The 72,089-nt window shown below is 31.1% G+C and overlaps 6 protein-coding genes and 1 non-coding gene across 8 annotated transcripts; 4 read left to right on the top strand and 3 right to left on the bottom strand.

Moving 5' to 3' along the window:
* The first annotated feature begins 5,194 nt into the window (after positions 1-5,194).
* Positions 5,195-12,466, top strand: LOC130820654 (uncharacterized). The gene is made up of 9 exons (XM_057686106.1): positions 5,195-5,607; positions 5,714-5,858; positions 6,758-6,926; positions 7,180-7,438; positions 9,147-9,235; positions 9,441-9,623; positions 9,712-9,797; positions 10,640-10,724; positions 12,155-12,466. Exons 1-9 carry the CDS (start codon positions 5,397-5,399, stop codon positions 12,287-12,289), a joined length of 1,362 nt encoding a protein of 453 aa, XP_057542089.1. The 5' UTR covers positions 5,195-5,396; the 3' UTR covers positions 12,290-12,466.
* Positions 12,467-12,609: 143 nt separating this feature from the next.
* Positions 12,610-17,919, bottom strand: LOC130820655 (probable prolyl 4-hydroxylase 9). The gene is made up of 8 exons (XM_057686107.1): positions 17,568-17,919; positions 17,350-17,475; positions 15,584-15,741; positions 15,252-15,354; positions 14,242-14,337; positions 13,859-13,924; positions 13,670-13,786; positions 12,610-12,919 (listed from the first exon to the last, which is right to left on the bottom strand). Exons 1-8 carry the CDS (start codon positions 17,685-17,687, stop codon positions 12,836-12,838), a joined length of 870 nt encoding a protein of 289 aa, XP_057542090.1. The 5' UTR covers positions 17,688-17,919; the 3' UTR covers positions 12,610-12,835.
* An 11,932-nt stretch (positions 17,920-29,851) lies between these two features.
* LOC130820977 (protein CONSERVED IN THE GREEN LINEAGE AND DIATOMS 27, chloroplastic) lies at positions 29,852-33,380 on the top strand. Its single transcript, XM_057686559.1, has 7 exons — positions 29,852-30,421; positions 30,991-31,143; positions 31,902-31,979; positions 32,084-32,179; positions 32,276-32,311; positions 32,507-32,685; positions 33,019-33,380. The coding sequence occupies exons 1-7, from the start codon at positions 30,197-30,199 to the stop codon at positions 33,179-33,181; spliced, it is 930 nt and encodes a 309-aa protein (XP_057542542.1). The 5' UTR covers positions 29,852-30,196; the 3' UTR covers positions 33,182-33,380.
* Positions 33,381-45,001: 11,621 nt separating this feature from the next.
* Positions 45,002-46,690, top strand: LOC130820767 (uncharacterized). The gene has a single exon (XM_057686274.1). The coding sequence runs from the start codon at positions 45,185-45,187 to the stop codon at positions 46,340-46,342; it is 1,158 nt and encodes a 385-aa protein (XP_057542257.1). The 5' UTR covers positions 45,002-45,184; the 3' UTR covers positions 46,343-46,690.
* Positions 46,691-54,718: 8,028 nt separating this feature from the next.
* On the top strand, positions 54,719-55,660 carry LOC130821657 (uncharacterized mitochondrial protein AtMg00810-like). The gene has a single exon (XM_057687446.1). It carries the CDS (start codon positions 54,719-54,721, stop codon positions 55,658-55,660), a length of 942 nt encoding a protein of 313 aa, XP_057543429.1.
* A 1,585-nt stretch (positions 55,661-57,245) lies between these two features.
* On the bottom strand, positions 57,246-57,319 carry TRNAI-AAU (transfer RNA isoleucine (anticodon AAU)). Its single transcript has one exon. It is a non-coding gene; the product is annotated as a tRNA-Ile (tRNA).
* A 1,782-nt stretch (positions 57,320-59,101) lies between these two features.
* Positions 59,102-69,248, bottom strand: LOC130820659 (casein kinase II subunit alpha-2). Of its 2 annotated transcripts, XM_057686114.1 has the most exons (11): positions 69,107-69,248; positions 68,844-68,979; positions 65,419-65,548; positions 64,487-64,681; positions 63,098-63,255; positions 61,493-61,583; positions 61,346-61,411; positions 60,577-60,659; positions 60,394-60,457; positions 60,219-60,287; positions 59,102-59,803 (listed from the first exon to the last, which is right to left on the bottom strand). In XM_057686114.1, the coding sequence occupies exons 2-11, from the start codon at positions 68,927-68,929 to the stop codon at positions 59,744-59,746; spliced, it is 1,002 nt and encodes a 333-aa protein (XP_057542097.1). In that variant the 5' UTR covers positions 68,930-68,979; positions 69,107-69,248; the 3' UTR covers positions 59,102-59,743. The 2 variants fall into 2 exon arrangements, with proteins under 2 accessions (XP_057542097.1, XP_057542096.1); XM_057686113.1 differs by having other exon boundaries at positions 68,844-69,188.
* Positions 69,249-72,089: the final 2,841 nt, after the last annotated feature.

Raw genomic sequence — 72,089 nt, 5'->3', positions numbered from 1 at the left:
ATTAACTTTCATTTAAGATGAAAATGTTGTGTAATATGATTAGTTTTCTATGAACGAGTGATGTGCTTTGTATTTCTTAATGAGTATTAGTGAAATAATCTTGTAGTTCGTCATCATATATCCGGTGTTTGAGGTATTTTCAATAAATCAACTTTCAAAGCTAAACTAAGTCATCATTGGCCATTGCATGACTCATGGTAGAATGATTCATCTTTGCATCCTCCGAGCATTCATAAATCTAATATGATCATAATGAGCATAAAATATACATGTAATAGTCTAAAATGTCACATCAAAATACAAATAATATTTCAATATAACACTCATCAAACTTGTATCTAATTGTGGCCTTGCTTGCCTTCTAAGATAGTAGGAGGTTGTAGTATGACGATCAAGTAAGAAAGGAGATTAAATCGGAAAACTACTACTTGAAAAGACCCTACACTTTTATGTGAATATGACAAGTCCAACTCGTCTAGATGAACGTACTTGGGTGGAGACAAACTCTGACTCTCACCAGTTGGCACAAAAGCATGTTGGGTTGGCTCCTCGACTTTTGGAATGGAGTGCTAGAACTGTAAACCTCAAAGGATGTCCAGAGCAATCTCTCTCACTGGTTGCTCCTGATTGGACCGATAGACGAACACTGCTCTTTAAGCCTCAAGCAAGAATAAAATACAAAAATTAATTTCAAATTATATTGAATTATTAGAGTGCGTATTTGGAATATTAAACAATTCTTGCAATGTATCCCAACCTATTAACCTAATCAGAATACAATATTAGTTTATTGGATTGAGATATTTGATCTAAAAATAAATAAATTGACATAATTTGATCTATTTAAAACGTGTTACAATTATAATTGATTTTTTTTTTTCAAAAATTTTGTATAACTAATCTAATCTCATTTATCATAGTAATATACCGAGTACACAACTTAAGGTTTTTGGAAAACCATGATAATATAATATGAGAAACAAAAATTCTAAAAAGCCTACACTATTCAATTGTCTACCGAGTAACAACTTACCAATATCATTTTAGATTTTTTTTTAATTTTAATTTTAATTTAATTTAATTTAATTTAATTTAATTTAATTTTTTTAATTTATCTCATTCTCTAAAGCCTTGTGACTAGATTCTGTATTCTCTTGAGCCTTTGTTCAATTGTTTCCAACCTCACAATGCTCTTGGCCTCGTTAATCCCATATTTGACAACGATAATTTTATTTAGAAATTTGAAATTGACTTAAATTTATTGTTTGACAAATTAAAAGATCAAATTCGAATTTAGATCAAATTTCACCATTATTTTTAAAGTAGTTAAAGTTGAAATTTTGAGAATAACTACCCAAACCTTGTCATTCTCAAATTCTTTATTTATAATTTAATTAAAATCCTTAATTTGAAATAAGACGCTTGAATCTAAACGCTACATAATTGAATTTGATTCAGATTGACTTGATTTATTATAAATTATGCCAAAATTTTTATTTTCCGTCCAATAAACTAAATGAGTCCAATTAAAATTGAGGGATTTCATATTTTTTATATATAACCCGAAGATAAACTCAACTTTACCAAATAATGATTTATGGGCATATTTACATGTTTGCTTTGTGAAAGATTGAAAAAAATAAGATAAATAAACAATTTAATTCCGAATATAAGATTCGGGAAAACTTATGTCCCAAAATAAGCTTCCGTACATCCAAGCCTAGCCTCGGGTAAATCGCTGTTAGTAACAGCGAATGAGGAGAAAAAAAAAAAATTAAAAGGCCCTAAGTCGCTGTTAGTAATAGCGACTTAAGGAGTTGACCAGTCAACCCCTTAAGTCACTGTTACTAACAGCGACTTAAAAAAAAAAAAAAAAAATTTTTTTTTTATAAATTTTAATAGTACTGAACTTGAAGTCGTTGTATTTTTTTGTTTTTGGAGCAGCTCATTTTTTAACTTTCAAACAGTTATTTAATAACAGATGAACTAACTATATAAACTTGTTATTATTTGATTAATCTTCCGATGTGGGACTGTTTTCTGGAACACATCAAAATAAATGAAACCAAAAATTAGCTCACGAATAGAGCACCGATGTGGGACTGAGGTACTGAAGAGCACCGGGAGTGGTGAAGAGAAGCTCACGAAGAGCCCTCCTGTTAGGCTCTACATTCTCAACATTGATGTTTTACAAAAACCCACTTTGAATCAACAAAAAATAACTGGGTATGATGTTTTCTCATATACAAGTACTGAAATGAACGGTGGACATTTGTCCAAGTGATGATGTTTACTAATGGCTTAAAGTAATGACTACAAACCATACCTAAAAAGCCACAGAAGAAACCCATTGATAGTAAGATTGAAGAACCCATGAACACCATAGAAACCCATCAAAGTTTTGATGGTGGGAAAGAAGAACAAAAAATGGAGATCAATGGAGGAATTTTAGGGCCAAGAGAAAGATTGAAGAGACATAGAACAGAAGTAGCAGAGCAAGTATGGATTCCTGACATGTGGGGGCAAGAAGATTTTCTCAAGGATTGGATTGATTGTACTTCATTTGATGCTAGCAGTGCATATTGATTGTCAATAATGGAGGGTTGCCAAACAAGGAAGACAAGTGGTTGTAGGAATTGGATTTTTGAGTTCATTTGTATTTGGTAATGTTGAGAATGTAGAGCCTAACAGGAGGGCTCTTCGTGAGCTTCTCTTCACCACTCCCGGTGCTCTTCAGTACCTTAGTCCCACATCGGTGCTCTATTCGTGAGCTAATTTTTGGTTTCATTTATTTTGATGTGTTCCAGAAAACAGTCCCACATCGGAAGATTAATCAAATAATAACAAGTTTATATAGTTAGTTCATCTGTTATTAAATAACTGTTTAAAGGTTAAAAAATGAGCTGCTTCAAAAACAAAAAAATACAGCGACTTCAAGTTCAGTACTATTAAAATTTAAAAAATAAATAATTTTTTTTTTTTTTTAAGTCGCTGTTACTAACAGCGACTTAGGGCCTTTTAATTTTTTTTTTCTCCTCATTCGCTGTTACTAACAGCGATTTACCCGAGGCTAGGCTTGGATGTACGGAAGCTTATTTTGGGACATAAGTTTTCCCGAATCTTATATTCGGAATTAAATTGTTTATTTATCTTATTTTTTTCAATCTTTCTTTGCTTTGTTGGGTTACAAGTTACATGGACACCAATTAACATGTAACAAGCCAAATTATCTATAAGAAAATACTTTCTCCAATTTTTTTTTAAAACTATACTTTCAGTTTTCATGTTAATTAATGCGCGTAAATATTTTTAAATCTAAATAGTAAAAATTAAAAAAATTAATATAATAAAAATATGCATCAAAAAGAATTAAATAAAATTCCATTGACTCAATACCTTTACGCATTCGGAAATTATTACTATTTAAGTGGTCATAAAAAAACTAAAAAGCTAATACTTTAGCCGAATCCTCAGTAATTGTCCCGCTTCTTAAGTGTCGTTACATTTTTCATTGTGTCGTCACATTTTTCATGAAATTCCAATTTTTTTATTCCTCCAAAAAAGCTTTGATTTTTTCAATTCATCAAATTCAACGCTTGTTTAACCTAAACGTAACCTACATGATTTTTCGCAGATATTATAGGCATACATTTAATTTTTTGTCAATTAATTTTCGATAAATTTGGTAAAAAGAATTTTAAATACAAAACATTGTTTTTAAAAAAGGGCAAAGTTGCATAAAACTCGCGAATGTACCTAGATATAGTCGCACATTTTACGCGACTGCACCTAGGTATAGTTGTACGTTTTGCGTGATTTGGCCATTTTTTAAAAAAAATATTTTAAGGTAATATTAATTAAGAATTAGTCCCTTCGTTTCTATTTGATGTTCTCATTTTTCATTTCAGGCAATTTTATTTGTTGTTCACCTAAAGAATTTTTTTTTGACATAATTAGTCTTTGTTTATATCCTCTATTTACTTTCCATTTATTTTATTTTTTCATTTTTACAATGCTTTTGGTCACCGCATATATTCCACTAACTTTATTTTAACATTTTTTATATTTGTGGTTCCCATATTTTTTTCACTAACTTTGTTTTTATATTTTTGATACTTATGGTCTCCACTTTTCTCCATTAACTTTATTATTTAATAAAATAATATCTCCACTATCTAAAGAATTTGAATTTTCTTAATTGTCCTGATGTGAAGGTTTCTTATTGGAAAATTAGGATGGGAGGGAATATATAAATTATTTTTATTAAAATTATAATGAAATCAAGTATTAATCAAAACTTAGATAACATTTAAAAATTTAATAATATGAATTCACACATTTGTTAAGCAAGTAGTTAAAGCTATTTTTTTTTCTAAAAAATTGTTTAATTAGAGAAAATTTTCGAAATCTCCCATAAAATTAATTTTATCCCATTTTTGATATTGATATGACTTTTGATCTTACTTTAATACAGAATTAGAAGTACTCCCTCTGTTTTTTTTTTATCTTTCACTTTAGATTACTTTCCATTTTTAGAAAGTTTTTGGATGTTCTTATTTGGACATCTTGTTTGGGCTTATCTCACTTTTACCCCTAAAGACCCCCTATTCTTTTAATGTAACCCTTTTCTTTTATTTAAAATTATTTTCTCTCTCATACTTTCAATATAATCATTACTTCACACTACTATTTAATTAAAATAATACCCACTACAACCTCATACTTCCAATACAATCATTACTTCACGCTACTATTTAATTAAAATAATACCCACTACAACCCAAAGATTCTATCTTTCTTAATATGTGTGAAAAACCCAAAGTGAAAGATCAAAAAAGAACGGAGGAAGTATATAGTTTCGATTAAATTAGACAATGTTTACTTTAGTTTAGACTTTAGAGATAAGTTAGACAAATAAAATACTGCCTTATATTCAATCTGATAATCTCATTTGAATTTTGACATTTTTAATTAATCACTGTTATATTGTATTTTATTCTTAATCTATAAGTTATAAGTATAACTTAGTTAAGTGATATTTTATTTGATTTATTTCAATACAACGAGTCAACTACAATTATTAATATTAATTTCTTATAATTTTTAATTATACAAAATTAGAAATATTAATGATAAAATCATTAAATTGTCAAATATAATCGGTCAAATGGGACATATGAGTATTTATTTTTTGTGTATGAAAATCGAAAAGTGAAAAACCTCGCATAGTTCCGACTTTTGTTTTCGACTTCAGATCTCATCAGAGAGAGACACGGGCATACGGCAAACTGTTCTTCGATTTTCCTTTTCTTCTCCATTCATCCACAACAATGGCGGACGACTAACCTCAATACTTTTACTTCTTTTCTCTGCAAATTCTAACAACTTATCACAAAATGGGAATATCAATCCACAACGAAGTATGGGACCTCAATCCTACTGTTCTGATTTTCATTTTTGTAGCTTCCTTCTTATCGATTTTCCTCTTACCTCACTTTTCCAATCGGACGTCGTCTCTCTCTGACATCAATGCCGTTTCACCTTCTTCGTCTTCTTACTTCCTTCAGTTCCAGCGCAAATTTCTCTTCCTATACTCTCTTTCATCAGGTATATTTCTCTTAATTTTGGCGTTTGAATGTTTATGTTTTGACTTAGGGTTTCATTTGGTTTAATTATGGTTTTAGCTCTGAGTATTGAAGTTTTGTGTGATCAGTGCTGGAAGGTTTATGGTGGGTTTACGGAGAGTATGAAATGGTAAATATTGGACTTACGAAGGAGCAAATGATAGTTTTGCTATCAGTTGGATGTTTAACTTCGCTTATTTTTGGTACTTTCTTAGGCATATTTTCCGATGCTCTGTAAGTTTTTTTTTTTTTTTTTCTTTCTCTCATTTTTGGTTTGTTATGTATTCTGATGTTGATTATAAGCATGTCATCGGTTTTTTAGCGTTATGCACATTGTTTTTACCTGCATTCTCTAAAAATGGAATTAGTTTAGGGGAAGAAGCAAACTAAATTGAAAATGGCATCGGATTCCTCTTTATGTTGTGTCTAGTAAGTGATTTTCAAATTATTTGGCTATAGTACTGTATATCACTAAGTGTCTTTAAGTTAAAACTTTGGAAGCAGATCAAACACTAAAAAGTGCTTGAGGTTGGTTATCAAGCTAGATTTAACCAACTTGAATGGGCATTGTACTTTGTAATTTGTATACAACCGTGTCCTCGAGAGATAAATACTTCTTTATGCTCCTTAATGTATGGATACAATTGCTTGTATGCTACCTGTTGATTCAAATTCCATATTTCAAGGGCATGTTCTCTTCGACTAGATTACTAGACTGGACTGAACTAAAATTTTGGAAGCTGAACTAAACTTATCAAACTGAACTTATAAAGTTATAAGTGCAAAACTTAAGTTCTCATGTAATAATAATTGATGGAAAATTTAAGTACTAAAATTGGATAATGCTAATGAACTTATTAGTACTGAAATGACCGAAATGAAAGTAAGTTGAAATGAGCATGTCCAACCGTAAGATCCTAAAGTATGCACAATTGCACATTACTTTAACTAGTGCTTTTTAATTGTCTCTTACATTGGGGTGCTGACTTCTACGTATAAACTCAAAGTCGTCTTTAATTAAATGAAAATTTCTAATACCATGCTATAGGATATTTTGAAGTTGCAGTTTCTAGCTCTTTGAAATCGATTTTAGTTCAAATATTTGAAGAATGTGATGCTTGTATGAGTTGCAGAGGCCACAAGAAATTTTGTCTTCTGTTTTCCATCCTACATTTGATCATGGGTGTGTGGAAAACCCTTGCAACTCATCCTACAGTATGGGTAGCCAGCATCTGCTTGTCTCTTACCAGCTCTATATTTTCGTTCAGTTTCGAAACTTGGATGGTGGTTGAACATGATAAGGTGTGTGTCCGTTGTACTTGCACTTCTTTATTTTAACATGCTCTTTTTAATTATTGCAACATAATAAATTCTCTTTCATGTCTCTCCAGTCATAGAATGTTCAATTATCCTCTTTTTACCTGGATTTCTTGCTAAATTATTGCATTTCTAATGTCGTGAAGTAAAAGCATGCATAGTACTTCTATTTCATGTCTTTCTCTATGATCATTGCATTCGATCAATACCTAATAATTCTTATACATCTTTGATGCAGCAAGGATACAGGCAAGATGCGTTGAATGATACGTTTTTTTTAATGATTTACTATGAATCAACATCTTTAATAGCAACTCAAGTTCTTGCAAATTGGGCTCTTGGTCAGGGTTCAAAGAAGAGTCTAGTGTTTCCTTCATTCATCACATTGTTCTTGGCAATTGTCAATCTTTTATTTACAACCAAAGGATTGCCAGAATCTCCAGTAAGGAGGAGGCTTAAGGAGCACAGAGCAGAATTTTTTGTGTACATATTTGGCGGTAAGATTGATATATTATTGATGTTTGAATGTAATGAAACAACTAGATGTATTCTTGCAAAGAAAATATAAATACATCCGAAAAAGGCTTGTTGAATAAGAGTTTTAAGAGTTAGTCACAGTAAAAAAAAGAGAAGGGAAGGGGCAAACTTCTATAATAAGGGGAGAGATAGAAATCATGAGTATTGTGATTTTTCAGTTTCATTGGGAGAGATCGTCAGCCTATTGAAACTCAAAAGCTGAGATTTCATTGGGTCTCAAATTCTGTATAATTATATCCTACATTCTCCTACAGTCATTTTATTACATCACGCTATCAACAAAGTGGCTACTTTAAAGTTTATGTAGCTTGCAAATAAATTTAGCTGTAGACATCTTGAATAACGTAACAAGATTCTGATGCCCTGACTTAATCTATATTATAGAATCCTAATAAGTAACAACTAATAGAGGCTAAGATTGCTTAACAAATTTTGTGTTTGTTATCCTTTTTGACGAATGCTCAGGATATGCAATTTATGAAATGGCACTATGAAGAGAGTATAGATTTAACAATAAGAAAAATACAGAGTTGGTGTTATGAGATCTGTAACGTATAGCCTTTATTGAATGGAAGTAAATGTTCCAATTTGGGAAAAATTATCCAACGGAGGTTCTTCTTTTAGTTTTTTGTTCTAGAGACTAGAGTGTGATGTTTCGATACCCCATATTTGGGGATTTAGGCTTTGACGTTGTTGTCGACGTTGCCGACTAGTTATGAGTGCAATGTTTCTTTAATGTTTCTATTGAACACGCCAAGGTCCAGCTAGTAATGTTTCCTTGTCCCTTGTATTCGTTATTTATGCAAATTGCTATACTGTCTCATTTCACAACTCGTTAGTTTCAATATCTTCTTTACTAGTTAAACTTTATTGAAAAGATCGCAAACACGTGAGCACAGTGAAATTGTATATAGGTCATCCTGTAACGGCTCCCTGTTTAATCACCAAATTTAGAAAGAAGTTTAGCATTTATAGCTAGTGTTTTAGGGCAACAAGTACTGAGTTGCGACAGAATTTTGCTTTGGATGTCCAACAATTAAGAAACATCATGAACAGTCTGGTGAAACGATTGACCATTATATTATCACCATGTGTTTTTTAGGAGTTTTTGTCCAACAATTACCTTTACTTTGAATTTTCTGGAAAGTTGGAGTATTGTAGATAACACTATGGTGTTTCCATGTTGAGTAGTCAAATTTGACTAAATGCAAGACAATAAGTGGTCCAAACTTCAGAGTTTTAAAGGTATAAAAAGGTCAATAGAAACACTTACAAGTCATGGGTGACTATGAATGGTCCCAGCCCACAGGTGATGATTCGTTGCCTACTACCGGATGGTTTTTCATCAGTTTTCTTTGTGCAGTATCTTGAACAGCTGTCTAGTATGTTTATGCCTATGTGTGTACTGTGTACGCACATGGGAAGTTATCTGCTCTTGCAAACTGAATTAGGAGTTATTTATGGTGCTCTTGATTAAGGAGGTCAAGTTATTCAGACATTTTCAATAAGAAAATTCTCGAAGCTATGTCATCCTCAAACACATAATTCTCAGCTTTGAACTTCTGTTTTTCATCAAACACCACATTATAGTGATCTTATAGTAGTATTCCTAGACTTTTGTATCTCCGAGAAAATTCTCATGGTTGGTTGCATTTTGATGATATGCAGATAAAAGGATATGGCTATTGGGATGTGCCCAAGCTTGTCTTCAGTTCTCTATTGCTATATTATGGATTTTATGGGCACCAACTATAGTGGTACATATTTGATGGCTCTATTTACTTTGTAATGATGAAATATGCATTGCCTGATTTGACTTGTCTGAGTTCAATAACTTCATTCCCTCTTCCTCCCACCCCATTATGATATTCTTCTTCCATTTGTGTCAGCATAGTTCAACTTTTGAAATTAGTTAATAATGGTTATACGGTGTATTATTCCATGGTTCCTCTTTGGTTTTAGGCTGATGGACGTGGAGTACAATTAGGGTTGGTGTATCCATGTCTTTTGGGTGCAAGAATGCTAGGAAGCACAGTTTTTCCATGGACGTTAAGTGGATTAATTTCTATGCGTATTGAAGATTGCTTATTGTATGAATTTATTGGTGCTGGCCTTATTTTATCGGTTGTAGCATATGATTACCAGGTATATATTAATTTCCACCACTTGAGGAAGTATGTGTTTTCTTATTCTAGAAAGGACTCTTAAGATATATGCAACCTGTCGGTTACAGGAAATCGGAGTTCTGGTTACACTTTTTGGCTTATTCCAAGTTGTTGCTGGCCTAATATTCCCAACTCTTGCTCGGCTGAGATCCATGTATATTTCTCCAACCTTTCTCTCCCCTTAAACATGTCCTTGTTGTTGGCTGTTCTTTCAACCCTATTGTGAATATCTTGTAGTAATTCTTTTTTTTTTTCAGAAGTAATCTTGGAGGTTTAAGATTGAGGACTTTTTGAATTTAATATATTGTCTTGTCCTTTCTCGATGGAACTTAAAATTTATTGTTCTTTAGTTTGAGATTTGAATGGAAGGTCATGTACACTTTTCATATATGTGAAGTTGCAGATGCTTAACCTCTTTATAATCACTAACTAGGGTAAGTTGCCTCCATTTGACTCTCATATCTTACCTTGTTGGGAGCCACATGGCATTGGGTAACGTAATGTTTGAGAAATTTTCCTATACCCATTAACTTTTAAAGTTTTTTAGTTGGTGCCTTGTGTTAAAGTATATTGAATATTAGCAATGAAATGACTATGTTTTAAACATATTTTTGAAGATTGGCATCGGCTGTAACATGCTGATAAAGTTTTCAAAATCATTCAATGTTGTAGGAAGGCCATTTTAGCTTCTTTACGTAGCACGTGGAAGAGGATTAGACAGAAAATAATTGAAAAAGTATTTCTGTGGATGACTATTGAAGATAAACCGTACATGCAGCCAACCCCATCTTTTGGGAATTAGGCTTCAACATTTGTGTTGAATAAGACTTACAATAGAAGTACAACCGTCATTTAATGCCTTTCATTTATTGACTTGTGTTATGTTAAACTTATTGTTGACAACTTGTTCTCTGTGAAATGTTGATGGTTGTTATTACTATCTTAAACCTTTACTTAAAAAGTGCTGATATTAACATTTTATCTATACTTTTACAGGTATGTACCAAATGAGTTCCGAGCTGGGATGATAAGTTTGTCTCTGACTCCAGCTAATGCTGCTCTCCTATGTGTTCTAGTCCAAGTATGTGCCTTTAATATTATGTGGCTGCTGAGTTCAAGTTGCATACGTTTTGGCAAATAGTTTTTTTTATGTGCTAATTGTAATGTTTAGTGTTGGAACATAGAGTTCTTAAGTACTCCCTTTGTCCCTAAGTACTTACAACATTCCTCTCTTTCACTTTATGTAGGGGGCAGATCTGATAAGAGGGGAAATTTATGCAGTGTTAGTGGGGTCGAACCATTAATGTAACCAAAATTTGAAATTTGTCTTACATTTAGGTACATCCAAAAAAAAAAAAGAAATATAGGTAAAATATAAGACGTAAATAGTAGTAACTTCAGATGTCTAGATATTACAAATGCAGTTGGTATGTCAATTTTAATTTGGTTATCTCTTATGGGTTATGCTTTTCTTTTCACATTAGATACACACTTGTGACTTAGTTGATTGTGCTTTCTACTTATTGCTTAGCATGGCCTCTAAACTAATGAGCTGTATTCTTCTTACAATGAGCTGTATTTTTGTTTTCACAACCCTGACACTGTGTTTTCTTGAACTTTAATATAAAGTATAAAGGTATTAGTTCAAATTGGAAGTTCCGATGAGGGGTGAGCAGGTCTAGTCATAAGTTTTAACCAAGATTGACCAGGATCCTGACTGATAGTTCAATAGGTAAAACGATTTGAAACAAGGTGAAAAGAACGCACATTCTCAAATTTTTCGTTTATAGAAATTTTTTTAGTATATCACTATGGTGGCAACCTTGTTCTTTCACAGTTTGGTGTCTCAAAGTGCCTTTTAAGTCTTAACTCCCTAGTTTCTTTTATGTACATATATTCAATTTCACTTAGAGAATGCAACACTTTCCCCAGTTATGTGAGATGTATTTATGAAATTGTTGTTTCCTTTTCTTGGCGGAGGAAGTACAATGTTTCCTCTTTATGTGGGTTTGGCCGTTTCTTTTTGGGGTGTGGGGGATGGGTGGTGGGTAGGGGCCAGTATAAGAAGTTATGTTGATGTTTTAAACTAGAAAAATATGTTGCAATTCTTGCAATGTGGAAGTTTAGGGCCAAAGGGCAGGGTATGTGTAAGAAACCTAGTTAAATTTCTCATTCTTTATGAATGGGGGAGGAGAACATATATAGATGATCATTAAAATTATTTTGCTTGGTTGTAGATTATTATTATTAAATAGAGCAGAATGAAGTAAAATCTTTGCTAGTGACGATTTTGTTTTGTTTTGATTCATGTTGGAACTTGTAAGTAAGACTTTGGCATTGTTAGTGAGCACAGAATAGGACAACTCTGATTGAAAGGAAAATAAATTTCTGCTTGGATAGTGGTTTATATTATATGCACAATTGATGAAACACTGTCATAGCCCATATTATTTTTTTGTGTGAAGTGAGTCATAGTCCATCATTACTGATTAAGCTTTGTTTATATTTCAGGGTGGCTATTACAAGAATGTAAATAATTCTACAATTACTGCTTTCTCTGCCTTGTGCCTTTTTTTAGCAGCAGGCTGTATGTATGCATTGAAACATTGCGGCAAACAGCCTCACCATAGTTGGCACAAAAAATGATCCCAGTGCTTCCATTTATGAGGTCCATGTTATCGGGTTAGCTTTTGCAACAAAAAGATGATTTATCAAGGACTCGATCCTAATCTAAACTGGAAATAACCCAACATCGTAAAGGCTTAATACTTCAATCAAGTTTTGGACTTTGTAATTTCATGTCAGAGGTCCAGACTCTACAGCTTAAACATGAAGATAAGCTACAATGAAGTGGAACTTTTAGCCAGTTGATTGAGAATTTCCACCACCGCAAAATCTTGTAAAAATGCACATGATTTTTTTCAACTGTTATAAGTTTTGTTGGAAAGTTATGGACGTCTGTGCAATTGAGTTACACAAAATGAGGGCTTCCTTGTATAACGTAATCGAAGTAATCATTTGTATGAATACATTACAATTACACTAATGCAGCAATCAAGTGGGTCCCATATAGGGGGAATTGACTATTTAGGGGCGCCGACTGAGTACATTTGTACAAAGTTTGTGGAATGAATACCTTGTGTGGGACAAAAATTTCCCTCTGTTTCCCAACTATAAATCTACATGAGTATGCTATTCTTGTTCTTGATCCCTGATCCATTTGGTTGCCACCCATTTTTCCCCTTTACTGACTGGGCAGCTTCCATGTAATGAAGTCTGTAAAACCAAAAGATATAATGTTAATAGAAGCTGTGGCTGAAGCTGCAAGTTCATAACACTTTTAAGACGAATCATACACGAAAATTACTGTGGAGTTACTTGTTTAGGAAGCAGTTACTGCCTTTAAAATAGAACTGGTGCTAACAGCCATGGGCATGGCTCAGAAATTTAATTGGTGCATGTTCAAAAATAAAATAAAATTGATAGACAATGAAGGGTCTGTTCATTCCACCTTAACAAAACAAGTTAGCAAATAAAAGTTCACACAAATTCAGATTATAGCTAATAAGTTACGTTTAAACCAGTTCAGATATGAGCTACCAGCCGCTTCATTTTGAAACAAAAATAGATTTAACACTTAACAAACCAATAATTTTAAATAAGGCCGATTCAGGTGAAAAAACAAAGCCAATGCTAATTGAGGACTTGTGCTATGTTTAATACCGGTTAGGCATAATGGTAGTGCTTATAAAAACTATTTGACAAGGTATATGATCATGTCTTAACTTTTTTTCCTCGCAAAATCCATCATCATCCATTACAAATCCATTCTCATCCACCATTTGGCAATGTGGTATTAGGTGATAATAGAAAAAAATGGAGAAATACATGGTGAGAACTCCACCACCATGGTAACGAAGTAACACAATTTATGAAATTTAAAGCTAAGACTCATTTCCATTACCTCCATTCAATACAAATAGCCAAACGCCCCAAAAGTAAATCGTTAGTGATAAATAAACTTACAGGATCGATAGTTCCATTTACGAACAATGAGTAAAAAAGAAGTCCATCTCCTCTCCGCGGCTTCACTTTCAAACCGATGCACTCTTTGAAATCATAATTGTAATCTAAGTTATCATTCTGCAGAAAAATGAACGTGAGAAACCCTACTCACAAACATCCAAAAAATGCAGGAGAAATAGATTTCTCTACCTCATAAGGAAACATGGTTTCTCCACCTTCTTCGACATTGGATAAATACAATAAGAAAGAAGCAACCTGTATCAACGGTAATACATAAGTTAAACACTTCCAAGGAATTTATAAAGAGGAAAAAGGTTACTAGGAAGCAGTCAAAAACTAAGGACGAATAAACAAAAGGAATAGCATAATTACCACCCTGCCTTAGGATTTTACAAGTCAACACGGCAATTTTTGTAAGTGTCCTCCTCCAGGCAACAAATCATATTTAATAAAGTACAAATTATGCATGTCCATACTAAAACATCTAGGCATGCTAGACTTTACATGGACATATAGAAGAAATGCTAATTAAGTTGTTGCTTGAGATGAATAACCAATTGTCTTCTCCATACCCTTTGACTTTTCTGTGGACCATATTCAGAAGGATTGAATGCATCGTAGTGAGAGTTGTATTTCTGCCCAATCTCGTAGCGTAGGACATTGTATGCCTGACACATGGTGATAAATTTGAATTAAACAGCAACACATTTCATATTAAAAAGAAGGTTAATTGTGTTTGATATAAACAGCATTCAATTGCATGGAAGAACATCTAGGATTTTAGAAACTAACAAGTGAAAAATTACAACGAATCAACCCAAAGAGCGGGATGCACAGGAACAAGTGCCATAAACTAAAAAAGACTGCCCTCTATCCTTGCTGATATGGACAAAGCTAATTAGTGTGCACAATCTCATATGCCAGTCAACATATCAAATCAAAACAGTTGTGTTCTTTTAGTCATGTTCCAAAAGCTACTAGTATCGATTCCTCAAGTGAGCACTTGGTTTCTGTTGCCTTCAAGACTCAGTACCCAAAGGACAATAAGTGCCATTAATAATAAAACTTTAACTTGTGGCCCATTAGAAACAAAACTTCGTTTATGACATAGAGGGAAAATCCAAACAATTTGGCAAGTTTGAGTTCACACTATAGTAAAGTACCAAAAGAATTAACGTCACGCACTCACGTCAACGGTTCCCCTAATTTCTAGCCAGTCATATTGGAGAAACTGTGTAAAGCTATAGGTCATCAACACTTTTGATTATAATAGATGATTTTAAGACATTGTTTCTCACGTGTAAGGGTTATACAACAAAACAATGAAGCTAACATTTATCTCAAACAGCAGGCTTTACTCCTTCGCAATTTGAGACATTTGATTTTGCATCCACGGTTGATAGATGTTATTTGAAATGAACGGTTTTAAAAATATAAAAATACAACCCCCAAAAAGGTCATGCAAGATTAAGAAACATGATGTTGAAGAGCATTAAAAGGATCTGAAACAGGCTAAAAACCAGGACATAAAAATTAAGAAAAAAGAGCTTGTTGACACTTGAGCATCAAAGGCAAGGCATACCTCCCCATGTTCCCTGGGAATCATAGTGGCCCTTGAAATTTTCTCATCAATAAAATCCAAAATTCCAGTTTTATCTTCATCCGCACTAATAAACATGCCAGAACTGGTAGGAAAAATATTCAGCATAAATTAAGTATAGATCCATTAACCTTTGATTTATAAAAAAACTCAAAGTTACCAAAAATGTTATTAACAAGCATTGCAACCATGCACATCACACTGTACATATGAAACTCAACATGATTTAGATTCCTCATTGCCTTATATCAAAATAAAAGCAAGCATTATGACAATAAATTGCAATACAATGGCAAATATAAAATGCATCAAACCTTGTTCTGACTCCCTGTGTATTCTGCATTGTTTCTCCCTTCCGTAATGCCAATCTTGATGGCCGCAGCTGTACCTTTGCCATATTAATAATGCTTTCACATTGCTCTACAGTTGCAAAGTTAGGAAAATATACTGCACGAGGTCTCCAACTCAAGACCTACAAAAGAAATCTGACAACTCTGAATAGACACACAATAAAAGAACCCTAGTTTGATTTCAGAAGGTAGAACTTTTTACATGTAACTCATTGTAAAGTGGTAAGAGACTTAGTACAATAATCAATATAATTTATTACCTTAAATGATTACATCAAATACCATGAAGCACTAAGTCGAGGACATAGGATAACAAAACACACCAAAAATATTTTTTCTTTAATGTATAGCCGGTAAAACAGATGAATTAAAGAGGATTCAAATAAGTTGATTGATATAATAGTCTAAAGGCTGCTTCTGAAAAATGTAGACCCTCTTTCGTATTTAATATCTCTTGGTAGACTGGCCCTATCCAAGAAAAAATGTTATTTTCCTTACAATGTAAACTTACGCATTCTGATTCCTTAGCAGATACTAACGATTTTCAAATGCAAAGATTGAATTTCCATCTTGCAGAAAAATCAAAGGAAGCATGCAGTTCAGCAGTTCCTACAATTTTGTTTGTCTACTCTAAAAAAATTTACAACTCGTTTACGTAGATGGATTGAGAAGTTTACTGAAAAACATTACCAGCTAGGCGATTCCAGCATGCAACATGATGTATTATAACATTTGAATTCTTATCATCTTTCACATTTCTTACATCCTAGTCTACTAGGATTACCTAATAAATACCCCTAAATCAAAACATCCTTATTATAGAGGAAATTATAAACGTTAAATGCTTAAACGTTAAAAGAAACTACACCAAAAGCAAAGCTCTAGTAACACACTAACAATAAATCCTTGATTATTGCAAAAAGGCAAAGTTAATAATAATATGAAAACAAAATCAAAATATTCTGTAAACAGAGATGATTGCAAAACAGAGATGATCACGCAATAACCAACATTGCAACTTGCATGCTACAGCCACTCTAAAAAAACAGCTATCTATGTTTGATCTCAAATAAGTAGCTAGCCTAAATAACAACATGCATGTCTTCCAATTAAAGCAGCAGCATACTAATACAAACATTCCACTATGTTGTGGTTTAAAGAAGCTTAAAATGATCCCTCAAAGAACTAAATTCAGCACAACTAACCCATAGCAATTTCCGAAACCATTTTGCAATTCATTGTGTACAGATTAGTTGAATCCTGAAGAAGAATATCAGGAGTTTAAAGAGCTCGTGTTTAACTGGTAGGAACTTAGAAATCAGCATCACAATGCTCTATCCATATCAAATTGTTCTGACATTCAGATATCTATATTTCTCGTAGCTTCCTACACATGAAGACTGCTTGATTCTTCCATGTATACACACACATGCCGCATTATATTTCAAAATAATTCCATGAACTTTAATTTCTATACTGTTTAAAATTTCTGAAGCCAAATAATTATCATTTTAGTACATTAATAAGCCGCATCAGTCTCAAACAAAATTTTCAAAAAGCATTTCAGATTATTTTCAATTGATCATTTTCTTCTTTACTGTATAACAAATTAAAAAATCAGTAAATACAGTTTTAATATAAACAGCTAAAAAATAATTAACAAATATATTCTTCGATTTTCCGCTGTATTCATCCGCAACATATTTCTAACAAAAGATCAAGAGAAGAACCTGAAAAGGAATAGAAGAAATAAAATCATCGCCAGATTCTCCAGCGGGCACAAGATCAAGAGCTGCAGTATCTACAACATCGTTCGATTCAAGCATTCTCTGTCTTAATCCCGCACTCCATGAAATCTTCCACAAATTCATCAATTTTTTTCATCAAAAACAAAAAATTCACCTCAAACATTAAAAAATATAAAAAAATGTCAGAAACAAATAAATACCTGAAATATAAGAGTGCAAGAGAAAAATCCGACAATAAAAAAGAAGAAACAGAGAAAAAACACAGCCGGTAACCCTAGATTTCCACCGGCGTTCGAATTAGCTCTCGCTTTTACTTTCATTTGATCTAGCTGATTTACAAATACAGCAAATTTCTCTTCCGAAACTCGATATTCTTCGTCTTTCTTCTTCTTTTCTTTGCTGCCTGCAATGGCTAACTGATGAAATTCAAAAATAGTCTTATTTTCCTGTAATTTCAGAGCTGTGAGGTCCGAGAAAAAGAACGCGGCAATATTGGTTGCAAATGGCGTGATTTAAAACATCGGGTTTTTTTTTTCTTGTAAGAAAATAGAAGTGAGAAACATTGGCCATTTATCCATACAAGTGTGTGTCGACTAGGTGCACAAGAAAATTAATTAGTCAATTATAACAACATTTCATTTCATTACATTAATTAGTGTCATTAATTTATTTCGACCTAAATAAAATTTTAAAAAGTCATGTATTTACAATAAAAAATATAATTTTTAATTGATCTTTGACAACAATTATTTAGTTTATATAATAATTGATAATAAAAGAACTATAGATTTTTTTTTTTTGGAAAATTCTCAAAAAATAAATTAATTATTCTTCGATCTGCTGAAAATAAAAATCAACTATCAATTATTTTTAAATCACATTTATTTGATATAATTGCTAAAAATACAAGAACTATAGACTTTTTTTGGAAAATTTTTAAATATACTCATCGATTTAAAATGAACACAAAATAATTAAATCCTAATCACTTTATTTATTGGATTTGACGGTAATAGAAATATATGTTTAATAAAAACAGAACACGTAACTTTTTATTATCTTTTAGAATTAACTTGTCACTTTAAAAAAGATCTTTTTTGTAATTTGATTTGTTACTTTCTCATGTTTGATATTCTCATTCATTTTTTCACAATTTTTAAATATGTTTGATGCTTAATATCTAGCAATATCTTACATAGATTTATCTTTACTTGTAAATATTCACGAAAAATTATATATAAGTTTTTTTTTCTTTAAATGAAATATTCCTTACGGAAACATTAATGAAAAAACGGATGAAATATGTAAAAGGATAATATGAATTCTATGCATTTGTTTAGGATCCAACCATGTAAATTTTGGGTTAATCTAGTGAATTAAAATCTTTTCTTTTAGCTTTGTAATATAGATTTAATTTTCAGCACCCACTAAAGAGATTAATTATCTCTCTCATTTGGATTCTCCTCCTTGAAAAACCCTTCACACTATGTTTTGATATCAACTTTAAAAAAAAAAGAAGGAAAATGACGATGAATAGAAGGGAAGAAACTTTTGTTTTTAGGAGGGAAGGAAAGAAAAATGACGGAAGATAAAAATTATCATGTTAAATCTTTTCGACTTTGAAAGGATTAATACATCAACAAAAAAAACATTCATCCAATCCCTTTAATACCCTTATCTTCAAAATCCTTTCTTTTTATCTTATTATCTAAATAAAAAATCCTTTATCTCTTTAAATCTCTTCTCTTCTTTTTTTTTTTTTTTCTTAAATTAAATTGTGAAATACTATTATTTCACCCAAGATAGATTAGTGGGGTGGGAAGGATCAATTTGTATTCGGAGGGTATATCATTGGTGGGCAAGGGCATGCAACCTGGCTTTTGCCTCCATCTTTGACTTTTGAGTATCTAATTCGTCTCTCTAGTTTTCTTCTTTGAGTATCTTTAAATAATTATTGCATATTTCCTCTATTCAGTATCTTAAATATTTGCATTCGATCATATTACTATAAGTACTAAGAATAATAAAACAGAAAAATTATTTATTTAGAGTATAATTTCATGTAGTTTTATGACTACCCAAAGAATTCTCCATACTTGACCTTCTGTATAATGCTATATATTTTCTTATACTCAGTTGTTTGTCCATATCTATTTAATTGTCTCATTTATTTTTTTATATTTCTATTTATTATTGGTCTACTTGGATTTTTGAATTGAATTTTCCTTATTAATTTTATTATACATTTAATTATATTTAATTCAAATTTAACACTCAAAACATATACATTTATACATATTTAAATATGAAAATCATAAGTTAATTTAATGTATAAAGACTTTTATTAAAATTTTGTGACAAGATTTTGATTCTTACTGTATAAAAAAAGTTTATCAGCTCGTCATTGTGCATTTTCACTCCTTTTAAAGATGGTTTGTGATTGACTATCTATCACCCATTCTAAACTTCGCAACTCATAAGAAAAATAATTTAGAATCATTGTAAAAGAAAAAAAAAGCACATTAATAATAGGGGAAATAGTCAATAATAAATCAATATTTGGTTGATCCGCTAAAAATAAACTCACTTATTATTTATTTTTAAATAAAATCACATATCAATATATTTGCTTAAAATAAGCCTAATACCTATTATTTATAACTATTTTTGAAGCTTCTTTGCTTGTGATCAAGAAATAGGAATAAAAAATAGTTGAATATATATTTTCAGCAATTATATCGAATATATGGGTGTATTTGATAATAATCAATAGTTGAATTTATTTTGAGCGCATCAAGCAAAAAATTGTTTAATTTTTAACAATTTCCCTTAATAATAAAGGTCCTACCTTTCTTCATTGTGACACCACCTCTATTAATATATTTGCTCCTAGACTTTATCTCTCTAACTTCTACGTAAATAAGTTCTCTCAATTCAGTCTCAACTAGTTATTTGTGTATCAAAATAATATAGAAAGTGAATTCAATGAATGATTTGCCTAAGTAATGTTGAAAAATAAAAAAATTCTCAATTTAGGGTTCACCAATATTTATTTCCCAAACTAGTGTTCATTAAGAAAAAAATCAATTAACTTTATTTGATTGTTTCCAAACCTATTAAATCTCTCACAAGTAGAACTAAGCCAAAATAAAATTAATTTCAATTTCAACAGCAACCTTATTTATTTTCTCAAATCCCTAAACTAAACATCAGTAAGACTAACGACGGAGTACTTGAAGCGACTGATGGCAACCACCATCCACGCCAACTGTCGGCTTTCTACCACAGCCGCCACCTATACCAATCACGGTAGTCTAAATCCATTGTTCTAATTGAGATTTTTTTTTCAAGTGTGCAATTGAGGTAATTTTCAGCTTTTCATCTCTATTTTTGATTGATTTTCATCACAATGATGATGCTAACAACAGATCACAAGGGTACGTTATCTTCGACAAACATCTTTATTGATTTTGATTTTTGGACTTGATTGAGATTTTTGGTTGTATGTAGAAGTATTTTTTAGGATATTTTACACTTTCTGTACGACTTGTGGGATTTTTTTAATGTGTTTACGCATATATTTGCTTGATAAAACAACTTTATCCTCTTGCAGGTTTGGAATTACCAAACCAAAAAAATGTAGCTTATTAAAACTATTTTATTATATGAACACCATTATGGGAATTATGTTTTAAAAAACACCAAAATTAGAATTTTTTTTATTTTTCGACCCTAATTAGGCAAATCACTCAAATTCAACGTTAAAAATGTCAAAATAACTAAACTAAGCAACATTTAGGAAAATTTCTTAAATTTAATGATTTTCTTAAAATGAATTATAACTTTTAATTTTTTTTCCAACTTTTATATTTATAGAATTTTAAATTAATAAATCTGATGGCATTGTACAAAAAATAATTTATAGATCATATTTAATTAATATTTATATAAAATATCTGATGTCATTGTACATTTTGTAAGACTCTACTTAGGTATAGTCGCACGTTTTGGACTTTACCCATTTTTATAAAAAAATTATTTTTTAAAGTTTAAAAAATATGAGTCGAGTTTACGTTGAAGTTTGATGAATTAAAAAAAATCAAATCTTTTTAAAAGGAAGGAACAAAATTAAATTTTTTTTAAAAAAAAGGAACGATGCAATAATTGAAAAAGATAGTGATAAATAAATAAAAAATCCTAGAAAAACATTAGAAAAAGAAAAAGTAAATGGAGAAGAATGAAAGAAAAGGTAAATGGAGATGCATGAAAGAAAAAAATAATGTCGTAAACTCCTATCGTTATCGACAAAAGCTTAATGGCTTTGTAGGTAACTGAATTAGATCGATGTGGCCAACTCACCTGAATCTAAACTTAAAATTATTGCAACTCCGCGCATACTTTCCTTTTAGTTGGTCGTCCTCGTCCACTTACAAGTTATTACTATACTTTAATCTAATCTTTAATTATTATAGGACGGTCTTATCATGAGATGCGCTTTATATATGGGTTGAATAACTTACTAATACTCCCTCCTATTTAAGCTACTAGTTTTATTTATTTTTGAGCACTATTTACTTATCACTCTTAATTTGTATTCTATTCTTAATCTATAAGTTACTACTAAAATATAGTCATGTAAGATCTTGTTTGATTTGTGTTAATACAAAAATTATTAATGTCCACTTTTCATAATTTTTAATTTAGATTAATTAAAGATATTAAAAGTTAAAATATTACGTCAGTAAGGGTAAAAAATTAAATAGGACTACTAGCTTGAATAGGAGGTAGTATAAGTCTTTACATATGAAATTTTTGTTTTTAAGGTTGTCTTACTGAACAACAATCTCTCATAAGCTCTTGTATTAAGAGATTGAGAGATTGTAATTTATAACATCAATAATTAATACAAATATTAAAAACTTATAGAAAAGACCATTAAATTGTTTAAATATGATTAAAAGTACGAATAACACTTAAAAAGTAGTGGTACTAACAAAGAATAAATTTTGTTACAAAATTAACTGATAGGAAAAATAAAAGTGTGATAATTTAGGGGAGTAATAGGATAATATACCTACGAACTTTCATTAATTTAGAAAATAACTTTTTGAGTATAAGTTGATTTGTTCCGAGTACTTCCTCCATGGATAGAAATAGAATATTTACGCGTGGAGCAAAAAGTTTGGGGTTTGAGTCCTACTGGGCGCAGGTATTAATAGGGGGTTTTTTGACAGCATGCATCTCTCTTTACTCTTTCCTTAGGGGAACGAGTATGATTTGTCTGCATCTTTCAGGAAAAATAAAACTCCAACCCGAATCCTGTCTTGTGCGGGATACTGAAAGTGTCCTTTACCTTTATATTAATCATTCATTACTCTTAATTTGTAATTAGTTTTTAATTTATAAGTTAAAACATAATTAAGTGAGATCTTGTTTGATTCGTCTCATTGCAATGATTATTAACATTAAATTTTTATAATTTTTTATATATACAATTAAAGATATTAAACATTAAATTAGTGCATTGAATTGCGTAAAAAAACAATAACTACATAAAATTATATATAATTGTCGGAGGGTCGAGACTCTGGACTCAGGACTCAGGAGTCAAGAGCAAGGAAAGTTCGCAATTGTAGACTCTAATGTAGAATACTTTTTCGGTTTTATTTTATTGGTTTTGGCTACATAGATTTTTATATAGATTTTAACTATAATTTCATAATTGTCAATGATATACATCATAAAAAATTGTAAAAAATAAATATTAAAATTTTATTTTCTCCAATTCAGCATTTACGTCTTATTTGCTTTTTGAACCCTATTTATTTCTTATTCTTAATTTGTATTTTATTATTAATTTATAAGTTAAAACATAGTCAAGTGGGATATTTGATACGTCTCAATGTAAGGATTATTCAAATTAACTTTTGATAATTTTTAATTATGCACAATTAGATTATTAAAAATTGAATAAGTGCATTGAAAAGAGTGTATAAAACAAATGAGATATTAGTAGTGAATTAAAGGGAGTATGTAAGAAGATGAATCTAATAAGATTTCAAATAAATATTTATTTATTTCATTGAAATTGTAACATTACGTACATATATGTAGAAACTTTTAAAAATAAATATTACAATTTCAATGACAATGAGAAGAAAAAAAGTATATATTTGAACTTTTATATGCTTGAATAATCATGTTAAATTTCTCTATCTATACTAGGGAAATTTCACATGGTAGCATCTAATTTTCATGAAATGTCAGTGGTTGCATTTTTTTAAGAAAATTCCACATGGTAGCATCCAGTTTATGCACAAACTAATTGCCGTAGCATTTTCTGTTAAGTTCTTGTTAAATTCCGTTTAATTCATCATTTTGTAAGTTTTTTCCACATGGTAGCATCCAGTTTTTGTTTAATTCACAATTTTAACGTTTAATTCACCAATTTAATGTTTAATTCACCGTTTAATTCATTAACGCCCATAAATGTTATAATAATTTTGTTTTCATTCAAATTGTTGGCATTATAAAGTTCAAAAGGTAAGTAGCCAAGCACTAATATTGATACATATTTACTTCAAGTAAAATTAGAGATAATTCTAATAATAAAAACAAGTATTTTTCTGCTAAAAAAATTTGCTACAAAAAAGTTACTTATTTATTTATCTTTTTCTTTACAATTTATGAAAAAAATGTATAAACCAATATTACAAAAAGCTAATAATTAACGCCGTTAACATGGCAAGTAGGATTTGGTGTTGATGGAGAGTTGGAGACGATGAGGAACCAGTGTTCATAACCTCTAACAAAACCTTAGCCTTTTGTTGTATCTACTTGTGCACCATTTTATTATTATTAGAATTATTTCTAATTTTGCTTGAAGTAAATATGTATTAGTATTAATGCTTGACTACTTACCTTTTAAACTTTATAATGCCAACAATTTGAATGAAAACAAAATTATTACAACATTTATGGGCGTTAATGAATTAAACGGTGAATTAAACATTAAATTGGTGAATTAAACGTTAAAATTGTGAATTAAACAAAAACTGGATGCTACCATGTGGAAAAAACTTACAAAATGATGAATTAAACGGAATTTAACAAGAACTTAACGGAAAATGCTACGGCAATTAGTTTATGCATAAATTGAATGCTACCATGTGGAATTTTCTTAAAAAAGTACTACGACTGGCATTTCATGAAAACTAGATGTTACAATGTGGAATTTTCCTATAAAATATTTTAACATAAACAAGCTACATATCCAATACGATCTAAAGAATCGATTTGGCAGACCTAATTAGATATGTTAAAGTGAATTTATAGTAAATCTCTCACTTCACATGTGGCCGATTCAGCAGCCACCAGCACCACATTATACCTTTATTTATAAAAATTATCCTTAATAATTTTATTTATTTAGAAATAATCAATACTATGGATTATTCACAATATATAGACAATAAGTAGGATTATCCAAAATAATTTTTCCTTATTCATATCCTAAAGAGTTATCTCATGCTATATCACATCATTGTATTTAGTAAATTTCGCTTAAAGCAAGATTAAGATGGGAAAGGTGAGTGACAAACATACTATATCATCAGACCCAGTTCAAAGGTTTGTCTAATTCTTTCAAATTTAACACTAGCAAATAGGACATTAATTTTATCGAATTTGGAAAGTGGAATATGGATTACTAACTTTGGTTTATTCAAATATTAGTATACAAACTCGTGCAATGCACGAAGTTTGTTAGCATGAAAATATATATTAATATAAATTTCAAAGAAAAAAGCAATTGCGTATTATGGTTATCAAATTATAATTTAATAAAATGTAATTATTGTTTGATTGAATGAAAAATTATTGATTATATATTCGGTCTAGAATTAGCTATTTTTGTGAAATTGAAGATTTTGTAATAATTGTGCCAAAATTGACATGCTTGCAAATTATTGTCCACATCATCCGATAACTCACTCATTGCGAATAAAATTAAAACACACGAGAAAGCTCTTACATTATGTCATTTGTTATTTTCCAATAAAATTAATAATATGTATAATGTTGAAATTCTTTAAACTAGACACATAATTTATGTTATAAAATATATGCATTGCTATATAAAATAGTTTATATTTTACATCAAAAATATTGCTTATAAAATAATTGTCATTAAATCATGCATCGCTATGTGAAATTCAAAAAGATTTTAAATAGTTAAATTTGATGTAATAAATGTTTTTTCAAACTTAACTTTAATACTTGAAATCATAGTTAATATAATAAAATATTTTTGAATGTCATAGAATCAAATCTTAACATGTAAAAATATTCTATTTGACAAAGTTCTATAAAATCGTCATTTGAAAATTTTCAATTCTTTTAAAGTGTTGTATTGTTTTAATCAATTAGTTTTGCGTAAAGTGTCCCTATAAAAATTGTATAAAATTCGCTATTGAATCAAACAATCATGAATGAATCAATCGATATATATAATAATATAGACTAGAAAATAGTTAAAAGTGACCCAATTCGAAGCCTGATAATATACCTTTTTGTGATTGATCGAACCTATGAGCATAACCAAATGATAAGCAAAAATGAGAAAATTAACCGAACTACGACCAATTTTGTAACCAACATATGATTCTTAGCAGATATTATCCAAACTTAATAATAATTAAACCAAGTCATGTTCAATTCAAATTGTGCTAAAAATCAAAAGCAATTTGTTTATAACCGACATAACTTGACCAATTTAACCTAACCAATTGTAAGTCCAAATGATTTTTTACCAAACATGTTGTAAATCCAAACCTATTGAACACAAACAGGACGGTTTAAAAAGTTTTTTATGAGCTAAATTCTACTTAAAGAGGGTTTAAAAAACACAAAACTAAATCAACTTTCAACATCAAACATAATTTTTTAATTCAGTCTTGCAACCTTTTCTTAGAATACATATCTTATGTCTTCCTTTTTGGAAGCTTTGATCATTGAATGTGAGTTTTGTCACTTTGTGTTATTATATTATTATAGTACTAGATAGATTTTCGTATCAAGTACAATTTATGAATTATTTAAATAAAACATTATTAATTATATATATGTAATTAAGTTATTATATGACTCCTAAATCATATTGAAATCATAAATTGATTTGTTTTAAAAACTATAAAAGTATTACTATTAGATTGAGATATATATTATTAATATATATGGAAACCTAATCATAAAATCATGCACTAAATAATATAGATTATAAGTAATTACATAAAAAATAATAGAAAGTTTCAACATATGAAAATAAATATAAATAATAATTTAAATGCTTAATGTCTTTATAAAACCTTAAAATAAGTTTTCAGCCTAAAAAACATACTCTCTTCATTCCTTAAAGAAGTTTCCATTTGTCATTTCAGGATATTTTATTTGTTGTTCTCACAAAATAATCTTTCTGTTTATGTCACCAATTTTGAACAAAAATAATCTTATTCATCTTGATTTAATATATTAATAATACTTACGATCCCTACATATCTTGCACTATAACTTCATTTTTACATTTTTATATTCTTTATAGTCTTACATATTTTGCACTAACTTTATAAAAATATTTTTTATTAATTGTGGTCCTCATATTTTTTTCACTAACTTTTATTTAATATTTGTAATGTTTATGGTTTCCACTTTTCCTCCATTAAATTTATTATTCAATAAAATAATGTCTATTATTTAAAAGATTTTATTTTTCTTAACTCCGGTGAACATTCCTTATGGGAACTTCATTAAGGATTGAAAGGATTATTTTTTTACTATAATAATTTATGTGTTATAATTTTGTCATAGATGATAGAATTATCATTTGAAATTTATTTCACCAACATCTTCCTTATTATTTATTTAAATAATTAATATATAACCTATTTAATTTGTGTAGGCTTTTTAATATAGCCATATAAGTGGTGTATATAATTATTTGTAAAAAACTATATTAAAATTATTTTGTGTTCTTAATTTATTAAAAAAATATTTTAATGAAAATTAATTTTTTAAATAAATAATTAATAATGTTATCCGATAATTATCCATTGCAATTAAAAGATACTGCATATCTTAATTGATTGTATATGGTTTAATAAATAAATAAGATGGAGTAGTTTTAAAATCTTTTATAACTAATTTATTTAACAAATCTAATCAGAAAGATATTACATGATATGCTAAAAAAAATATTTGCCTAATAACATGAAAAGAACGAGAAAATTTTTATTTTGAAGTCGACATGTGTCATAATTGTTTTTTCATTAGTATATTATATAGATAAATAGATAAATAGATAGATAGATAAATAAATATAGATATCTCAACGAGAACTTTAGGAAAACACAAATTCTTACTTGAGACCGTCTTTACAAAAGACGTCTCAAGTTTGGGCCAGCCCAATTTTTAAATTAAAAAAAAAAAACTAAACTTTCTAAACAATACTTTTTAACTTTCATTTTCAGTTTTTCTTTTTCTCTTTCCTGACAAAACTACTCATCTTACTCTCTCAAACTCCATTTGTGGTTTTCAATCTCCATCTTCCTATCTCAAACTCCATTGTTGTTTATTTTCTGTTTATCTTCTTCAACATTTGCAAAACCATCAAAGTTATGTATTTATACTTCATCATTTTCGTTTTTAAAGCTTTCATTTTCATTTTTTTTTGGGTTGATTGTGTTATATATTAGTTGGACCTACAATTTTTTGATTTTTATTAAATTAAGCTTCATCAATGGTGTAAATAATGATATTGAAGAAGACAACAATGTTTACTGTTTGAGGAAATTAATAAAAGCAACTGTGGTTATAACATAATATATTGGGAGTTATAACATAATATATTTGTAATTATAATATAATATATTTCGAGTTATAACCATAATATATTTGGAGTTATAACATAAAATAGTTAGGGTTATAACATACATATAATTGCGCTTATAACGTAATAGATTTGGGTTTATAACACAGTATATATTTGTGACATAATACTATAAAATTGATATTATAATAATACAAGCAAATATATTATAGTTATAAAACCTCAAATATATTAAGTTTTAATTTCAAATATATTGAGTTATAACCCCAAATATATTATGTTATAACCACAAATGTATTCTGTTATAACTCAAATATATTCTATTATAACCCCAAATATATTATGTTATAACTCAAAATATATTATTTTAACCCCAAATCATAAAAATTAGCCATAATTGTCATTATCAACATCACTATTTTCCATAATTGATGAACCTTAATTTTTTTAAAAAAAATAAAAATAAATCTAATTTATTACTAAATGATGTTTTATTTTACTTGGCAATATGCAGTTAATCAAAAAACTTTTCATTTTCCAAAAAGAAAAAAGTTTTCTATAGTTTTTTTTTAAAACAGTTTTCTATAGTTTTTTTAAAACAGTTTTTTTTAATTAAGATATTTACTAAAGGAAAGTGGGTTGGACTCTTGAGAACCATCTTTAGAAAAGACGGTCTCTCAAGAAAGAGCTTGTTGGGAAAATCCTTAAACACCAAAAAAAAAGAGAGAAATATTGCTTATGAAAAGGTTTAATCCTGAATATTGTTTCAGTTACTTTATTTATTTATTTTTTTTTTGATGGGTTACGGTTACTTTATTTAGATCTAAGTCAATTTTGTAATCTTATTTTTCCTTTATTATTTAGTTTATTATAATCAAATATGTGTAATCTCTGTTCATTTAGTCATTGTTTAGTGTATAGATTTAATTGTCACCCAAAAATTTCTGACAAATTCTCAAGTATACGGTTTTAGGGTGAGATAATATTTATTGGGCTTGTTTAATGTACATTACAGTTTTAAAATAACTATTTATAACCTTAAAGTGATCACTTACAATCTTAAAATAACTAATTATAACCTTAAAGTTGAGTCTTAAAATAATCATTTACAATCTTAAAGTAATCAATAAAAATAAATTAATTATATAAATTTGTCTCATAATAAAATAATCTCATATAACACTCGTTGAAAATTCCGTCCATCCAAACAATAAACAAATACGTGGCAAACAACTCAAAACCCAAACACACTTTCTACAAACCATCAGGCGATTAGCCACCATCTATAGAACTTCATATAATGACATGAATCAAGGTTCAATGTGGAAAAAATGAGAAAGACTTGAAAATAAGTGTGTAGGCAAGCATTAGCCACGTTACCCACTTATTCTCTTGATCTCTTGACTTTTTGATCCTACCTGAATCAGATTCTAAATTACAAGAAACTAATGTAAACCACATATATCCCAAAAGAAATAGGATAGTGTTATTAGTGTACCTTCAATCAATTCTATTAGATCCATTCAAAATTGGGTCTTGTTTCCATATTAATTTTTGCAATATTTTAAATTCATATTGTAGTAAGGTTAATTCGGGTTCGATTTCAAGGTCGGATAAATATCAAAATATCTGGTCTATTTTGAACACCTCTAGACAAGACACACAAGCATAAATTTCCCATTTATAAGGACCACCTTATGAAATGGCATGAATTAATTGGCTCCCTTGTGGGTCCATGATCTTCACAAAATCCAATTTTCTTCCCCATATAAATTTGCATAATTGATCTCCTCCACGTAAATAACACACGGTCTTAAGCAAACAGGACCTATATCTAATCTGAACTAGTTAACTCATCAAAAGTTATCTCCCCTCCAATTGATATCAAAATTTGGTTGATAGATGATGGCATGAAGCAAGTGAGGTTCTGGCTTCTTAAGAAACAAAATGCTGAGACTTCATGTATGTTGTACTCCAATTGATGGATCCAGACAAGTGAAATTGGGCATTAGACATGGATCTTGGCTTATACAAAGTCATAAGGAGTGGAGAATTTTAAGAAATATTTCTATCAAAGCTATACGAGAGGAACCAAATGAAAGTACTAAAGGGTTACCAAGTCAGAGTTGGGACCCGCGTTTGGAGATCGAAGTTCCATTTGAGCAGCAACCGGTAAGTACACCCCCATAAACAATAACAGTTGCATCGGGTATCCATTTGGGTCTTGGTAAGACTTTGAGTCAAGTATATTGGGTCGGATTATTTTCGAGTATAGTGTGTATGGGTAGGTATGTTCATACAGTTTCTTTTTTTGAGTCGGTTCAAGTCATTTATGGGTCGGTTCAAAAACATGCCTAGATGGATAGTGCCTTTGAGAATTGAGAACATTTCCAATCTTTTATAATCCTACTTAGTGCTTACTTTGATATACTTCCTCCGTTTTAAATTAATTGCACCATGTGACTTTTCACGCAGTCTAATGCATTAATTTAATCCTTAATATCATTAATTATGTATAATGAAGAATTATAAAAATTTGATATTAGTAATCATTGCATTGAAACGAATCAATTAAGATCTCACTTTCACTTGACTATGTTTTAACTTATAGATTAAAAACTAACCACAAATTAAGGGTGATGAATGAATAAGGCATTATCTTGTAATGTTGCAAGTAATATGGAACAGAGAAAGTAAGTACTAACCCAATCCTAAAGTGGTTTATAATTGGTTGAGTACAGGTGAATGAGTACACATCTTTGAAGGAAGCAACCTTGTATTCATGGGCTGAGTTGAGTCCACCTTCGTTCTTTCTGCGGCTTGGCGGTCTGTGGTTAGCAACTTTCACTGCTCTAGGAGTGCCTATTGCGGCTGCTAGCTTCAATCCTTCAAAGGTATTCTTTTGTTTACTTTTAATCCTGAGGTAACAGAGAAATAGAGCAAGTTTAAAAACACAAGATGAATAATGAAGTAAAACAACAAAATCAGGATCTTGAGCTTCAAGTTGTTTACTTTTTTTTCCATAAACAATTAAGTTTTTAGGCTTTTAATGAGTACAGAAGATGCATAGAACATCAACAATTCAAGACCTTTGTTACTGGACTCGTGTACCCATGTCTGACATGAATACGTGTAATGTGTCTAAGTGTCCGACTAGGTTATTTTATAAATAACCCAAGCTTTTGAACCAAATCAAAGTGTCCAGGTGTCTTGCTCATGTCTGAGTATCAACGATTTGACACGGTTACTTGAGATAAAAAAAAAAGTCATCATCATCATTCCAATATCCCGCTAGAAAACAAGGTCTAGGTGAGGGAAGGTGAAGGATAATCCATACCCGTACTCTCTTCAAAGAGCGGACAAGGTGAATGTGGTCAATTTTACCCAAAAACGGAAGTCTGAGAAACAAATGGAAAAATACATCATTTCTGCTCTAAAGCTCTCTCCTTTGTGAGTGGAGCACCAAAAGATATGATTGAGGAAATGCAGAAATCAAAGCATGCTATCACAGAGCACCAAAAATGCATTTGGAACAACATGATGTTATTTTCAAGAAATCAAAACCTGAACAATTGTTTTAGCCAGTGTAAAATCTTCATCTACAAGAAAAATATTTTTGTTCACGAGGCACTTGCTCTTGATGATGGTGCAGGAACCCCTAAGATTTATATTGGCTGCGGGAACAGGAAGCCTTTTTTTGGTATCATTGATTGTCCTGAGGATCTATCTGGTATTTTCTCATCATACTTGATACTAATTCATGTCTTCAAATAAGCTTTTGAACATGTATTAGTCACACAGTACATTTCACTGATACTAATTGGCGCAATGTAGGGATGGAGTTTTGTGGGAGACAGACTTTTATCAGCAGTAGTACCGTATGAAGAGACAGGCTGGTATGACGGACAAATGTGGGTGAAGCCACCAGAGGTTCGAGTTTATTCACATATGTAACTTCACACGAAAAACCTTAGAACTTCGATTTGCTATGAGTCATTCTTGTGACAAATGTTCTTGTCCTTTCAGGTTCTAGCTCGTGACAGACTGCTAGGATCCTACAAGGTAAACATTAAACTCTATTCCGTTCTTAAATTGCACAATGAAAACAGGCAAATAAAAAGGAAATTAAGTTCTTTTTCATGGATTTCAGAACCATGGATGAGCATATGAAAAGGATTAATACAAAGATGTGTTGCCAAAATCATAAGAATACACAAAAATTCCGAGAAACTAAATTTTGTTGTAAAATATGTGTAGGTGAAACCAGTGATCAAACTGTTGAAGCAAACTTTGGTTGGAACTGGGGCACTGCTTGTATCTGGAGTCCTGCTATTCATCTTTGCTACACCAGTGGAGAATTTTTTCCAGACAACTTTCACCACCAAAAATACCACTCTGGATGCAACTACAAATGTCAACTCCAAGTTTAACTTAAGGTGCATAAAGAGACTTTCAAGTTCAATTTTAACAATTACTCCGTCCTATTTAATTTGTTGCATTTTTTGTTAGTTGGTGTGAAAGAAAAAACAAAAACAAGAGGATGAAAGAGATGTGGATGAAATGAAGAGAGATTGAGTCTGTAAATGAGATTAGGAAAAGGAATGTTGGGCCGTAGACAAAAAAGTAGAAACATCAGTTGGGCAACCAAGAGAACTTTTGCAAATTGTGTGGGACGGAGTCGGAGGGAGCATATAGCTTAAGATTCTAAAAAATCATATATATAAAAGCAATCTGACAATCGAATTGTAATTGAAAATGTTGTCTTTCAGAAAAGAGGAGTTGCTAAGGTTACCGATAGAGGTAATGCAAGACGATGACATGGCAGCTGCCGCGGCAGAGGCAGCTGATGGGAGGCCAGTTTACTGCAGGGATAGGTATTATCGAGCATTGGCAGGTGGACAATATTGCAAATGGGAGGATTTACTAAGATAGAATGCTGGACTTAAGTTTTCGTTCAAAATTTTAGATTTTGAGATTGAAATGCTAAATCCAAAGCTTGATTCAGTATCTTCAAAATAATATAAGGTTGTGTGGGATAGATTATTAGCGTCAAAGTAATCATCTTTGAACAAGACTATTGTATCTAATATACACAGAAAGGATTTAAAATCATCTAAATTTCAATTACTAATTTTCATCCCATCAAACACCATAATACTGTGCCCCCAAAACCCTAGAAATGGAATTAAAGGTGGAACATATACTGAAAATTAAATTAATTTACAATATTGCAAGTTAAATGTCCATTTGATCATAGACATTAACACTTTGTTTGGATTGCAAGAATTGCAAAGGAAAAAAAAAAGGGAGAGATTTGGAGAGATATGTTTTCCCTAGTTTAGAAAAGGTAGAGATGTGGAGGGATATTTTTCCTTAGTTATGATAAGAAATTTGGAGGAAAGGGATTTGGAAGGAATGAATTTAAAGTGACTAGTTTCCTCGATTTTGCTGAATCTATCCAAAAGTGAAAAGATTTCAAAAGAAAATAGTTTTTCTCTTCCTCCCCCTTCCTTTCCCTCGTTAATAAACAAGAGAAGTTTTAATTATCATTCCCACCCCTTCCCCTTTCTTTTCCTTTCCTTTCTAAACTCTTATTCAAACATAGTATAAGTGTAGGTTCACAATAGAAATCAAACCCCCATTACAACATTCTCTCGATAATTGTGAATTATTATGCCTTTTTATTATTTTTCTATCTCGTATATTTTATTGGTTATTAAACCAATGAAAAAATACAAATATGTTTGAAGTTGAATCTTTCAACAGTTCTGATCAAACTCAATCACTTTAAAGGGCAAAAAGATATGAAACTTCTGATTTTCCCGGTCTTAAGACTCAAGGCTACCCATGCAATATGCATGCTCATTCATCAAGGGTTTCAGGCTTTCAGCAATCTAAGAATGACTAGTCACTTTTTATTAGACATAAATCCGGTTGCATGGCTATAGCTGCAATATATGTAGACGATATTGTTCTTACCGGTGATAGTATAAGTCAAATGGAGGATCCAACAGAGCATCTAAACAAAGTCTTCAGCATTAAAGATCTAGTCCTACTTCATTACTTTTTAAGGGCTAGAGGTTCATCAACTTCATAATGGGAATGTCTTACATCAAAAGAAATTTACTTGGTAATTGCTTAGAGACATGGTGTTGTTTCAATTAAGACTGTTGTTACTCCTTTTCCTCTTAACCTCAAGCTTATAGCTGATTTCACCAAACCTTATTCAAATCCCACAAAGTATATGAGCCTAGTTGGCAAGTTGAATTCCTCACAAACACTAGACTTGATCTTTCATTCACTATTCAAAACCTTAGTCAATTTATGCCAGCACCTTTTCTTGATCACTATGCTGCCCTTCTTCATACTCTAAATTGTGTCCATACTACTGCTGAGCAAGGCATTTTGCTTAAAGCAAGTGATCAGTCATCAGTTATCCTTTCGGGACTTCTAAGACTCAGATTGGGGATCTTGTCCCAGCACAAGACGGTCAGTCACAGGATACATGTTATTTTATAAGTTGGAAATCTAAGAAGCAAGCTACAGTCTCAAGGTCACCATCAAAAGCTGAGTATCGCGCACTTGCAGCAGCTTCATCTGAGATCACATGGGTTGTTCAATTACTTGAGGAGTTGGGTCTTTCTAAGCTTAAACATGTTTTCCTCTTTTGCGGCCCACAATCATGCGCTACATGAAAAAACAAAACACATCAAAGTCAAATGCTACTTCACTCAGTGATAAAGTTCTTGAGGCCTTATTCAATTACCTATATTCCTACAACATCCCATCTTGATAATGTTTACATAAAGATTCTATGTTCATTTTCAACAATTGTTATCCAAGCTTGGTCTCTCATTCAAGATTCCAAGCTTGAGGGGGTGTGAAATTTAGTTGGAGAAGTTGTTAAGTAACTAATTTTTAGGAAGTTTGTTATAACAAAGTTCAGTTCCTTCTTCCTTTTGTTATTAGAGTTAGTTACATGTTTTGATACTCCAATAAATTTGTATCATCTTATGTTTCTAATAATGAATATATTAGGCCGTGATCAAGAGCGTTGACTTGCACATGCACTTGATAAGGTTCATTGTTTCCTAAAACCATATGGTAGTAGGAAGGTTAGCTCATCCAATATATATGCAAGTCAACAACCCACTATTTTATCGATGTGGGATCTTGTCTCACATGTGAAGTATTTACAACAAAATAATGTACAACATTTTGCCTTTGTCCATTCTCTACTTCTTGCTATGTACTTGTCCATTCTTCACATACATTGTCTGTAATTGTTCAAGGCTGCTGTTCTTGCAAGCCTTCTCACAACTTAGGCATTGGCGGATCAAAGGGAAGATAGATTTCGTTGGTGATGTGTGCTATTTACTAATTTATTGTTCATTATAATGTTTAATATATTTACTTCAGTACTTCACTATAAATACCCCACATAACAGTCATTCCTCTTTACTTCTTAAATATCAAGCCAGAAGTGTATGTTTATGCAAAATGCTTCTCAGTTTTGTTTAAATGATTTCAAAATCGCAATTACACGAAGTTCCAAAATCTTCTCAAAACTAAATTCAAATACAGCCTTCTTCTCAAATAGAAAAAATAGAGAACACTTGATAATAAACCTATATTCGTCCCAAACAATTCAGTAATTTAAACACTAGAATAAATTAAATCAGATGAATTTTAAATTTTAAAATGAAATTAGAGTAAGTAAAGTTCAAATAGCATAATATATAAGTTATAATTATCCACTCCAAAATGACAAAAACAATTACCTCATAAGCAGCAATAATATTCACGAAACATTTTGAATAACACTTGGTAGAATCAGTGTCCGACGAAGAAACTAGATCAGGATGCAATTCTTTTGCTAACTTCCTGATAAACTCTTAACAATTTCTCCAATCAAATAATCGTCCGAAAATCCGAGAACCTCGTACACATTCCCAACCCCAGATAAGTCGGAACGGGAGGACTCAGTGCTTGTACCGAGTCATCGATTCTGGTGACTCTGGTTAGTGATTACCTTATTTTGGTGTTTTTCAAAAAAGGAGAGGGAAAATTCGATCGATGAAATGACGCGGTGAACAGCGCCATTTAATTTTGTATTGAACGGAAGTTTTGCAGAAAGAAATGAGTAGAACAGTTAAAAATTGCGAGTACTCTGATTTATATTTATTAACTTTTTTCAATCTGAGCTTGTTTATAAGACTTAATTATAGGCTCAGACATTAAAACACTTATTTTAGAAGTTATTTTGTATCAATATAAGATTATACTGTCTAACTTAAATATGTTAAAGAGTTTTTTTAGTTAAATAATACTCCCTCCAAATCATTTTAATTGTCGTATTTTCTTATTTGGCAAAATCATATTAATTGTTACATTTTTATTTTTGTCAATCTTTTTTTACCTAAATATCCTTAGTTCACACACGTAATTACGAATATATTTCCATATACCCTACTTACCCAACTACCACCTTTTCAATGGACCCCACGCATCTTTAATAACCGTGCCCAAGCAAATGGGACAATTAAAATAGTGTGGAGGGAGTACTATTTTAAAAGGACAGATAGATTTCTTTGACCCGAGCTTAGTTGATAATTATTTATTAACAAAGGTTTTTTTTTCAAAAGTTTTCATTACTTTCAGCTTGACTTATGAGTATCGCTTGTAGTCGGCCTATAGGAGGACAAGAGCGGCCAAGGGATGCTATTTAAATTGCACAGAGCAAGCTGATGCTCCGAAGGTGACAATTGGAAAAATATGTAGTTGCAAGTACGATTAAGTTCAAGTATAGGGCTAAGTTATATATCTAGAGTAATGGAAAGTTTGATGGAGATATTACATACCGTATACAAGCGGGATGACTTAAGTGGCGAGTGACCATTAGAGTTTTATGTGGTAAGAAGTTTCCGATTAAACTAAAATATAATAAATACCAAGTTGCCAATAAGCCAATATTGTTGTATAGGACAGAGCGTTGGTTCGTTAAAAAGATTCACGAAGAAAATATGAAAGTACTAGATGTGAATGCTGAGGTGGATGTGCGGTAATATAATGATGGATGGAATTAAGAACTAGGAGTTAGGTGTTGTCCCATTATTTGCTAAGATGCTTGAAAATATTTTAAGATGGATTGGACATGTGCAAAGAAAGACGATTGATTGTCCCGTGAAAAGGATAGAAAACATCATAATAAGAGGTCAGAGAAGTTGAGGAAAACCTAAAAAAACGTGGCGAGCAAATTAAGAATGACTTGAATATGAGTTGCACTTCTCTAAGGACCTGACTAGGGATATAAATTATTGGAGACGCTAAATTCATATTTTAGACTACAAATAGTTTTCTTTAGTTACTTATTCTTATCCTAGTATCGAGTTGCTTTTTATTTGCTCTTTTTTCTATTTATGACTCAACATAATTATTCTATTATTTCAACTCTTATTTTGGCTAATGTTATATGCATGTAGTTTTGCTCTTGAAGTCACTATATCACTAATATTTCTCCCTAGATAGGGCTCTCATTATTTGGGATAAAATTGACCGTATTATTCCTCTAGCCCTCTCTCCGAAGGGTATAATTATGGATTATTCGTTATCATTTTCTATCCAAATCCTATATTAGATGGATGATGATGATTTGAAACTACTACAAAGATAGTGCTTTAGCTCTTAATGGAGACCCCTATTAAGTATAGCATTTTTATTGTTAATTTTGACAATTATTTTGAATAATGGTTTCATGTGCTCTAGATTTTATTCTATTAAGCACCTCAAGTTCTCTTATATTTTTGCAGTCTGCATTAAAATCTTAAAAAATTTATATGACTTTCATCTAACCAATTATAAATTCACAATGCTATACAACTTTTTAAAATTGAACGTAAGCATATACATATTTAAATTCAAAGATTGATAATATAACTAGATTAGTGTTTAAAAAAAAGTTTATATAAATATTCATGATAATATATGCATTGTTTCATAAAAAAATCTAAGGTTTCCTAGCAAGTCCCATCTTCCCTTAAGGTGGATCAAATGACGAGGAAGGTACTTTGATGATGGATTTGTTGGATGATCTACTAGCGATGGTGTCGACTAATTGACTTTTGTTATGACATCAAGTTATGATGGTATCGTAGCAAAACGACCCACTCCTATGTTGCCGTTAAAACAGGGGATTAGGAGCGATCTTTACGATTCATTGTGGCATCAAAAAACTACACTTAATATGATGGAATTAAGTTGGGGTCATATTCACATAGATTAATTGTAATTGTGAGTGAATTTTGCAAGTCTTAGGGGAACATCTTTTGGTATCAAATCCAAACCTAGTTTAGGGCTTAAAGATCATTGGCCCACCGCCCACCAACTACACACTTATCCAACCCGGTTACTCAATCTTCGTTCCCTAGTTGTATTCGTCAAAACTCAACAAACTTAAATTTATCGCCAAACTTGTCAGAACACTAATTTCAATATTTTATTATCCCATTTAGTGTTAAAGTAGAATATCGTGACTTTGTTAATATGTTTCTTATCTTATTGGTTGAAAAACTTATTATTTGAACTTCACTGTCAATCGTAAAAGCAACTTTGGTATGTTGTGACAGCGTTAGTGTTAATTACTTGACTGGCAAATGAAACACATTGAAATAGATATCCATTTTGTAATGAAAAGGTAGCACAAGGTCAAGTAAGAGTTCTTCACATTCCTTCTCGGTATCAAATTGTAGCTATTCACCAAAAGAACTTTCCAATGTTCTTTTTCAAGATTTTCGTAACAGTGTCAACATTCATCATCATGTTTCAAGTGCGAGGATGTATTAAAATATTATTTAATCTCAGTAATTATTTTATATATCCTATATTTAGGAATTATAAGTTGATTTGTTTTTCTTCTACACTTTATGATTAGGCTTGTAATTATTCTATGCATTAAACAACAATCATAAAATTGAAACATTCAAGATAAAAACATTCTTATAAATTAAAAACCCTATAAAAGATTTCAAAATTAATTCATCTACTCCAATATTGTTTCCAAATATTATAAAAAAATTAAATTTGAAACACCAGCATGAAAAATTCTAGAACAAAATACAAAAGGTTGATGGAAATGGCACACAAGAATAACAGTATTAGCACATTCTTTTTCCTGTGGAGCAGGCAACTTAAAGGCGTGAAAGAAAAAGAAGGAAAAAGGCAGGACGATGCCCATGTTTATTATTCACAAGCCGTCCATGAAAGCTTAGAATTTACAAATCAACCAACCACACACAACAACAAAAAATATCATGCAATTAGCTTATACAACACACAGACATTGTAGAGGACCATTTCCATTCATGTCATGCTTTTAATTTTATTTAATTTATTTAATTTATTTGTTTTAAAAATGCAAAAATGATAAGCAAAATATAAGATTACAGACAGATTTAATGTGCTTTAATAACAATATGTTAACTACGTCAACAGGCAGAGAGAATAGAACATATTTTATTAATATGTAAGAAAGTGTAAAATACAAAATGCAAATTAATAGGATATAATTTACTTGCTAGTCCACTACCTTTCTCCATCCAAAATTCTAATTTGTGTGTAATACTGAAATGTTAATTTGATATACTCCCCAACATCTACAAAGCTGGGTACATATATTTTTTTATTTGGTTTAATGCAATCCCATCATTCCATTAATGGTCACATTTATTGATAGCAAGGAAAGAAACCTCTTTTTGCCAGGTGAAATGTCGTCCTGTTATTCTAACTTCAATTAGGTATTTTGGTTGTTTCTCAATTATTCTTGCAGATCTTGATAGCTACAGCTATAGATGTTGACTTAATTCTGTTTTTGGAGTGTTTCTCAATTATGTGACTGAGTTTATATAATTAGCCAATTTTTTTATTTAATTATTTTAAAATTATAAGAAATTATTTTATTATAAATTATTATTCTATGATTATATAAAGTAATAATCACTTTAAGATTATAGCTGATTATTTTAAGATAATAAATGTACATCACATCAAGTCAATAAAAATAATTTCTGTCAAACTATAACATTGTATTTTTCTGCTATTATTAGAAACTTCACCATACCTAAATTTCGGTTATTGCAAATCTAACTAGTAAATGATCTTACACCAAAAAAATAGCAAATCATGTACAACTTTTTTTTAGGATAATCATATTCATATTCGTATATATATAAACCTTAACCCTTGGGGTTGGAGCGTGTATATAAGAAGTTAAGTAGAAATTTTTTGTGAAAAATAAATATTAATGACATTATTATTTGTGTAATTTGCAATAGTTCAAAATATTTAGTGAAAACGTTTTGAAGCTTTCGTTTTGACGTTTAGTTTACCCATAATTTCCTCCATTTGCAGTTGTATATATATTAGGCATTTAAACAAGTTGAAGTAAGTGTGTAATACATATGAAGTAGGTGTATATCAAATGAAAAGTAGGAGTTTTTAGTATGAAAAGTAGGTGTTTATAATGTATAAATCTAAGGATTTTTAACATGCGTATTAGTAGTTTGTGATATGTGAAGTAGAGTTTTTTAGCATGTAAAGTAGTTGTTTTTGATATCTAAAATATATGTTTACTTAAAGATTTAAAATTATTGAATTTAAAAATCAAATCTTTCTTTTCTTTTTGGTATTCGATTGAGGGATATTAAAGAAAGTTGTTTTACAATAACCCAAGATACTGCTTTTTTTATAGCATATATTTTTAAAAATTAAAGAAGTCATCTCTCAGAAAAGTTGTTAATTTAATATAATAAATGTAATTTAACAAATATTCAAGGCATATCATAACCACAATTGGGTTACATGGCAAAGATATAAAAACAATGGCCTTGATTACCTCAATTATGGCGTTTGGTAACAAAGGAAATTTTTTGCCTTTAATTGGGTTAAATTGGAAAAGTTGATATTTGAAAATAACTGCGAAACCATTTCGTAGTATTAACTAGATGATCACCCATCCTAAAGCACAAGATATTTAGAAATTATTATCCATAAATAATAAATTGGTTATAAACAAATTAAATAAAAGTTAAGAAAGAGAACTATGAATAATAATTTTTAAAAAATCACAACAAAAAAAATTGAATAATAAATAACAATATTTACACATTATTAGAACATAATTGTTGATTACTCGTGCTAAACACAAGCTATTTAATAATCACCATATATTAAATGTATGTATGTAATATTAGTTGATTACCCGTGTTAAACACGATATACAAAAAGTTATTTTTATCAAAAACTGAATAGATTATAAATACTCTAACGTATATAATGGAGTAGATACACATGAAAAATGCATAGATAAATGCTTATTTTTATTTTTAGATCAAACAACTTATACAAAATGAAAATAAAGAGTACTTGTAAGATAAGGAAAATATATTCTTGAAAAACTCAAAACACAAAGTTTCTCTCTCCTTTTGATGTTCGAACAAAAAATCAATTTCTTACCAATTTTCAACTTATCTTTTAAGAAAACTTCTTCTTGAGATACCTTAAAACTCCTATACCATATTTAGTTTTTAACACTTCTAATTATCCAAATTCAACTATACTTAAAACATACTCCTTTCATTTACCCAATTTAGTTTTTAACATTATTCCTAACACTCTTAATTTGAATTATTCCAAATATATAAATTAAATCATAGTCAATTGAGATCTTATTTGATTTGTTATAATGTAATTTATTTATATCGACTTTTTATAATTTATAATTATGCACAATAAGATGCATTAGGACATCGATTAATATATTTGAAAATGTGCACAAAGTAAGTGAGACAAAGAGAGCGAAGTCATCATATCATATCATACAATAATTTAAAGAAAGACCCCTTAATTTTAAATGACGCTATTTTCAATGACTGAGTATTTGGCAAAATATAATCAACTTAAATTGTTGATATATTTTAATGAATTTCCACATAGTAATATTTGTAAATGTAAAGAAGAATTCTAACATAGAAAAATTATCAAATTACAATTTTATCTTATTTGTCTTTCTCTTTTCTAGGAAACTTTTCTTTTGAACGCAACATTTATTTCTGTGTGTAGATAAATAAAAATGGTGTATGAAAGTCATAATCTTGCAAATGACGACATCTTATACACCTTCACTTTGCTACTCACCTCATTTGATTAACTTTAAGCCTTTGAGTTACCCATTTCATTTTTAATTGGAAAAATTGATATTAATAATCAAACATTTCATCTATCCGATGTGAATAATCCCACCTTTAGATTATTTTTTAATAATCCAACTTTTACCCTTAGTTTGCTATCAGCATACCCTATTAATATTAGTATGCTAAGAGCAAACAAAGGGAAAAGAATGGATTATTAAAAAATAATCCATAGGTGAGATTATTCATAGCAGATGAGTGAAATGTTGGATTATTAATATCAAATTTTCCTTTTTAATAATAATAAGTTTATTTTTTTTTTACCTCTTTTTGTCTTTGCTTCTCAATAGAAGACAAATATTTTTGCAATTAACCACTTACTCGATCATGTTATTTATCAACCTCATTTAGTAAACAATTTAGTATATAGAATGATGACTAATAATATACAGTATACATAAAGAAACATGCTCAATTTAGAGGTAGAAAATATCAGAGTAATTTGTATTAGTATATAAAAGATAAATCTTAACTAGAAAATTTATTTTTAATCTTACTAAAATCACATATAATATTCCAACACATATAAAGGGAAGAAAATTTGTTTTCAATCTTACTAAAATCACATATATTATTCCAATTGGTATAAAGATATAAATCTCCTTAATCTTAAAAAGGCAAAATAAATAGTCATATAGAATTACAATAGTATGAATTAATGTATAGTAATCTTGTCCTGAAAGCTACAATAAAGTTATAAGACAGTGTACGTGAGAAGCTAATTTGAGCGGAAAAAGTTTTTACTAGAGGCTGACATGTGTCATTAAGTAGTCTTTGTTTTAGTATATAGAATGATAGAAAGATTAATGTATAGTAATCTTGTCCTGAAAGCTACAATAAAGTTATAAGAAAGTGTATGTGAGAAGCTAATTTGAGCGGGAAAAGTTTTTACTAGAGGCTGACATGTGTCATTAAGTAATCTTTGTTTTAGTATATAGGATGATGATAATAGACTATGCAACACAAATATGATGAAGCGGTAAGGATCTTTAAAAATGTAACATTTATAAAATTTTAAAATTTTTATTATATTATAATACTATTATATAATATGATTGAATGTTATTGTATAACATTTCATACATTGATCTATCATATATTTTTGTAAAGTTTTGATATAATAAATTTAGCATCATTTAACATCATCAATCATAAATTCAAATTATCTCTTAAAAAAAATACTTCTATTTGTTACAAAAAAAACAAATTCAATAAGCAAGTTGAACGAGAGAGTTAATGAGCCTAAACCAAATTATTTGGTCCCTTATGAAAAAGACACCTATGCCGTTAAGCGTCAATAAATAAATTGTCCTAACTCGTAAACCACAATCACTAAAACTGTCCCGCATTACATTCTTACACGTGTCAAACTTTGGTTCCATCAAACAACTTCAAAAAATCAATGCTTTCATTTTATTAATGAAAAATCTACTCGTAAAATATTTTCAAATCTTGTCCTTCTCAAATATTTTATAACTAAAATCTATATTTTGAATGAATTTGTTTACAAAAACAATTTTATAATATTCCTTTCATTTGCAATAACTTTAATCAAAGAAAATTAAAGAGTTTTTTTTATGGTAATAAAAAAAAAAATACTAAATTGTATAAAAAGTTAAAAAAATAAAAAATGAAGTATAAGAATAGATTAAAAGAAAGTATTGATGTATACCTTAAAAATAAAAATGGTGTAAAATTAATAGAACGAACTAAATTTTTAAAAGGTCTAACAATAATTGTTGATTTAGACGGTTATCTAGTGAGATTTTTTATTAGTAGACTAACCGATTAATTAAAAATAATATAAAAAATAAAACAAAAACAAAAAAAATTACGGTTTTAATTCTTAAAATTAAGTATATTGTTCTGTAAACCACATTGCCGATTAAAGTTTTTTTTTGAAAGACATTGTATGATATGTTTGGCAACTTGAAATTTATTTTCAAATGTTGAATTGCCCAAATACTATGTTTGACAAATCTTAAATTTGATAATGTGAAATTGGGTCAATTTCATATAAAATTTCAATAATAATATAAAATTGATCAAGTATCAAAATTTGCAAATTTCAAGTATTTAAGTTTTATTTATAATTCTTGAATTTGAATACCATTTTCTAATAAATTCTATGTTGCCAAACTATACATAAATTTGATTAATTAATTTTTGTTTTAATTCTATTGTCATTTACTCCCTCCTATTCAGCCTAAATGTCCCATTTGATTTTTCACACTTGCTGAGGCAACATTTTAAATCTTAATATCTTAAATTCTTAATTAAAAATTATAAAAAGTTGATATTAATAATCCTTGTATTGATACAAATCAAATAAGATCCCACATGACTATGTTTTAACTTATAGATTAAGAGTAAAATACAAATTAAGAAGGATAAATAAATAGTGTCAAAAATCAAATGGAACATTTAGACTGAGTAGGAGGTAGTATAATTCTGTATCATAATGAGACAGAAGCTGAATTTTTAAATAGAAATGGCCTTTAGTTATTCGTCATTTTTCATCAACAACAAATAGAATAACGGCAATAGTCACTCCAACTCTATCCTTTACTTACATTCTTTCTCCAATATTCTATCCTCTCTTTTAACGTTTCTTTCGATTCTCCCTTTAAAAACTCTCTTCTCTTTCTGTATAGGTAGCCACAGAATCTTTTCTACTTCTTGGAGGTTAACCATGTCTTCATTCCAAGAAATCGAAAATTTCCAAACCCAATCTTGGGAAGAACATAACATTGACCACTGTAATGAAGAACAAAACGATGAACAAGAGCGAGAATTGGAAGAAGCATTATCGCTTTCTGACCTTCCAATTACTACTGGAAATCAAGAAGTCGAAGCAAAAAATCGTCAATCGGAAAATCAAAACGCAGAAGATAATTTCGATTCAGATTCCGATTTCGATTTTGATTTCGATTTCGGATCATTAATCGGATCAATGAGTACTCTAAATGGTGAAATGTGTACGGCCGATGAAGTATTCTCCGGCGGACAGATTCTACCGTACCGGAACTCGGTTAGCTCAATGTCCGGGTTGAGAAGCGTGTCAAGGTCCGATTCTATGGACCGGAGAGGATTCACGTCAAGGAGCAGCAACAGCAGGAGCAGCAGTGTTAGAAGTCATTACTCCGCCGCTAGTAGTAGTGGTAGTAGTAGTTGTTCAGATAACACCGGTATTAGTGTTAAAACTGTACCGGTGTTATCCAAAACCAGGATTCAAAATCAATTTCACTCGTTTCCGAGTCCAAAACCTCAAATTGTGGACTCAGGTGTACGATTTACATCCCATGGCTCGGCCATCGGGAAAAAATCGAAAATGTGGGAGGTTTTGAAATTAGGATTGGTTAGGACTCCTGAGATTGAGTTAATTCCTCGTAATAATAGTAGTGGTAGTAATACTGGTTGTAACGGTAACAATAACAATAACAATAACAATGGAGCTCGAAAGTCGATCGATGGAAGTCGAATTAACGATTTCGTATTGGAAATGCAGAAGAGGAAGAAGAAATTAGTAGCAGAAAACAAAATTGGTGATAATGGCGGATTTTTTAGGAGTTGTAAGTGTTCAGTAATGGCAATAGATCCATTTCCTATTAGACCAAATTATGATATGAAAAGTGGTTATTATGGAAATAGACAAAAGAATTCACCAGGAAAATATGGTTTAAATGAAGACAAAAACGTAGCAAAAAAGAAAGTTGAGCAGCTACAACAAGAACAGGGAAGAAATAGCCAAATCCGACAAGGAAAACAGGTCATTTCACATCATCATAATCGTACATTTGAATGGTTAAAAAATCTTTCTAATTCAACTCTTCTAAATACTCATTCTTAAGGGTAGGAATAAATTTTAAAGATAATTTCATTTTGAAGAAATTATGATTCTTCCATAAGGCCATTTACGCATGCATTTTTTATAATTTTAAATGTGTATTTTATTTTTTTATTAGTTTTGTCCTTTGTTCAAGAGATGTATAATATCCTAGTCTAGTAGTTAAAATGTATTTTTTGTTGTATATTTTGTCTTTAATTTGAAATGTACTCCTCATCTCTATGAGGTTGTTATTTGGTAGGATGACCCAAGTTAAAAAATGTTATTTGAATGAGTATTTAGTAGATTATTACGGATAATGTTATGTTTTTTAATGGGATAATTCTAGATTTTGATGTAATAAAGTAAAATAAAAAATTGTAAATTTTAATTAGATATTACAGATAGAGTTATATACAAAAATATGAATAAGACAAGTTGAATGACTACTAAAATAATACTCTCTTCGATCCTAACTAAATTTAATACTTGTACCTTTTATATTATATTGCTTAATTTTTTTTCAAGTTCTCTCACTTTTTTTGTGAGAAATTGATGTTTCAATATCTAATTTTACATATATATATATATATATATATATATATATATATATATATATATATATATATATATAACTAAAGAAATTAATAATTTAAATCTTTAATCAGAATATTAATGAAGGTAGATTAGTATATTAATACTCCCTCTATTTTTTTCCTCTAAAAAAATAATATTTAATTTAAAAACCTCTCACATATTTAAGTTAAATAATGAATTTTCATACGATATATAAAATATTAGTTTGAACAATATTATGAACTCATATTTGAGGTGAGAATGATGACCACTAATAGAAGTATAATAGTTCACTCCAATTCTATGAAGCTATGAGTAGTTTAGGACACTGACTAGTATATTTGCAAATTGAAAAAAATGTTTGATGGATGTAACTTCTAGAAAGAAAACCTTGTTAGACACAAATTCTTCTTTTCTAGGCTGCCTAGGTTCCTAGGCATGAATACCCACCCTACATTGAGGTTAATTCTGATTAGGGATGTACTCAATTATAACCTGAGTAACTTTGAGATTGTGCATATGCCAAAATATGGATCTCCAAATTTTTGGGTACTTGAATGTCGTCTCATCTTTTATGGAGTTAGCATAGTCTCTATCACATAAAATTTTATCTAATGAAAAGTCCATTACTTATTTAATGGTTAAAATTGCTTGATAGAAAAAAATAGAAACATTTTAATATTTATTTTTTATTTCAACATAAGTGTCAAAATCTTAATATGTGTAATAGAAATAAGTAATAAAAAAGATTCTAATATCTTTTATGGTGACCGAATATAAACACGAAAATGTACTCAAAATTTTAGCAATTTAGTATGTTTCCAGTGATTCGGTCTATTATATGTTCGTTGGCGAGAATCTTTACTTTAGGCGTTAGAGAATGGGAAGGTTTTCGAGCAAAATCATTACAATTTGATATTTTTAAGTCTAATTACTAGATTGAATCTAATATCTCACTTAAGTATATTTTTCTTATAAATTAATGATCATCACCTTGGTGCAAGTTTAATATAGAAAATGTTATATTCCATTATCTTATTTATTGGGTTAAGTTATCATAAATGTCTCATTTCTATTTGGGTATATTAACTTTACTAATTTATCCTTATAAAACTTAACATTTTCCCCACTTTAACATTTACTAACCCTATTTCACTCCTTTCAAAATTTAAAAATACTACACTCTTTGTCTTTCACATTTTGTCCTTTTTGACCACCTAAAATTTGTAAAAAGTCAAATTAGACATTTTGGGTTAATAGGAGTGAGTATATGTATTAGAAAATCCTAATCAATCACTGTGATTTGTAAATTGCTATAAAAGACAAAAAACATAGTAATAAAATAAGAAAAACACAAAATAAATTACAATTTTAAAATATCACTTCATTAAATCCCTTCATAAGAGTGTGATTTGCCAAGTTGACACAGGTAAAGCTTTCTTAACAAACAAAAGTTCCGCAAATTTCATGTTTATAGTTATCACAGGTAAAGCTTTCTTACAAACAAAATTTAGAATCAATTATTCGTTTTGATGAGAAAAAATATAAAAAAAAATAATAGTGTAACCAAAGGAGAATTACAGGAATTACTTATAAATTTTCAGATTTTTAATCCATAAAAAAGATCTCATTAAGTTGTTGAGTAGTCAGGTTAGATCGATCTTACGAACATTAAACACTCATAGATGCAACATGCAAGTATTGTATTCTTATGAACTTTATTTTAATTTGTTTTTCCTATCGTTTTAATTTTGTTACAAGGAAGTAAAATTACATTATTAATTTTTAGTATAGAATAAGAGAAAATATGTGAATCAAACAGATATTTGAATAAGATGATAGATCGCAAAAGGAAAATGAATTTGTAAACACACTAGCAATCCCTCACCAATCATGTATCTTGTAAATATTTCGCTAACAAATCATGTCTTTTTATCAAATGTAACGCCTTTCACTAATCAAATCTTTATGCTATAAAAGGATACTCATTTATTTACTTCAAAATCTTTTCTTTCCTATGATAATCTCAATTATTAATTAATCATGAATAATTTTAATTTTATGGGGTATTTGCCTACAGTAAGCCCAGGTAACCGAATTATCTGCTATAGTAGGTAATTTACCAAAAAAGTAAACTGAAAATTAATAGAAAATTAGAGAAAATTTTTAAAAATTTACATAAAAAATACTAAAAAGTTTTGAACATTTTTTTTAACTTTTTTTCGATATTTTATTTTAATTTATTTTTTTAAAAAAAATAAAACTTGCTATAGTAAGTCATCCGTTTAACCGAGTTTGCTAGGAAAATACTTCTTTAAGTTGGAATTATTCATGCTTAATCAATAGGTGAGATTATTGTACAAAAATCATGTAAAGGTTGGATTATTCTAAGTAATTTTTCCAAAAATAAATAATCAATATGTCTAATTGATTTTTGTTACATTTTTTATTTTAGTTCATCCCATAAAATTTACTGCAATTTTATTTTGGTCATGATTGGCATTCTTAGAACGTAATTTTCTTAATTCCCACAAATTTTACTTTTTATCTAATATTGTAATTGTGTCGAAAGGAAGGGGAGAGTGGGAGTATATATGTATATGAGAAAGGACCACAAGTAGGAAGACATAATAGAAAGTAAAGCATGCGTGATGGGAGGGAATAATGGGAGGGAATAGGGAGGGTTATATTTGAAAGAAACAAAGAGTGATATCGGAGAGTAGTGGTGGAAGTGGTGGAGTAATGATTAAAGTGTCAATTTTTATTTAATTATTTTATTTTTATTTTGATTTCATGGTCTATTGAAAATGGCCTTTCGTGACATGGGACATTGGTGCTACTGCTGTATATAAAGCCAACTCCACATTATTACAATACAATAGCCAATGGGCACATTTTGAGACAACGGCGTGGATCTTAAAGGCTAAATCTTGTAGAATTGAGCGACAAAAATGTTGTTTGAGTACAGCACATTTTTTAAGATGTACGCATAGTAAGTTAAAAATAAACTTAAACACTAACATTATAATATAGTGTGTAACAGTTTATAACATAGAAAGTATGAGTTAAAAAGTGTGAGTTAGTGTCTTTAGTAGAGTGGAGAGTAAAAGACTATAATATAATGAAGAGACAATTGAGGAGTAGTGCAAAATAATTTATTGTGCACTAATGTCCTATATGTAAGAAATTATTCCTTGCCATTCATTTCATAAAATGAAGAATATATACACAAGATAATCTCTGGTTTTAGAAAACTAAATAATCTACAAAATAATAATCAAATCAAAAGATTTACAAGAATATACAAGATATGATTTTATTCTAATATTAATAGAATAGAATATTGTGCATATCTTGTAAATCTTTATATTTTGGTAATTATTTTGTAATTAGCTAGTTTCCTTACTTTTCAAGATTACCCTTGTAGTTAGTTTTCTTACTCTTCAAGATTACTCTTGTATTTATTTTTTCATTTTGAAATGAAATGGCAACCAATCATTCTACCAATTCTCTCATGGTATCAAGACTTTAGGTTCTTTTTCCTCTCTTAAACCCTTTTTACTTTCTTCCTTGCTCCCCAAGACAAACGTTCCCCACCCTTACCGCCCCCCCCCCTTGCTTCTTCCATGGCTTCTCCTAAAACATCCTACCACCAACTCCTCTCGGGATATCCTTGGGCCTTGTCCAACCCATAATTTCTTTACCGGGTCATCTTTCTCGCCGGACTACTTTCCGACGAATATCAATCAAGCTATGCATACTCTCTCTTTGTCCTCTCTAGATGAACATTCTACATGGAATCATTTGCCTAGGTTCCTTTCCACACTCTTTCGCCTCCTTGCTCTGCCGGCCAGCTATCGCTGTCAAGGCTGCTGCCACCTCATGTCTCCCTCTCTTGTCTTGACTTTTTCATGGCCTCCTCCACCAAAATGCATCCCCCAACTTTGGTTACCAATATCAAAACTTTTGTCCCTATTCAACTTGATGAAGATGGTACCAATTTTAATACTCAGGTCACTCTCTTTAAACTTCATTGTTGGGCTCATTTTGTGGATTCTCACATTGTTCCCAACGACTCCTCTAAAGCATCGATTCCTAAAGACTTCGATTCGCAACGTCTTGAGGATATTGTTCGAACCTGGCTTTGTGGTACTATTAGTCCCTCTCTTCTTAAATCGATTGTTTGTCCCGATGATAGTGCTTTTGATGCTTGGACTCGCATTGAGAACAATTTTTAAAATAACAAAACTTTTCGTATTCTTCACCTTGAGTCTCAATTCAATGATATTTCCCTTGCTAATTTCTTGAATGTAAAGGCTTATTGTAACGAACTTGAGAATATTGCTACTACTCTTACTAATCTTGGCACCACAATCTCAGATAATCGTTTGGCTCTCCAAGTTCTTCATGGTTTAACTTCCGATTATCGCACCTTTCGGTCCTTGGTTCAACATATGTCTCCGGTTCCCTCCTTTATTACTATCCGTTCTATGTTGGAATTGGAAGAACACTCGAACAATAAAGATGTTTCTTCTTCTCATGACTCGACTCTTGTCACTACTCCTAAATCCTCATCTTTGGAAAATTTGGAAAACAATGATTCTCGTGGCACCTCCTCCCACTATGGTGGCCATCGCAACCACCGCCGTGGTGGCCGAACTGGTCGCGGCTACCACCACAACTTCCAGCATAGTGACCCACGTCACCGAAGCCCCAATTACCACTCCAAACCCAACTAACCTCAATATCTCAAAACCCAAATTGAAATAATGCTTCATGGAATGAAAATTTAAAATCTTTAAGTCAAAAAATTAAAAAAATGAACCAAATAATCCAACTTTCAAACTTATTCCAAAAGTAAGCATGAAATTCCCTAACCTGAGGTTTGGGGCTGTTCGCAGTTACTAATTGCGAACAGGTCAAAAAAGACAAAATAGTTGTTCGCAGTTAGTAACTGCGAACAGCTATTTGACCTGTTTTACCCTGTTCACAGTTAGTAACTGCGAATAGCATGCTCTACAAAAACAGGTCAAAATAGCTATTCGCAGTTACTAACTGCGAACAACTATTTTTTCTTTTTTGACCTGTTCGCAGTTAGTAACTGCGAACAGCCCCAAACCTCAGGTTTGGGAATTTCATGCTTACTTTTGGAATAAATTTGAAAGTTGGATTATTTGGTTCATTTTTTTGATTTTTTGACTTAAAGATTTCAAATTTTCTCATGGAATTAGGGTCCTCAATAATGGGCTCAGCCCCTTTGCCCGTTCCCAAATCAGCCTTGGGCCTGTTCACAATCAACTCCAATGCAATCCACTCCAAAAATTTGCTGCTGCAATAGTGGGTCCGAAACTTGCTCACAATTTTTGCTCAGGATCTTATTGTGCTACGGATATTGATCAAGCCATGCAAACTCTCTCTTTATCTTCTCCCCATGAGCAATATTACATGGACACCGGTGCCACCTCTCAGATGACTCGTTCTCAAGGTACTTTACTTAATTATTCTCCTTTAAAGCGTCATTTAAATAACGCTATTATTGTTGGTAATGGTCATATGATTTCGATTCATGGTCACGGACAAATATCCCTTCCCTCCTCTAACAAATCCCTTACCTTAAAAAATATTCTACATGCTTCACAACTTATTAAAAATCTCATTTCAGTTCGCAAATTTACTCTTGATAATATGGGTTCTGATGAATGTGATCTATTTGGATTTTCTATGAAGGACTTGACCACGAGGAATATCGTTTTGAGATTTAATAGCACTGGTGATCTTTATCCTTTCCAATTGACAGATGGAGCAACCATCCCTTCACTAATATCTTCGGCTTTTTCAGCTTTATCTTCTAGTATTTGGCATTCCCGTCTAGGACATCCGGAAAATGCAATTTTGAACTCTTTGTACTCTTCTAATTCTATCAAATGTAAAAACTCTCCGTCTTTTGTGTGTCATTCTTGTCCTTTGGGAAAACATATTAAATTACCTTTTGTTCATTCTTCTTTTGTTAGTACTAAACCTTTTGAGATTATTCATAGTGATTTATGGACTTCTCCAATTTGAAGTCTATCGGGTTACAAATATTATGTTCTTTTTCTTTATCACAATAACAATTTTTTATGGACTTTTCCCTTACATCGCAAATCTCAAGTGCATGATGTTTTTGTCAATTTAAATACATTTGTTAATACTCAATTTGAACTTCATATCAAATCTTTTCAATGCGATCATAGGGATGAATTTGATAATAAAATTTTTCATCAATTTTGTGTTAGTCGGGGCATCACTCTTCGCTTCTCTTGTCCACAAACTTCCTCTCACAATGGGAAATTCGAACGAAAAAAGTCGCACAATTAACAATATCATTCGTACTTTATTGTGCCATGCTTCCCTCCCCCCGTATTTTTGCCTCACGCTTTGAATACCGCCACTTATCTTCTTAACATTCTTCCTTCTAAATTGCTCGGTCACTTAACTCCTACTCATATGCTTTATCATAATAAATCTCGTACTTAACACATCTCCGGATTTTTGGGTGCTTGTGTTTTCCTCTCATACCTTCCATCGAAATTCACAAATTGTAACCTCACTTCTCTCCATGTGTCTTTTTGGGTTTCCTTCATCACATCGCGGTTACAAGTGCTATGATCTCTCCTCTAAAACGATTATTTTATCTCGACTTGTCCTTTTTGATGAATTCAATTTCCCTCTTTCTAAGTCTTCACCACCTAATCCTCAAAGTAAGAATTTTTAGACAATCCCAATCCCATTATATTACTCCAACATTATCTTAATCAAATTATTTCCCTCTGCAGGGCCGCATGAACACTCCAGCCCATTACCCTCCTCACCTCCCCCTCCTTCACCTGCGACTGGGGCACCTATCACAGGCCCACAATGCCCCTTACTTCTCATTCCCCTTCCTACGTCTCCCCCCTCCTGACCCAGAAACAAACCCAACCCATTTCTAACCACCTAGTGGGCGTCCTTCTTCCTTCAGCCCATTTCTAGAAACTAGCCCACTACCTACCTCAACTGAACCCAATCACCCATCCGCCCCATTACCTACTTCCTCTACCGGCATAGTTACGCATAGTAAGCATGACATTTTTAAACCAAATTTCAAATACACTTCTCACACCCTTAATGTTCTTTTTCACCCATTCCCAAAAATCACATCCAAGCCCTCTGTGACTCGAACTGAAAACAAGCCATGAAGGATGAGTTTGACGCTTTAGTTGAGAATCACACTTGATCTTGTACCTCGACCTCCTCATGCTAATGTTATTCGTTCCTTATGGATTTTTCGGGTGAAAACCAAGTCTGATGGTTCGTTTGAGCGTTATAAGGCGCGTCTTGTTGATGATGGTAAATCTCAAAGGGAAGATATTGATTGTGATGAAACCTTCAGTCCTATGGTCAAACCTGCATCTATTCGCATTGTTTTGAGTATTGCACTTTCTAAGTCTTGGTCTATTCACCAATTAGATGTTAAAAATGCTTTTCTTCATGGTGACTTGAATGAAACTGTGTACTTGCATCAACCTTTGGGTTTTCGTAATCCTGTTTGTCCCGATCACGTTTGTTTTCTCCGAAAGTCTCTTTACGGTCTCAAGCAGGTTCCTAGGGCATGGTATCAACGTTTTGCTGAGTTTGTTACTACTATTGGGTTTCGTAATAGTCTTTCTGATACTTCTCTGTTTGTTTATTGTCATGGGTCTGATGTTGCGTATCTTTTGTTGTATGTGGACGATATTATCCTTACTGCATCTTCTGATCTTTCTTTGTCAGTCTATCATGTCCAAATTAAGCTATAAGTTTACTATGAAGGACTTGAGTCCTCTCAGTTATTTCTTGGCTATAGTTGTTTCTCGTAACTTTGCAGGTCTATTTTTGTCTCAACAAAAGTATGCTGCTGAAATTCTTGACAAAGCCGGCATGTCTCAGTGCAAACCTGCTCCTACTCCTGTGACTACCTCTAGTAAACTTGGAGCAAACGCTGGTTCTCTGTATGATAATCCTACCTTGTATCGCAGCTTAGCCGGCGCTCTTCAGTATCTTACTTTCACCCGTCCGGATATTTCTTTTGTTGTTCAACAAGTTTGTTTGTTTATGCATGATCCTCGAGTTGAACATATGGCTGCCCTTCATCGTATCCTTCGATATGTTCAGGGTACTATTGATCATGGTTTGCAACTATACAAATCAGCTACTTCTTCTCTTTTATCTTATACCGATGCTGATTGGGGTGGTTATCCTGACACCCGTCGTTCCACTTCCGGTTTCTGTGTTTTTCTTGGTGATAATTTAATCATTTGGTCTGCGAAGCGCCAACCTACAGTCTCTAAGTCCAGCGCTAGAGCTGAATATCGCGGTGTTGCCAATGTTGTATCCGGGACATGCTGGACTCGTAACTCACTTCTTGAGCTTCATTGTCCTATTCCTACGGCAACCCTTGTTTATTGCGATAATGTTAGTGTTTTTTATTTGTCAGGCAATCCTGTTGATCAACGCACTAAGCATATCGAAATGGACATTCATTTTGTTCGTGAAAAAGTTCAGCGTGGTGAAGTTCGTGTTCTTCACGTTCCCTCTCGATATCAGATCGCCGACATTTTTACGAAGGGCCTACCACAGTTCTCTTTGATGATTTTCGCTCTAGTCTCAGCGTTCGCAAACCTCCCAATTCGACTGCGAGGGTGTATTAGAATAAAATCATATCTTGTATATTCTTGTAAATCTTTTGATTTGATTATTATTTTGTAGATTATTTAGTTTCCTAAAACTAGAGATTATCTTGTGCATATGTTCATCATTTTATGAAATGAATGGCAAGGAATCATTTCTTACACTATGTAGTTATTCTAATTTTTACTGATCAAAATTGATTTTTATTGATGGAAACGGATCAAAATTGATTTTTACTAATTGAAACTGATTTTTACTGATTGTAACTGATTTTGATTGATATAACTGTTAAAATATATAATATATTAAGGCCCTAGAATATATTATACTGACTCGAAATTTTACTTCCCAATTAACCAGTATTGACTCTTACATAAAAGTAGTAAATTTGGAGTAAACACAGTCGGAGTTTTACTTGTATTGAAAGCAATTTTAGATTTGAGCCTCCATGTAAATAAGTGGTATGTGTTCCTACTTGATGTTTTACAAACACACACAATGTAAATTCAAGAATAAACTAAGCTCATGATAATGAATGGATTTCTAACAAATTAAAGAAAAAATTATTCATCTTCTAACTTTAAAGAACAAGCTGCTTATTGCATTAAGTTTTAAAATCGCCAGTTAAACTAGTTAATATAATAAGCTAGTCAAATCAAATCAGTTACCATATTAGCTATTTATCGTTTACCAAACACTAGTATGATAAAATAGAAGTTGACTTTATTGTAAGAAAGAAAGAAATGTCTGATTCAATCATTAAATTGGTATGCTTTCAAAGAGTAAAAAAGGAAAGAAATGCTTTGTATATTCATCATATTGGCTGTCATTTAACATTCATGTGTCGTCACATAAAATCGATCATAGGATGCCTGTTATAAAATAGCACAGCAATGCTTGTTATATACAGTACTTGTACTGTCTCGCTACCTACTTCAAACCCGTCCATCTTTTCCAAGTACAGTAGAATCTAATGTTTGTGTCTAAGATTTCAATTCTCGATCCTTAAATTTCGCCACCTTTTTCATTTTATCGCCACCCCCTTCAAATGAAATTACGAATTTGTTCCTGATTTTTAAAAAATTACAATTTTGCCACTCATTTTAAATTTCTTATTTATAATAATAATAATAATAATAATAATAATAATTATTATTATTATTATTATTATTATTATTATTATTATATCAATAACAATAATAATAATAATTAACTTTTTTATATTCTTCAAAAAGAATATAAATAAAATTAATAATAATAATAATATTATTATTATTATTATTATTATTTTCCAAAAAGAAAAAAAAAAAAAAAAAAATTGAGTCGCCCAAAATTGGACGATTGAACCGGGGTCCAGTCGCCCAGAACTGGGCGATTGAACCATGGTTCAGCCGCCCAGAACCGGGCTACTGGACCCCGGTTCAGGCGCCCAATTTTGAGCGACTCAATTTTTATTTTTATTTTTTTTTTTGCTTTTTGGAAAATAATAATAATAATAATACTAATACTAATAATAATAATAATAACTTATAGATTAATGTGGCCTACTAGCTCAGTTGGTTAGAGCGTTGTACTAATAATATAAAGGTCACAGGTTCGAGACCTGTACAAGTCATTATTTAATAATTATTAATTTTTAAAAAAATTAATAATTATTAAATAATGACTTATACAGGTCTCGAACCTGTGACATTTATGTTATTAGTACAATGCTCTAACCAACTGAGCTAATAAGCCACATTAATTTATAAGTTATTATTATTAGTATTAGTATTATTATTATTATTTTCCAAAAAGCAAAAAAAAAAAAAAAAAAAACTTGAGTCGCCCAAAATTGGGCGCCTGAACCGGGGTCCAGTCGCCCGGTTCTGGGCGGCTGAACCATGGTTCAATCGCCCAGTTCTGGGCGACTCAATTTTTTTTTTTTAATTATTAATTTTAATTTTATTATTGTTATTATTATTATTATTATTATTATTATTATTATTATTACTACTGTTATTATTATTAATTTTATTTATATTTTTTTTAAGAATATAAAAAATTAATTATTATTATTATTATTATTATTATTATTATTATAAATAAGAAATTTGTAGGGAGTGGCAATTTTGTAATTTTTTAAACTTCAGGGACAAATACGTAATTTCGTGGGAAGGGGGGGTGGCGATAAAATGAAAAGGGTGGCGAAATTTAGTAATTTTTTTTCATTTAACTCTTGCTTGTAACCTTAAAGTCAAATAAGCTAAGAAAAAAGATGATAATGTAGCAAAGTTTTCTTGTATTTGAATTTGAGAAGTAAGGTAGGATACCATAAATTAAAAAAACTGATTAGTTATTATTTTATTTTAAGGTAAATTTTATTTCTACAAGAAAAAAAGGAGAATTAATTTCGTCTTAGTAATGAGAATCATTAAATCCGAAACACAAATGATTAAGTTTGACAGCTTTCGAATATGTGCATGTAGAGATCATTTTTTCAATGACTTGGCATAATTAGTGATATATTTTGTATTGAAGAGCTTTACAAATTTTTTCGCTCAATTCAGAGTTAGCGAAACTCACTTTTCATCCTAACTCGTATTCTTGTCTTCATAGATGAAAATTCTAATTTTTAGAGAAAATGAGCACTTTCATTTTAGTATAGCTTTTGATACAAAAAGTCAAAATTAGACTTAATAATTTTTTTATCAAGCAAATAATGTATTTTTTATCTGCCAATAGCATAATTTAAATAAAATTCAAATTTACATAATTCATATAAAAAAAAACTGATGAATATTTTTCAAGTATAATTGCAACAATGCATCTAAAGGAGTTTTCTTTTATAACTTGTATTTTTCAACAACTATGTCAAAGCTTTTAATTCTAAAATATTGACAAAAACAATACTTTCTCTACCTTTTTACTTCCTTTTTACTTTTTTTTTTTTTTACTTCCACACTATTTGACTCTCAACTTTCAAGGTAAATTTGATTCTTTAAGAGTAGAACACATCATCATCATCATACCCAGTATTACGTACTATGAGCAGAGTTTGAAAAAAAAATGAAAGATGACAACTCATACCCATAAAGGAGGATAAGGCCAAAAGAGTCTTTCGAGTCAAGATAGATCCTCGGTAAGAGTAGAACATATATACATTGATATTATGTAACTAAGTATCAAAACAAGGCTAATAAAAACTTGGGGGTGGTTGGTAATTGGCTTTTTAGTTGGCTTTTGTTTTTTAGCTTGTTGGATGGTCAAACAGCAAAAAATAGTATTCGATAAATAGCTTTTAAACCAGCTAAAAACTAACTTTTAAGCCAAAATAAAAAAGTCACTCAAGTTATCTTTTTTTTTTTGTTGGCTTTCGGCTTATTGACCCATTTTTCCTACTAATAAATAGCCAACAACCAATTAATTTACCACATCTCTATGAGCAGCTGGCTTTTTTAGCTAACTTAAAAGCCAACAAAAACAACATATCCAATTGGTCAAACAAACCAACTAAAAAGACCAACAGCCAACAATCAGTTGCCAAACACTTCTTTAATTAATTTGTTTCTTGTACATTAATGCAAAATAGGCTAAAATATCATATTATGCAAGAAAAAAGAGGAGCTAGTTCCATATCTAAGCTACTAGCAAGTCCACACAAAATATTTATCTTTCTTGTATAAGATAGTCCCACCTAGAGACGCACCCTCATGCATGAGTTGAAGAGCCCAACTATTACAAATTATTAGCACATGTGCTCCTTGTTATGAGATCATCTCACTAAGACACAGTCTCTCACAAGAGTAGCTCTTTACTACTCTTATAAGAGACCATCTCTCAATGAAACTGATTCAAAACAAAGAATTATATTCTCATAATTACTATTTGAACCTGCCAGGCACTGAACTTAGGTAACTCCTAGAAAATACTCTTTGGGCTTGGCAATTCACAGCTATACAATTGTTCCATAATGCACAAAAGGTTACAACAAACACAAATGACAACCATATTATTTGTAGCATAACTTGTTAACTTTCATTTCCCATGAGAGAATAATTATGCATTTTACATAAAATCCCCTTTGTAACCACAGATGTCTACCTGACACGATAAGTAGCTACAACGTTTAAAATGAAGGGGTCGCAACACCAGCCTACAATGGCCTTGTCAAATAGTGAGCTATTGTGTCCGCATTCTGCTACTCTCTGCAGCTCTTACTTGTGAGAAGTAAGGATGCGCCTGTCTCAACCAAAAAAATGCAAGTCATTATGTGAGGACAGGTTACTCGAGGCGCAGATTTTATGGAAAGTATTCATGAAAATGTAACTTCCGCCAAAGATAAGTCAAGTTTACATTACAGCAATTTCGGATGCCAACCACAATACAGAGCTACAGATGCTCGTTTTTTTGCTAACAAAAGGAGTATGGTCCACTTTAAAGCGAGCATTTGTGTCATGTTATCATATACAAACAGAAAAAATTGTAAACAATTAATTTGCTTGACCCTATCGACTAAATAGCACCAAAAATGTATGCCATAGCTTCATGCTCATATATGACTTGATTTGACCCTATTGACAAAATAGCACCCAAAATAGCACACAAGTTCATTGATCAAACATTATATGCTGCAGAAGATACTAAAGAAAATTACCATTGCTTCTTTTGCAGTAAGCCTATCCTGGTGGTCATAGCGAAGAAGCTTATCAAGGAAGTCAATGGCCTACAGAAGGTATACAATACAACTTCAGTACAGCACTCACAGTATACATCAGAAGAACTTACAATTACCTTACAGTTCAATTAAAACTGATCAATTGATCCTATACCTCTGGGGAAACTAAATGCTGATTATCTGGGTTAACAAATCTTGACCATGGCTTCCTGCTGTGTCTACAGTTGCAGAGATACATATATCAACAAGACTGCTTCAAAAGCAAGGTACATCTATTTCTAATATTGAAATCTTAAAAGCAAAAAAAGCAAAAATGCCACACAATGCAGAACAATACCTTCCAACAAGAGCATCAAGCTGAGGATCGAGCTCTAGAAGATATTTGTTCAAATAAGCATTCAATTCATCTGTTCCAAGCACCTGGAAAATACCAGAAGAATGACACAAAACAATTGGTGATTTTCGAGAGATTGCTCTCAGCTCCCCGCTTTGAGGGTTTGACCCTCACAATGGAGAATTGATTTTCATACCATTAGTAGCAAGAGCACCTGTTGGCCTCTTGCCACTAGAAAGCCAAAAGTAGAATGTGCAGACATTATAAACCACTTTCATGTTCCAAACAGCATCCATTTACTTTCAATAATTTAAAGGGATTAACTATCCTTGACAAGAGGACCAAGTATAAATGTTGTAGAAATTGACACCACAAAATCTTGATCATCTTAATCACACATGAAAATTCCATTTTGTGCCAAATGTCAAGCAAGCTCCAACCTCATTAATAACATGTTTAAAACATCACAAGGAGGTCAACCCTTACTTGAAAAATTTAGGAAAAAAAGAAAATCCCAACCTGTTCTCGTTAGTTTCAAGTTCAATTTAACCAGATGGTCATGAGAGACCTTTGAGTTCTGCTGCAAGCAGAAACAGAACCAACTTCAAGTCAACAAGAAAAAAAGATATTGTTTTCTTACATAGTTTACACAGGATATATGTGTTCCATCACTACTCAAGCAAATCTTTCTATGGAGTATGAGTCAAATTGTTTCCTGCTTAACCATTTCTCCCATCTAATAGAAACTTCACATGTGACATCAATAGCATACCTTTGCAATTTTTACAAGCTGATCATGGTTGTCGTGTCCATAAAAGAATGGCTCTTTCCGGAATATCTATCAAAGAAAAGTGTGGAATAATAAGTAATTCACGCGTAGAACACATTTTTGAAAGGGAATTTGAGAATTGCAACTTACCATTCCAGCAAACATGCAACCAAGGCTCCACATGTCCAAAGAATAGTCGTAATCTTGTAAATCAACAAGAAGTTCTGGCCCCTTGAAGTATCTACACGAATGTCAAACGTATAAGGGATAAAATCACTGAAGAGTTTAATTATTTTGAACTCTATAAATCAGAAGCTAAGTTCCAAATATAGTGGAACTTAAATAGATGAATCCATATTTATCTTGTGAAAATATTCATAACCATATCTTTTAGGACCTCCACCAAAAGTATGTTCAAGCCCATCATTAAGGTATTCATATGCCTGATCATGAAACCAAACAAGAAGACATCTAACACACAAAGGTCCCGTCAAATAAGGTAATCAAAAAACAAGGGAGAAGTTTGTGGTAATGTTTTTCGATTCCATACACAGAGGGAAATAGGAAGTGGTTTCTGTTTTTTTAAATACTACATGATGAAGCAAAAAAACTATAGGGTAAGTACTGGTTATTTCATAACAGTTGTTTTACAATCGTCAACATTTTTCATTCTACATTTTAGAAGGTGAACAGAAGTTGATAACAAAAGCACGCTAAAGCCTGTGAAACAATCCTCCAAGTATCAGCTGCTCAAAGCCTCAAAACACACTTCCATGTCCTTGAAGTTTGACACTGATCGCAAACATAGTAACTTATTGCAGCAAGTAAGTTGGTACCTAATTTACCAAACGATGGAAACCATTGATTCTTATAACTGTTTACAAAAGAGTTTGGTGAAATTTAGCACATAAATTTATACCAAGCACCCTCTTGGTAACATCCTATAGATACTAGATAAGAACTTTCATAAGTAAATATTCAATAAAAATATATAAATCCTTCAACCACTGCCATAAATGTCTTTCCAGACACCAACCTCACAAAGTACCACCTGCCCTTCCATACCCTTCCATGAGTACTCGAGCAAACAGATATGTTTGGAGCATCTCCTTAAAGTACATGGAGAGGCCTAATCAATTTTGTCGATATCATCATCAAGACAAAGTGAGATTCTAGAGAGAGAAAATAGAACAAGGGACAAAAAGAAACGAGATGAAAGACTAGGCGGGGGGAGAGGAGAAGAAAGGATGTCATGATTCTAAATTTTGGACACGTGAAAGTATAAAAAAAATACAGGATTGGTGTGAGCATTTACATCAGAATTTACCAGCTTCAGATTGGAGTAAAGAATGGGCATTAAGTATCACAAATTCTGTTCCTACATCCCTTACCCCTTAGGCCTTATGGACTATGAAGAATGTGGTCAGAAATTCATAATAGAGATGAACCATATAACTCCCTACAAGAGGTTGGGACAAACACAAATTTGCATTTTGCCCGTGCTCTCACCAACACCCGCCTTTGTCCTCAAAAAAGCTTTACATATTGTCCCATTAGAAAGCCAAAAACATGGTATTGAGTGCAGTTAACGGTCTTTTTGTACTAATTCAACCAATTGGCTAATCATGATTATTACTACAAAATGCTAGTGATTGTCCACCGCGGTCCATGAAACCTTCATTACAAACATTACTGAGATTTGACAGTAAAAAGGGATGTGTTGATAACATCCTACACATTAAATCCGAGACTAACCTTGAAGCCACTCGGACATTATACTCCTTGCCAGGATGGTAAAACTCTGCAAGACCCCAATCTATCAAACGAAGTTTCCTCAATTCATGGTCTATCATGACATTATGAGGCTTGACATCTCGGTGCATTATCCCTTGTGAATGGCAGAAATCCAAAGCCTGTCAGATAATTAGTATTTGCATTAGCTCATGCAAATGTGAACTAGTACAAGCTTGACAAACCATAAGGTGGGCCTTTGCGAAATAGCAAAACTATAATAGGATACAGGTATTTGTAATACACCGGCCTAGACCCGTAACCAAAACTGGTTAGTGAACACAAGATATGAGCAATTCGAGTCTGCTCTTGACTCAAAAAGGACTTATCCTTATTCTTATTATCCAAAAAACTGATTCATTCTTACAAGGGTGGCTCTTTATATAGCCTAACACCCAAAAGACAACTACCAAAATAATACTATTCTATCTAACAAAACACAAAGACTAATTAAATGTGAAATGTCGATAATGCCCTTAGATCCTTTGACCCGAGTCATCACAGTATTCAATGCATACAAGAGAATGAAGGAACGAGCAGCATATGTATGTTTGATAATAAAGATAGCTATGAAGTGTTTCTGAAATAAATTGCTTGAATATGTAGAAAAGCCTATACAAAACCTATTCTTACAAAGTAATAGAAGACTCAAAAATGAATTCTACATCTAATTTTAATTTTATGCTTCCATATTTTTCAACTGTTAAAATGCCAAACTCATCTCAAGAAGTCAGTACAGATGAATCTAAGATAAACCAGTTAAATGAACCAATATAACTATGGGATAAAGATAAACCAGAATGAGGTAAGAGCTTGGTTAGCAATCCCAATAGAGAATTAGAGACTGCCAAAATCAGGATTCAAAAAACATATTCAGAATTCAGATCTTCAAGCACTTTATAACTAAGTTGCATCCACCTATGCAGAAAAACCCAAATCTGCCTCTAGCACCTAACCAGAAATGGATTCCTACTAAAATGGGTACTGGGATTGAAGGAGGATTCATTAGATGGAAGCATATCCCTTCTTTGAAGTCAGAAAGCAAATGTTTATACATCTTTGGCATCCACATATCATTTCCATCCTTATATCATTAATGTCACTAATCATTCCCCGTTCCCTTGCCTGGACCAGCATGTAACTCCAGATAGTTTTGTAAATGATGAATCAACTTCACTCATCTTAGAGTTAAAGGAACATATCAAGAGCTAAAAACTGTACTTGTGAACAACTCTGCTTTCAGTACTGAGACCACAGCTGCTTATGGATATCAACCTAAGATTATTACAAAGCCATACCACACAACCAAAGACTAACGTATGAAGGAAAATGTTAAAAGAAAACACATATTACCTTCAAAAGCTCATAGATGTAGTAACGAATGTCATAATCAGACAGTGTTGGATACAGAACTTTAAAATCAGAATTGTTGACAAACTCAAAGACTAAGCTGGGAGTCTTAGAGTGCTGATCTCTGACAATATCAAGCAGCTTTATGATGTTTGGTCCTCCACACAAGTTCTGAAGAATTTTTATTTCTCTTTTGATCTGTCAGAACAAAAAATATCTTATACTAAAATATCTTATAATGAGCTTCAAATAGAAGCTTTCAATTCAAAACCCAATACGAAAATATGAGCATGCAAAAAAAATTAGGCAGTACATACACCAAAACTACACAAAGAAAAGCTTAATATGTGAAGAACAATAAAATAAAACATATCATGAGAAAATCTTGTATCATAAAATGCTACACATATTATTGCTTACAATGTCTCAGATCAAGAAATATGAGATGATAGACTATCTTAAAATGTCATAATGACTCCAGCAAGAGCATATAAAAATGCAAAAGATAATAATTATCTCCACCTTAAAGCTCAGTACAAAGCAATATCCTTTCAAATTTTCATAAGAATCATACATTATCCCTTGTTCAGTAATAAGAAGATCTGTCATGTAGTTCCTAAAGCTAGTAATCTCCTCTTGATACCCCATCAAAAAAATAATGTATTTGCATTTTTTTACTCAATTTAGCTGATTTCCTTCTCCAATAGACTAGATGAAATGCAGAAAAAAAAAAAAACCCCAATTCAAATGAGAGCCAATATACATTATAGCATGAACAACCAAAAAAGTATAGAATATTGCGTAGGTTGATTGTTGAAAATTATAACAAGATTACAGCACAATAATGAACCTTCAGAACTTTATTCCTTTAAACCATATAGATAAAGTATCAAGAAAATGCTTCATGTCCATAGTCTGTGAAAAAGAAAGCTCACCTTTTTTTTCTTAACCGGTTTCAAAATCTTTATAACACATCGTTCATTACCATTGACGTTTATTCCTTCAAAAACCTCACTGTATTTCCCTCTTCCAATCTTTCGGACAACTTCATAGTCATCTTGATCTCTGAAACCATACAAGATTTATGAGACACTAAAGAATCACTGGTTCCAGAATATGAGTAAAAAGACAAGCCAACATTCAGCCAAATATTTAGAATACCACAATATCTAAAAGCTAGAAATAAACAAATGTAGCAAACAAAGTGTTATAAAGTCCAGAATAGGGGAGAAAGCTGTCAATCTAGCACAGTCTATCAAACAGATATTGCAATGCCTTGATGGCACCTGAAGCAATGGCAGATAAAAAAGAGTCTCTGAGACAACAATCAATTACAGCTGAGAGAATCGTTCAAAAGATTGTTACATAGTGACATTAGAGCAGGTATATGGAGCACTAAAAACATGCAGCTTTGCCTCTAGCATATCAAGGTCATTTCCCACAACAATAAAAACAATACTGTGAAGAGAGGAAAAGGGATAACTAGTATGGTTTATGTTCAGAGAAAATAACAGGGGAAGAAACCATTAAGGTATTATAATGCAGGCATCTGCGTATATAAAGAGACCAATAAACCCACTGCCACACAGGTTTATATCGTGTGCTCAACTCTAAACTTATATATCCTCAAATCGTTCCATGTATAAACAGAGAATGAAAGCGTCCTAAACACTAGATTCAACTTAAAACCACCAAAGAAACAGGACACAAGAACATCCAAATATATACTACTTAAAAGTGAACCAGTAACACCCCTTGACATGAAAAAACCGGTTCCATAATCCGAGATGCAAAATGGATAGTGGTATAAGTAGGCCAACATAGAATAATATGGCCTCTGAGGCTTTGGGTCTTAATTGTAGATAGCAGACGGATGTGATAATTCTAGATGTCATGTGCTTGAGCTGTGTTGAATTTTGTTCAAGAATTTGTCTTGTTTATGCTTGAGTTTTACTAGTTGCCTATTATTGTGTCTGTCTTTGTTAAAATGTTTCATACCTTCAAATTTATAACCGATATTCATATTTCTTTTTTTTATTTCTTTTTGTTCCTAATGTCGACCTCATCTTGATGGGACAAAGTTTCGGCATTGCTGATTGTCTTCCTAATATTTTGTGGTCTTTCCTGCAGTTAATATTGTAAATCATAATATTTTTTATCACTAATTTCACCAACTTACTTTCTCAAAACTTTTTACTTCCGTTAGATTTAGCACCAAACCAGCAACTATATTTATAAGGCTGTCACTGTTTTAGCCACTTAGCCGAATATTCTTTGAATATCTTGTCAAACTCATTTCAGTGAAAGGAAAACTTTTTGGTAATTCTTTCTGTTGTGAGGAGATAATTGTTTGCCCAAGCTTATCTGTGTTGTTGTTAGCAATGTTGTCCCTGTTTTACATTTTTATTTCGAAGAGTTAATTTGTTAGATTGTAATTTGTTGCCTTTTGAGTTTTGACAGTAGATGATAGCTTGACAAGTACATTGTGGATCAATTTACTACTTTTACTCTTCCCTTTGAATTTAGGAAGATCGTAGGATGTGATTTCCCATTCTCTTTAAGTGTTTTTCCTTACAAATTTTACTGCTCTAAATCTAATTTCATAATGCCATCCTTAGGCCATAGGCCTTATTGTTAAAATTTATTTAGGAATTCAACGCGCTTTTGCAATATTGTGCTCAGATAGATAGCAAAAAATTAGATTTGATAGTACAACCTACAAAACTAATCATATGACTCATATCACCAATCAGACCATGACAGATGACAACTTGCACCCTCAACCAATCATTCTACCAAAATTGGCAATAAAATTATGCATCCAAATAAAAACCTGATTTCACCTCACTCTTCAAGTAACATCCCAAAGCTTTCAAAAAAGAATTTCATTCCCAATTCCAATGTTCTAGATTTCAACTCATTTGAGCATTAACTAATTTCTCTCCAAAAAGATCAAATCCAAAAATATCAATTCAAGAAAGAGAGAAGCAGTTAAATGAGTGAAACACTTTCACCTCAAAATGACATCATACATCCATCTAGCATACAGACATCTTCTCACTCAAATCTTAATACCCATCAATTCAGAAACTTCAAAGACCTTCTTTTTAAAGTAAAACAACTCAAATATCAGCTCAAAAAAATGAATACATGGAATATAGAACACAAAGAAGCAGCCATGCATTGATGAAGTATAATCTTTAATACTAAATTCTGGTTAAAAAAAAAAAAGAAGAAAAAAAAAGTGGTCTCCAACACACAAGGATATCATTCACTAAAATCTTGACAAAAAATCAACAAAAATCAAGCAAATGTAATTTGTTTGAATCAAGTAGCAGGGTAACTGAAACCCCCTAGTATACTTTTATGATGAAGAAGGTACAAAACCCGTGCTCAATGCAAACATAGTTCAATCAAGTAGTAAAACCCCAAGTAAAAAACTAAATTCAAAAACTCTAATCGCCAATAAGAATTAGAACTTGAAATATATCATCTTGCATTCTCAAACAATACTTCATATCATAATAGGGGGCAAAGTAATGCATACAACCTTAAAGCTTTCTTAAAAGTAACTCTTGATACACCATATTTCTAGAAGCCAAATCTTTCAGCTGAGAACACATCTAACCTAATAGCTTAAAATTAACCTAATGACCATTTGAAACTTTTTTTGATGAAATATGACCATGTGAAACTTACTCCAACAATCCAATTATCTACTACTTGAGTATCTTTAAGAAATCATTTCAGTCCTTACTACACCCTCTTACAGCAACTGATTTAATTCCATGTATTCTCCCAAACAGTAGGACGTCAAACACTAAGTCTTGAGAGGGGGTGGGAGGCAACCTACACATATCTACCAAATTTTATTCCATTGAATGAGAAACACCTCTAGTCTTCTCTCCCAACAATGTGACAGGAGAAAAACATGAAATCAAATCAAGAATTGATCAACAAAGTAGTAAAACCGCATGAAGAAAAAACTGATCATCTAAACTCAATTACCAATAAGAATTCGATGTAGGCGTCAGCTTGCATCCATAACCAATATTTATTTTGGATCAAAAATTGGCGGCAAAATGGCCCATCCCAATAAAACCTAATATCACTTCAAAACACTTCAACAAAAATCCCCAAATCTTCCAAAATAAACTCATCCTCTATTAAGCCATTTCTTTAATTTAAAATCAAAATAGATCAAAACCAAATTCACGTAATCAAACTAAAGAGAGAATTAAAAAAAAATTTACGATCACAAACATCACAATCAGCAATCAATTACATCAACATGCAAGAAAATTACTTCAAAATCCAAGTTGAATCGAAAACTAGGGTTTCTTTCAAAAAAAAAGCTTACCCCCATTGAACAGTAAGAGATTCATAATCCCAATACTCGCGAGGTCGAACAACATTAACATCAGCATAAACTCGAGCTTTCGACATCGAAGATTTTCCGGCGGCGAAGATCTCGAAATTTCCGGCGTTAATGGCCGCTGCACAGACCAAAACCGAGCTGAAATTTAGGGTTTTTAAACAAAGTAGAGATATACGTAGGATAAGAAGTTGCGCATCCGGCACACGTAGAATAATAAGCGGAAGAAGAAGAGAGAGAAAGCAAGCCTATTAGTGAGAGAGTGAGTGAAGCCGACAAGTTGATATCTCCATTATCGAAATGGATTTTACACTTTACACAACGACGAGTACGACTGCCCTTTTTAGGATTTTATTAATTTTATTTATTAAATACTTAAGAGCACTTAATTATCACCGACTATCATTAGATGCTGTTAGATCTCAAGTGATAGAATTATTACAATACTTTGCCAATTATAAGGTTAAAGTTTAGTATTTTTATAAATTACGGCTTTAATTTTTATATTTTGTGAATTATTGCCTTTAAAGTATCAAAATTTATAGTTTTAAGTCAAAATATAGAATTCTGATCATTTTGGTGGTTGGAATTTTACTAAGGCATTTAGTGTTTTTGGTTTGAACCTGTAAACATTGATACTTTGATGGCTGCAATTCGTAAAAATGTTAAGTTTCAAGGCTATAATTCGCAAATTATTCTTATAGTTATTGGTAAATATATTCCAAATTGTTGTATAAAACGATATTAACGAGAGACGTGTCTTATATACTTCTATGAGTTAAATATTTCATCAAGTGTGTATTATAAGAATTTTAACTCTTTATTTAAGGTCGTCTCAAGCTATATGCTTATTTCAAAATATATTTACATACTATGCACAATTTTATTTATTTTTTCCAATCATATTTGTTCACTGTACTTTATAGTTTTATTTTTTTTACACTTTTGAAGTTATATGCATATATAGTTAGATTTCCTACTACGATGAACGAAGACGTTGCTTTTTTATGTGGGGTGAATTTAATACTCCGAGTTGAGCTTTAAATTATTCTTCTGATTTTGTGAGTGAAGCAAATTTACTTAGGGAGCAACAACCTATACACCTAAAGGAATGAACCTTTGATTGCATAGGAGGAAAAGGAAGGTCTGGTCATTGAAGCCAGTTTCATCTTTGTCCACAAGGAAAGAGTTCCGTCAACCTTATTTGTCATAGGCTGCACATTTAGGACTCTTGAAGCAAGTTAAAGTGGGAATTGTCATCATTAACAACCCTAGGACCTCCAACTTGTGCTAGGATGTTCAATGGTTCGGATAAGAGTTGGGCCGAATTTTAGTAAATATAGACTGGATCGGATAAGTACTCTTTTATTATTAAAATGGGCTTAAAATAGGCAGGGCTTTCAAAGCCAGTCCCGGCCCATACCGTCCCATTTTTACTACGAAAAGTTATTTAAATTCCATTCAATTTATAATAATTAAACTATCATTTATAATAAATACATTGAAAAAATATTATAATTTCATTGACATTGTCATTTATAATATTTAAATTATATATTAATTATGCTATTTACAAAGGTCCGTTTTCGGCCCTTATTGAGCCCTTTTATAGCCCGCTTCATTATAGTTATAGTACAACCCGTTTTTGACCCAGCCCATTTTCGGCCGGACCCTTACAAAGCCCTTTTAAAAAGTGCTGGATAAGGGCTCGACACATTGAACACCCCTACTTAGTGCAATGCAATCTTAAGTAGGGTGAGTGTGATATCCCAAGTTGAATTTTTATAAAGGACTAATAGACTAATCATATCAACAAGTTCATTTATTAAAAACTACACAGTTTAGCGTGTTTGGTGGGACGAGTAATTTTTAAAAGGTGATTTCTTAAGAAGTTTTTCCGGATGCGCTGAAAAGACTTGTGTAGTTGTGTTGGTCTGTAAAGCTAGTCTACAACCTTCATAAATAATCACCGATGGTTTGATGGGGTCAGGGTGTTACATTTAAATACTTAACCTAATATACTTCAAATCATTTTTGGAAAATCAAATACCATATAAATAATTTTAAACTATGAATTTGATTATTTGGCTAAATTTTAAAAGTTGTCATTTTTCATTTTCAACTCTTTGATCATACATGATAATATGATCATATTTTTTTAATAACATTATAATCGCTAATGCTTGAGTTATTAACTAATTATATCTTTGTTATAGTACTTACAAACTTTTTCTGCGTCTTATGACTCTAGAAAAATACTGCATAAAATTTTACATGATTGAAAACTTTGTGATTGGCAACTATTTTTCGTAAAGACATAACAAACGAAGCATGACATGCTTTATCTTAAATAAAAAAAAAGTTCAAAATATGACTTATGTGATAGTGAATTCGATTATTGCATATCTTACTACTAAGCTTTGTTTGAAAATTTGATTGCTAATTATATAAATCACTTGCCATTTCATCTAACAATGTATTTTCATTTATTATGTAATTTTCTTATTTCTCGAGATATAATATCAATATGTTATGAAAAATTCAGTGCTTCACAATATAGAATGCATATATGATAAAATATTGCAATGGAAATAATTCACAATTAATGTCAATGAGAAACATAATTCTCTATTTACCGTAGGATGATTTTTTTTTTAATTCTGCCATATAAAATCGCTATCTAAGATAGCGTTTCCCTTTGAAAACAAAATACCATCTAAAATGGCGGTTTTCAATCATTTTTTGGGTTAATAATAAAATTGCCATTTTAGATGGTGATTTACTATTAAGAGCAAATTGCCATTTTAAACGGCGGTTTACTTATAAACTAGCGTAAAAATCTTTTTTTAAAAAAACTCATATTGGATAGTCTTCTGGAATCAAACACAGGACCTTTAAGTTCCTTGCTACTAGGCGCGACTACTGAATTGAGGTTTCTTTGATGATTATTTGTCTATCAATTATTACTTTAACTATTAATCGTATGAATGATGCCTAGGTATATGTTGAACAAAAAAGTGGGAAATATATCTAGGACAAACTATTATCTGATGTTATGAATGGTATCATGAATGATATGTGACTTGAGTGCACAATTGATGTGTGCATTCATGTGTGACTCTTGGATTTGGAATCCAAAGGGTGTGATAATGTGGAAGAGTATTCATGGGAATTATTGGTGTTAATGATGATTAATGAAGAAGTGCAAAGGCCTTTGGTATATGCTTGCTC

The sequence above is a fragment of the Amaranthus tricolor genome, chromosome 8, assembly GCF_026212465.1.
Source record: "Amaranthus tricolor cultivar Red isolate AtriRed21 chromosome 8, ASM2621246v1, whole genome shotgun sequence".
Lineage (NCBI taxonomy): Eukaryota > Viridiplantae > Streptophyta > Magnoliopsida > Caryophyllales > Amaranthaceae > Amaranthus > Amaranthus tricolor.
The sequence above is the reverse complement of the archived record's forward strand: the minus strand, read 5'-3'. Positions and strand labels throughout refer to the sequence as shown.

Bases quoted from the DNA above. Each gene is read 5' to 3' on its own strand.
- LOC130821657 (XM_057687446.1), top strand. From the start codon at position 54,719: ATGAAGGACTTGAGTCCTCTCAGTTATTTCTTGGCTATAGTTGTTTCT.
- LOC130820654 (XM_057686106.1), top strand. From the start codon at position 5,397: ATGGGAATATCAATCCACAACGAAGTATGGGACCTCAATCCTACTGTT. The intron at 5,608-5,713 runs GTATATTTCTCT...TTGTGTGATCAG, and splicing joins CCTATACTCTCTTTCATCAG to TGCTGGAAGGTTTATGGTGG. The intron at 9,236-9,440 runs GTACATATTTGA...CTTTGGTTTTAG, and splicing joins TATGGGCACCAACTATAGTG to GCTGATGGACGTGGAGTACA.
- LOC130820655 (XM_057686107.1), bottom strand. From the start codon at position 17,687: ATGAAAGTAAAAGCGAGAGCTAATTCGAACGCCGGTGGAAATCTAGGG. The intron at 15,355-15,583 runs GTTTGATGCATT...TTTTCCTACCAG, and splicing joins ACACAGGGAGTCAGAACAAG to TTCTGGCATGTTTATTAGTG. The intron at 13,925-14,241 runs GTATGGAGAAGA...CCGTTGATACAG, and splicing joins GTCCACAGAAAAGTCAAAGG to GTTGCTTCTTTCTTATTGTA.
- LOC130820767 (XM_057686274.1), top strand. From the start codon at position 45,185: ATGTCTTCATTCCAAGAAATCGAAAATTTCCAAACCCAATCTTGGGAA.
- LOC130820977 (XM_057686559.1), top strand. From the start codon at position 30,197: ATGCTGAGACTTCATGTATGTTGTACTCCAATTGATGGATCCAGACAA. The intron at 31,144-31,901 runs GTATTCTTTTGT...ATGATGGTGCAG, and splicing joins CTAGCTTCAATCCTTCAAAG to GAACCCCTAAGATTTATATT. The intron at 31,980-32,083 runs GTATTTTCTCAT...GGCGCAATGTAG, and splicing joins TTGTCCTGAGGATCTATCTG to GGATGGAGTTTTGTGGGAGA.
- LOC130820659 (XM_057686114.1), bottom strand. From the start codon at position 68,929: ATGTCGAAAGCTCGAGTTTATGCTGATGTTAATGTTGTTCGACCTCGC. The intron at 64,682-65,418 runs GTGAGCTTTCTT...TTGTTCTGACAG, and splicing joins AACCGGTTAAGAAAAAAAAG to ATCAAAAGAGAAATAAAAAT. The intron at 63,256-64,486 runs GTAATATGTGTT...ATTATCTGACAG, and splicing joins ACATCTATGAGCTTTTGAAG to GCTTTGGATTTCTGCCATTC.